Source organism: Cyclopterus lumpus, chromosome 5 (assembly GCF_009769545.1).
Source record: "Cyclopterus lumpus isolate fCycLum1 chromosome 5, fCycLum1.pri, whole genome shotgun sequence".
Taxonomy (NCBI): Eukaryota; Metazoa; Chordata; class Actinopteri; order Perciformes; family Cyclopteridae; genus Cyclopterus; species Cyclopterus lumpus.
This window is the reverse complement of record NC_046970.1, coordinates 4871789-4943877: the sequence shown is the minus strand read 5'-3', so window position 1 is coordinate 4943877 and position 72089 is coordinate 4871789. Positions and strand designations below refer to the sequence as shown.

General features: G+C 46.1%; 2 protein-coding genes across 2 annotated transcripts in view; both read right to left on the bottom strand.

The window, feature by feature from the left end:
• The window catches only part of prok2 (prokineticin 2), a 2501-nt gene extending 403 nt beyond the window's left edge, over nucleotides 1-2098 (bottom strand). The window contains 2 exon segments of the mRNA XM_034532072.1: nucleotides 1-45; nucleotides 1862-2098. The exon segment at nucleotides 1-45 is cut by the window's left edge and continues 81 nt beyond it. Of these exon segments, the coding sequence (XP_034387963.1) occupies nucleotides 1-45; nucleotides 1862-2098 (282 nt within the window).
• A 33550-nt stretch (nucleotides 2099-35648) lies between these two features.
• Nucleotides 35649-52060, bottom strand: rybpb (RING1 and YY1 binding protein b). The gene is made up of 5 exons (XM_034532934.1): nucleotides 51844-52060; nucleotides 51053-51178; nucleotides 38011-38361; nucleotides 37826-37924; nucleotides 35649-37561 (listed from the first exon to the last, which is right to left on the bottom strand). The coding sequence occupies exons 1-5, from the start codon at nucleotides 51867-51869 to the stop codon at nucleotides 37312-37314; spliced, it is 852 nt and encodes a 283-aa protein (XP_034388825.1). The 5' UTR covers nucleotides 51870-52060; the 3' UTR covers nucleotides 35649-37311.
• Nucleotides 52061-72089: the final 20029 nt, after the last annotated feature.

Below are 72089 nucleotides of genomic sequence, written 5' to 3'. Positions count from 1 at the left end.
CGCACAACACATCCTTCCTCCACACTGAGAGTCCTTCTCACAGGCCTACACACACACACACACACACACACACACACACACACACACAGACAGTATAGAAGCTGTGATTTAATTAAGCAAATTATTGACTTACGCAGATCAAAAATACTTTGGCTTTATGGACGTGCAGTTATTTGCCACCATTATTTAAAGGAACAGCATTATAGGACAGTCTATTGAATATGAATAAGTATTAAGTATGTTTTATTTACTAAATAATCACCTGAAAATAAGAATTGTTGCGTTTCCGTTACCGAATGAGACACTTATTTCCACGTGAGGAGTGGGTTCTCTTCACGGAGCCGGCCGCCATGTTCCTAGACTTCTATACAATCAGACTTATTTTTGTCAAATACAAGTTAAGGCACCTCTGCATCAGGCCCTCTAGAGCCAATTTGATTTGTCCGTTCTGGGCTACTGTAGCAACATGGCGACTCTGTGAAGAGGACTCACTCCCTCTGTAGATATGAAGGGCTCATATTAGTTAGCAAAAACACTTCTTCAATCTTAGTTTCAGGTGATTACAGCAATAAAAAAACAAATGAGGAATATTATATTCCATTTCAGCCAACGAATTCCTCTGAATGCCACACACTGGTCCTTTAGCTTTAGGACATATTTTCTGTGAATGCACATTTTTTGGTTTGAAAATGTGCAATGAACAGCTGTCACTGGTGTAACTGGTGCTTATCTAAGGAGACATGTAATTGGTAATATGTATGTAATGATATAATACATACATGTTATGCAATGTATTTAAACACAATGTTATGCAAATTATTATACAAAAAAAAATAAAACAGGTTGTGTGTTCTAAAGCTTTTAGATGGGTGAGAAATTCAATATCAGCAGAAGAGCAACGCACTGGTGTTACCCTAACAGCATATTATGCTAATGGCGTTGTGTTATAACACCATTAGTTATATCATACCTCAACAAAACACCTTAAGATGAGTGGTGGTTTATTGTCTGGAGTGTCTGGATGAGATGCTGAGTGACAGTTCTCGCTCTGGATGAGATGAAGGGAACACAATGAAGAGGAACAGAAGAGATTTCATGTGACAGACGAGGATGAAAATCACTTTCTGTTTTATTGCTCCATGTTCCTCTCGCAGCTCACATCAGCGACCAGAGGGTTGTTGTGACAGGGAGGGCTGTTTTATGAGCAAATTATGGCCACAATGTATGCTCATAGAATTATATAAATCCTGATTTAGAAAAGGAAATATTTCGAAGAACTGGGTACATTGACATGTATATATAAATATATATATGTATATATACATATATATAATAATAATAATTACATATATATATATATATATATATAATAATAAAAATAAAAAATATCTAAAAATATATATAAATAGGTAATTATTATTATTTTTGCGGTGTGGTGGGGTAAACTGATAGACTGCACTTATTATTTACATCATGCCCTTCATGCCTTTAGATAACCAAAAATCCAATGATGTGGGGTGTCTAAAAAATGTTTTTCTGTACAGAATGTTTTCAATTTTGTCCAAAGCTAAACTTTAAAAGCACAGGATAATTTAAATACTGAAATCATTATTTAAAGAATAATTTGCCAATATTTCCATCAGAGAATGAATGTCACAATGGAGGTTTTGGTCTAAGCATAAATAAGAATGTATGTACTTATTTGATCTTTTAATTTTTTTTATACTTTGTGTTAAGATGCGTGAAGTGTCAAAAAGATATGAAAAACAGTGCACATCAGGCAACATTTTCTTATTTGAAAAGCAAGCACTTCCATATTCCCATCAACCCCCCCTGCCCCTACCTGTTTGCTCCTACTTACCCCTGTGATGACAGCTGAAGATCCGTGGGACACCAACAGCAGGGTGAAGAACAGGAGGACGAAGGACCTCATGATGAAGAGCTGTCTCTGCGCTCCTGTGCCCTCGAGGGTGGAAAGTAAGGATGCTGAGGCTGTCGGACTTCGCTGCATGTGCATACGTGACCGACCGCGGAGACAAGTGGCCTTCAAAACTCGTGCGTGGAGGGCTGGCGGAGGTTTATAAACTCAGCGCGCCATTCAGATACTCGGTGACTCACTCACGCCAGCATCACCTCACAGGGGCTGCAAAATAAAACACCCCAACAAATACCGAGGGTTGAACGTTAACACGATGACCCTGATTTGAACTCAACGGTGAATTGTTTCCGTACCAGAACCAGAAAGCAAAAAGCGTAATTCTCGTGATTTAAGATGTGTGCAGTCCTATTCAGCGTGACATCCTGTTGTATTCTTCCAGCATCTTTATTCCGGCATCCCTCCTCACCATCGTAGATTCCAAGGCCACCGTTTTGAATGCATCTTTTCAAGCCCACAGAGTGTCCTCAACTCTCCTGAAGGTTTCTTCCCTTTTTTCCCTGTGAAAGGTTATTTTTGGGGAGTTTTTCCTGATCCTATGTGAGGTCAAAGGTCAGGGATGACGTATGTGTACAGATTGTAATTTGTAATATTGGGCTATACAAAATAAACTGAATTGAATTGCATTGAACAATAAAAGCATTTGTGAGTCCAAACTGTTAAACAAAGTTGAGTGCTTGATCTCAGATCTTTTCATTTACTTTATGAATGATATCCAATATTACGCATGAAAAAGACCTATCAGAGTCTCAGTGTCATTACACATGATTTACATCCACACAATATACTGTGTAATGTTAATCACGTATTACCCCAAAACATTTACAGAAGATTATACGTCAACAAATTTCATAATCAATCACTCTTTTTAAGTAATTTACAGAGGGAGAGTTCAAACTTACCGAATGTGATTTGCTAATGTTATCTGTTTTATATCATTGTAATTCTTAAATCTTTGCAGATAACAGCGTCTCATTTTGAATCGCTAAAAACACACAAAAATACAGTATGAATCCTATTTCCCCATGTTTTTGTGTATAAGTGACACGTGGAGACAACCGTTTTTGAACCTACTAGTACTTGTTTTTACCACTGACGGGCTCAAATTATTATTATAAATGTCTGATTACATTATGGACAGAGTCTCGCTCAAGGGAGAGCCTCATTCTCAAATTGCGGTGCCGCGTTGCCGCGAGACAACCGTGGTACGACGACGGCTGGTGTTGTTTTCGAACACTGTCTCCCCATCCATATGCGTCTCCCCCGACCTAAACCTGAAACAACTCTCACACTGCTGGACAGAGTTTGTTGTGTTGGAGGACAGAAAGCGTGACTGTAGTGTTATCTAAAAGATTGAAAGAATGCCATGGCTGAATATGTGTGTACGATTGTTAGATTGACCCTGCACAGCTATGAAGCAATATGTCGATGACGATGACGACGTGTGAAGACCTCAGATAACTGTCGTGAAGTAGTGCCGTCGCCTCAGTCAAAGTCAGTATGTTTCAGAGCAGTGGCACCTCTTAAGACTGACACGGCCAATCAACACTGAGCTAAATCTGTCTTGAGTGACACCGACAACCGAGTAACGCAGGACGACACAAATAAAGCATCCGACCGCGACCCTAAAGTGCCCTATTTCATCTCAACTATTGAACAATGGAAATCATGAAAGGCAGGCAAAGTTTAGTTCATTTGTAGAGCACTGTGGGTGGGGGGGCAAGTTATAATAGAATGAAATGAGGAAAATAAATTGCAACACAAATAGAAATTAGACCAGTGGACGGTTTTAGTGCAATAAGAGTTCAGTAATATGCCGCTCCAAATACAACACGGCGAATAAAAGTGCAGTATTCAATCCATCGAATGCACAACAGAGCAGCAGAATTTTTCATTGAAATTTGAAAGTGGTGCTCTTAATATCATCAGAAAGTTGTTTCATCCGTGTGTAGCATTACCTAACAGCAGCTTCACACTTACGGTCTACTTAAGGAGAAGAGACCGTTGCAATATTATATATAAAATTCAGAACAGATCTAGTGCCACAGGGCTCTCAAACGAGGCAGCAAACAGTGCCAACAGTGCAAGCAACAGCAACAGTGCTGACAAAACTAACAGTGTTTACCCGAGGCGGAACCGGAGGATGTTACCCACGTTTCCACGACAACGCAAACAACCGTAAGCGTTGTATGAGCGCAGTGCAGAGCAGAGCAGCGGCCATTAGCTAGCCAGTGGGACGCGCTGAAATGCACGAACATGCACTTAAAGACATGTGAGGCCGGCCCGGCTCTGTCAACAAATCAAGGAAAAGTTTGGATTGCAACCAGACGGCAAACCTCTGGTTCTGAAGAGTGAAGCCAATGCTGAAGTGTCTTCAACTTGCATTCTTTCAAATGACCAGCAGGGGAACGACTCCTCTGGTTGCAAAAAAAAAAAGAGTCAGTTTGTATAGAAGTTTATGAGAAAATGACCCGACTTTGCACTTGATTTATTACCTCCGCACATTGTAGACAAGAGTTGATGGTCTCAATCAATTAGAAGTCTTCTTTAATACAGCATGACGTTCATTTACTAAGTTTAACAGGTCTTTACCGCTACCAGAGCCGTATACGGTGTCTCTATGTTACTCATCTGCAGTCCAAATATGGCCACCGCTGTTCACTTGTTGCAAAAAGTCAAGATGGCGATGGCCGAAACTCAAGGCTTCAAAACAGCAGTCGACCATATGTTGGATTTCACAGACTGCAGTTCAGCCGGAGCTCATCCTCTGATTCTCTCGCTCCTCTTCCTCTTCCATCTCCACTCTCATTTGTCCATGAACAGGTGAGCGTAACATGCCACTAGATGACAGGGTCGTGGCAGACACGGCCTTCTTTCTGCCAGAGAATGTCATCAATGTGATGCGGCGACGGCAGCAACATGATGTCATCCGAGGGGGGCTGATCCCGGCCCCCCTCGGATGACATCATGTTGCTGCCGCATCACGCTCCCTGCGGCCTCCTCCCTCTTTTTGTGCCGCATAAACATGCCCGCATCCCTCGCATTTAATCTGCTGCTTTTCTCTCTCACTCTCTATTACATGACCCTCTTGTACAAGGTTTCATGTTGGCTGACTCTAGGCCACGCCCCCTCCACCTGCTGGAACAATCCCAGAGAAGAGATTAGGGAGGAGTATGGGTGAGTATGTTGTCCATGCTCGTTTTTAGTATACAAACTCTTTCTGTATGGTAAAATATATAAAGGAAAATGAAAAAAAAGTAAAGAAAAACTCTGCGTCAAGGATCTATGAGGAATCCACAGTGCGGAGGAATTCTGAATTACAGATTTATTCTCTTTCAGAGGAAGCATCGTGAGGCCATTTCACAATCGTCCAATTAACATTCTCTCAAAGCAGCTCAGAGGCCGCCCCTACCTCGCTCTCGCTCTCCACTTATTAGCCTTTCATGCTGTAGCATTCAGGCAGAGCTCAAATGGTGTCCTTGGCGGTTGGAATTGCAGCTGAGGACCGCCTGTAGCACGATTAGAGGCACGAGGACAGCTGCAGATCGTGTTTGGAAAAATGATCTTTTTAAAAACACTCGTTCCAGGTGGTGACGTTCAATGTCAACTTCCTTTTGCGCACGGGGCACTTTGATATAACGATTCCTTCTCATTTGTCGAAAGCCTCTTTGTTGATAGGGGTACGATTTCATGACACCCACAACGCTCATTTGCAGTCGATCATATTTGAAGAAAAAAAAAATACAGATAAATCGCTGCCACAAGGTCGTTGTAGTTAATCCATTTTGTTGGATGTCCTTGCTTTCACGCCATCCTTCCACAAAGCCGTGCACTCACGGCCCCCCATCTATTCTCACGTCACAGCTACAACGTGTGACACTCTCACAGAAATGTACATTTTTTCTGTCAGGTTAGCCCACACTTTTGCATCATCTGGCCCTGGACATGAGCTCCGAAACCCTTAAACGCTGCATGTCGTGGACGAGTTGTCGGAGTTCTCGCAGAGCAGCTTCCACACTTCACTTATTTACTGGAGCTGATGCCAGTGAGAGTCCAGTCAGAGCACAGAGAGTCACAGTCTCACAACAAATGGAAGGAGTCTCTGTATGTCTTGCTGCCAGTGTGTGTGTGTGTGTGTGTGTGTGTGTGTGTGTGTGTGTGTGTGTGTGCGTGTGTGTGTGTGTGTATTCATGTCTGTCCTTTGATTTTCTGGCAACCGCTCATCAGCTCGAGCTGTGTATTGCAGAGGACTCTCGAGATCAACAGGATATGTTTTGTAGTGATATGTACACACCGTGTAGTGACTCGAGAGGAGTCCCCTATCAACTGTTACACCGGCGAACGGATTGCCGGGACCCAAAGTTATTCTTATTGTTAGGTGGCGACTTCTAGTAATTATGACAGGAGCAAAGGAGGAAGTCATGCGACATAGTATAAAGAGCAACAAAGTCCACGTAGGGAGGAGGTTGGGGTGGAAGGATGGGTCAAACAAACAAAAAGCCAACGTTGACTTATTTTCACTCATATGTTTCACTCATATACTTATGTTCTTTTCCTAAAAGCACTTCACGGCGTTAACGTGACATGACGGGTGGAATAGTCGTTTAGTAATGGCATGTATGAATGTGTGAGGGCAACCAGGTGAATGTCGGTCCGTTGACCCGTTCACCACATGTTTAAAACTGCGACCCTCTCACCAGGTGCGCCTGCCGCTGGTTGTTTACGCTGTTTGAGGAGCCATTGACGTATTCTGCCGTTCGGATATGAGGACGTGCCGGTAGCATCGCATCTTGTGTAAACTAAAACTAAATATTGTTGTAATATTGTACAAGGATTGTGTTGGATAAGGTCCTAAATGAATAAACAAAAGCCTGTAAGCATTTGAATTGGCATATATGAATGACACATACCTCTGCTCACATTCATATCCAGCTGTATCTATTCACACGTTTGAGTGAACAGAGGAGGGCTGCTGTTCAGGGTACAAAGCAGGACTTGCAGCAGCTATTCAGTGTGCGTAAAGCATCTCTGCCAAAGGAGCTGCTATTCACAATTCAATGTGAGTACGGTCCGCAATTATCTTCTCTGTCCGTCTGATTAATGTTTAATTTTTTTGCAGAGTAGTGGAACGAAAGGTGCTTCCACGTTCCACTGAGCTTTACAGCTGTCTGAGTGAGTCACTTGATTTGGGTCTTCAGCAAAAAAGCAGAAAGCCAAACCCGCTTCGGTGCGTTTGTAATTTACACAGACGGCAGGGGCACTCAAATGTGTGATATTCATAGTCATCTACTCCATATCTACAATAGAGATGTTTTAATTAATGAACTGCTGGTCACTTTACCCGTTATGTGACAAAATCTGTTGCATGTAAACACTTTGAGTTGGCGTTGGGTTTTTATTCTGCAGCCTGAAAACTAAATTCATACCGGAGTTCACTGAACACATCGTTAGCGTTGTAGCCGAGTAAACGAGCCTGGCAGATTTAGATGTCTCCGGATGATCATTAGCTCACAACAGCTTTACTTGACATGCTGTATGTTAAAGACTTGCACGCCACCGGAGATACGTAGGTGATTTCGCCGGCTACTTGGACCACAGGGCCAAGCTCTCGTGGAGTTTAAGTAGTTTTACTGGGGACTCCAAAAAGGTTTGGATCGCAGAACAGCCCGAAGAAGCCTTTCACCTCCTCGTGTTGATCTCTCATTTGATCCGTGACTCGCGTGCTCTCAAAAGGAATGGTGACGATGCCGTACCTCTCACTTGAGGCATGAAGGTCAGGGTCAGGTCCAACGTGTAAGGGAACCCGGGGCGTGGAGTAACTGAGGCCGGTGGCTTGCGTGTAGTGTTTCTGATGCTAACACACAGCGACACGGGAAGCTCCGATGCCCCCCCCCCCCTGGGCCTGACACTTCGTCACATGGGCGAGGTCATTTGAGGTCTCGAAGGAGCAAGTGGACTGTCATGGCGGATTGGTCCCGACCGCATTCAAAGACTCTGTCATTGTCACCATTGATCAGAGCTGCTGTTTGATTGATGAAAGGTCCTACAGAGCTACAACGTGCGGGCTGATTTACATAGTATGAAGTAAATGACTATGAACACCACACATGTTAGTGCCCCTGGCCTCTGTGTAAATTACAAATGCCGCACCGTGCACAGTTCAGTGAGGCAAGACACGAGGACAAAATACATTCAACAAATCGGTTTGAGACAGGAGAGGAATATAAGAATAATACAAAACCAGTTCAATATGTGACTATGTGAAATATATGTGAAAGTGACTGCAACTCTTCTCAGATTATCAGATGAACAATTATTGCTGGAAAAAAGAATTGCCATGAATGAATACAACTAAATAACCAGCCAGTCGCCAGGAAACATTATTATTTTAACACAGACTGGGATCTTTTGTCACAGTCTGTTTTGTTGCCTAAGCCTAACCACGTGTCATTGTGCTTTTCTAAAAAAATGAGGCTTATTTAAGATGTATTTATGAAACACATTTTTATCTTTCCCAGAGTTTGCAAAAAAAACGTACAATGGCAACACTGTTTCTTCTGGTGACTTTGAAATAACAGCATATAGTGAATGAGATAGTAGGCTAATAAAAAGGCAACAAAAAAAAAAAGGATTATTGATATAAAAAATATGTATTACAGTCTCAATATGTATTCAGATTAGAGTCAAGTCGACTGGTTTGCGCTTCACCACTACAAAGCCCCACTCTACAACGTGCAAGAAGGGTCACGCGGCCGACGGGGATAACAAAGCTAGTTAGAGATCACCTGGTGTGGTGCATTATTCATTAACCATCATTATGCAGATGCAGGTCTCTGATCATAATTATGTTCTGGCTGGGCTCGATATCCCGGAAGATCTGGATGGCGTCACAGCTGACCTGTGCATTACTAATGAAGACTTGTTGTGCCCAGGCCTTTCATGACTCTATTTAGTAACTAGCGAGCGCCTACAGTAGATCTCTTCTCCGTGGCAGTGCGAGCAGGACTGTGATTTCTACAATGTGTAGCTGCGCAAGCTGACACCGGTGACCCCTGCAACCGCGAACGTCGCCAAATGTTTCCCTTCCTCAGTCCACTGACACATACTTCCTATGTCATGCAAACAATTCACAGCTCTGTGTGTCATCGGAGGAGAGTATTCGAGGGATGCAGAACGCACACTACGCGTCCCCAGCAGCAGCAGTTAGTCCATTACCAGGTTTCACCGCAGCTGCTAAAATAGCCCTTTCAGTTATCATTAACGTCCCAAAGATTAAGCCGTGCAAGTCACGGCTCCCTTTTTTGTTGTTGTTGCCACCTCCGGTCCTCATCCTGCTTACACAAGACGACTGCCCCAGGGTGAGAGATGAACAGCAGGAGGAGTCCTGGATAACAAGGCCTGGCAAACCCCGCCCTCTTCCCTCTCTCTGCCCCAGGGTCTCTGATGGAGAGCTTGAAAGCTGACTGGGTGATATCTTAGTTACTGTGTTTTCTTCTTCTATATCTGGGTAAAGCCTTGATCTTATTATATATATATATATATATATATATATATATATATATATATATATGTGTGTGTGTTGTGTATCAGATCCCCACAACAACATGTTTTGTTTTTTTTCATCCCTCCTTGTTTGAGGAGGGATGAAAACATGATGCACGACTATATCCTGGGAGCTTGCGCGGCATGTCAAACAAGCTCAATGAGCAAGCGCACGGTGTCTGTGGGGAGAAGTGGAGCAGCAGTCGCAGCGCATAAATATGCAGACTGGTCCATAGATTGCGAGCGTCACTGGTGAGTTAATGAGCGCTGTGATTCATGTAGACAGCAGCTCCGTGTGGCTTCCTCGATCGCACAGAAAACACCACACTCGACTGCTTTGAGTCGGGAAGGATGCCGGTGTCGGAAACAACAATGAGGAACTCTTCTGAGAACAGCTAGCACTCAAAATAGAATAATGAGAATTCATTGATTGATTCATGACTCATTTCTGCTTTCAGTGGTGAAACATTCCTGGAGACATCAGAAGAGCTGCTCATGGAGCCTTATCTCTAATTGCGAGAAGTCAATATAGTGGTCTGACGGAGAGAGAGAGAGCTGTAAACAAAAAAGACTAAATATAAATAAAACAAATAATCGGAACATTGTTTTACAACATGTGACCAGTTGGTTTAAAAAAGAAGAAGAAAGTGACTGCATGTAGCGTGAAAGGAGCTTGTTGAATCCACAAAGATAATTAACTCTATATCTCTATGGCAATAGCATTTTAGGCTTCTTAATCTCGCTTATTTCTACTGCATGTTTCACTCTCACCACTCTCATTTCCAGCAGCAAGCATCTGTTTGACAGGGGACTGGAGGACACCGGGGTGAGTAGGGAAACATGGAAGGTTGGGTTCACCTTTTAATGAGGATGGGAGTTTGAGCCGGACCACATAGGGATTGATGATTCTATCCACCTCCATAGGGTCCAATGAAGCGGGGTGCCAGTTTGCGGGACTCGACCTGAAGGGCTAAGTCGGCGCGAAGAGAGCCACACTTTCTGTATAATAGGTATTATGTGTAATAGGGTCATGCAATTACTCCCCAGCTTCCCATTTGAACACATTTACCTTCATTCCCATCATATCTTTAGAAAGACAATTTCCGCCCTATACAGGAGCATCGCATATATTATGCAAGATGTCGTGGAATAGTTCATTGCCTTTCACCCTTTAGCAGCCAATTTGATTATCCTTTCATATTATTCTATTACCAGGAAATCATATTCTTATGTAGCAATGTCTTTCACAAGAGGAAGATTCTCATTCTCTGCCAACCAGCATAACCCCAGAGCCCTGTTTAATATCAAAATATCCTCTGTTTCAGGTGACTGCGACACAATCCTTACCTAAGAAAAGATTGATCATATTAGGGCAGATATCACTCCTCCCCCTGCGGTAGATCTTCCTTGTCCACTGTGACTATAGATCTGCACGTCATGTCTCGTTTCTTGTTGTGTTTGAACGCCATGAAAACTACGTACCATATACTGCAATACACATATATTGTATAAAGGAGCAGCTTGAATACGTGGCCATTGAACATAAAAACAATGGTCACCGACCGTAACCCACTGACCCGTTCTCATTCCCAACTTGACACATACGGACGGATTGTCTGGACACGTTCGCGTCACTTCGGTTTAGGCAACAAAATGTTTATGTTTATGTTTTAGGAAAAGATCATGGTTTGGGTTAAAAGAAGGTGTGTTTGTTTGGTAACGTAAAATAATCAAATTGAAACAAGTCAACGTTGAGTTTGACTCGGGACCTCCTGCCTCTGCGGACCGAGGAACTGGCCGAGCGTCTGATATTGCCGCAGATGGTGTTTCCACATAGGTTGAGTGAGTTGAAAGCCCGGCTCCTCTCGTACTGATGCCGAAGGACCTTTATGTGTCGCGTCTCCACCACTCTGCCAAGTCACTTTGTCCAATTCTGTACGAGGTTACGAGGTCCTGTTGATATTGGCTATCTGCCCAGGAATAAAAGCCATTTGACAGGTTTACTTCCACTTCCTGAAATGACCGTGAGTATTTTCTTTATATTGAAATGTCCAGACTCCACTTCACACAGGTCGGACTGTGACAGCAGCACAAAGGGGCTCAGAGATGCTCTGACGTCTCACAGTGACATGTACAGCTTTGTTGCGTTACACCGATATAAGAACTCAAAGCGCGTAGATGCCTACAGGGGAACAGATGACTGCCATGTCCCGATCCTCAGACAGCGAGGAATATGAATACAGACAGAGGGAGGTTTTTTTTTTTTTTAAAAGGGAAGTTGTGACAGTTATTTATATTTCTGTGTCTTGGAGGTTGAATTACATTTCATGCTTTTGGGCTTAAACTGGGATGAATCAGAATAGCTCGGTATCTTTTACTGACGTAGCAGGACATACACACACACACACACACACACACACACACACACACGCGCACACACACACTTCTCTCCCTGCTGCTAAGGTGATGCGACATTTGGGAACATTTCAAACCAAAGCCTTCCCTCTGCACTCTGCTTGTTACATGAAAAGAAGTGTTACAGATTTTTCAACTCACTTGAGGTCACGTTGGTGTCATGACAAACCTCCACGTTTGTATAATAGAAGGTAATAATGTAATAATCATCATACCAAGAGAACACAAGAGCCAGGCAAATGTTTATCACATTAATTCAGGGTCAATACCATCAAATGAAAGGATTTTAATGCCAACAGGAAGTTACATTAAAGGAGAAGGCTATAGTTATATTGTAAACAAATCCAATGAAAAGATTTAAACTAACCAAATGCCCTTTGTTTGAAGTCTGAAATGAATAAATGACAAAATCAGTGGAGCACCGTCACAATTCAGTGCATGTGGTATTATGTGAAAATAGACTAAATAAATAGATAGTGTGGCTCGTTAATGTCTTTTTAATAGTTTTTCATCAGCATATTTATTTCTAAACAACATTATGTGGACGTAATTCGTGTAGGATACTGCATGCCTGTAATCAGCCATGGGAGGGTCCGCTGGCTCCACACAGAGGCCGCCCCATGAATGAAGACACAGCCCTTTAATTGTTGATCATATTCCGATGAGCGCGTGTCCTCCTTTCCTTTTCAGAGGGCACCGATCCGTGAATTGGGATTGGACACGAGGTGAATTCACATGTTTCACGCCAGCTCTGCTTCTAATTAGGCGGTTAATTGAGCCCTTGAATTATAGGACACCACAGGGCTTCCATTCAATTAACCCAGCCTAGCTTATTCATGTGGTAATGCAGTTCAATATTGATGAACCTTGGAAGGAACTCCAACGGATCCGTTTGTGCTCCTATTTGAGGCTAATTTTGATTCAGCGCAGGAGTGTGTGGAAGGAAAAAAAAAAAAAGAACACATTGCTCTTCCAAGAGATGGAAATTCACAATTCGGTGTTGCTTTTCAGAATGAGGCTGCATATCCTGCCTTTTTTCATTAAAGAAAAATATATCACTGTATTTATCAATAAGAGAGACTTTTCAGGTCAGAAAATATAGGCTACACACACACACACACACAATGCAAATGTGATGCGATGTGGTTCACATCCCTGCGGATCACATGGCAAGATGACGACTCCAGCACATTGTTCAGCTAAATTGCCAGAGCGCTCCTCTAAAAATAGGGCACACAGCTGAGAGCTCTGGGGGGGGGGGGGGGGGGGGGGGGGGAGGAGAAAAAAAAGAAGAGCTTTCACTTGAGAAGCAGGAGAACGAAGAGATCCCTTCTAAAGCTGCAGGAGAGGGATGATGCAAACGGTGGCCTACGCAGAGAAACAGTTTGAACCAAAATGTGATGGAACAAAGCGGATCTAAAAAGCCGTAGGAAAACCTCGTATAAAACCGGATCTAAAAAACCTAATAGGCCTGGAGGAACCACATGGAGAGAGCAACTCTTCACCTTTCCCTGTAACCTTCAGGGCTGGATTGTAGAGTAGGCCTTGTTATAGAGTATGAGGCTGATGTTCTAATCCAGGTGGGTCTAGTGTTCTGAGTCCCAGGCTGTTCTAGCTGGTTCTGATTATGGTCCCATGACTGTGTTCTAATCTAACTGGTTCTATCTGTCATTTGAATGCTAATAAAAACATTTTAAATTATATTATGTTGTATATGATTTTGTTCGGAGTTACTTTCAAGTGTTAAAAAAAATGTGCTTACTTGACCAATCCCCATGATTCTGTTCCTAGTCCGATATTATGTTTATCATGTGTGGTTGTCAATCTAGCTGTCAGCATTCTAACTGTTACAACATGTGTTGTTATGGTAGTTTTAAAGTGGAAAAAGTAAATGGATCAGTTTACCCCCAGCTGGTTCACTTTACCCCTAAGATGGGGTAAAGTGAGACACCACTTTTTTAAAAACAATCATATTTTCACTGTCCTTTGTCCTGAAGACATTCTAATAATGTACATTGCTAGGAAACATCCTGAATTAATGGGAAATGTGTACATTTTACTGATATATCATTTTAGCTCGCCTAGAGGGGAGCAAATGTAAAAAATGTCTCACTTTACCCCGCTCTCCCCTACTTGCCCTTCGTACGGGCTGAATTCATAACGACGGAGGCGTCCCGCCGAGCGGCCTGCAGGGTCCAACGCAATTTGGAGGTTTCAAATTCCTGCAGAAAAGTGAGAAGCCGCAAAGTCACGGGGGGGGGCACGAATCACAGAGCGGAGATGATCCCTCTCTCTCTCTCTATCTCTCTGTCAGCGTGAATCAAAGGAATGCTTAATGGCAACTCCAAGAGCTATCTAACGAGGCCCCCTCACTGCAGCTGATTTGATAATCACTGTTGATTTCCGACTCTTTCAGAGTGGTGTAAAGCGTCCCGGGAGGCGATGCGTCCCCTAAACCGTGAATGGCAATAGCTTTTCTCTGGGAAGCAGCTAAAACGATATTGGATCAGCAAACTCGAGATGAAGGCGGGTATTATATGTCCACAGATAAATTTTTCCGCTCCAAAATGGGACACGTAATGTTTTGTATCCCGCGTGCACCTGTCTTATTCCTCCTCTTGTTCATTCCAAACACCTGGAGTGCCTCTTTGTTCTGCTCCGTTACAGCGTTCCTCGTACTAGCGCGTCTGCTCTCCCTTTGTGGTTTGGACAGTCGTTCTTTCTGCTGTTTTTTGTAGTGATTTATTCATAGGCGGAGAGCAAAGGGAGAAAGGAAGAAAAAAAAGGCACGGATAAACAAAAAACATCTCCGTGACTGAACGGCGTGACAGGGAACGGGAAGGCTTTCTTCTTCCCTTTAGCGGAGACGGGCAGGTATTATGAAAATGTAGATAATGAAAAAAGCAGGAAAAAAAGGAAAGAAAATGTCAAACTGAGCCGAGAGAGGAATGTGAGCACGTTTTTTCTCCACCCTCGTAGATAATTGTGGGGCCCTCATTAACATTGGACACAATAAAGAACTGGACATTGACCCCCTTTAATATTCCATCCATCCATCCATTATCACCCGCTTATCCGGGGTCGGGTCGCGGTGGCAGCAGGTTCAGCAGGCCGACCCAGGCCTCCCTCTCACCCGCAACACTTTTCAGCTCATTCTGGGGGATCCCGAGGCGTTCCAAGGCCAGCCGGGAGATATAATCCCTCCAGCGTGTCCTCGGTCTTCCCCGGGGCCTCCTACCAGTTGGACGTGCCCGGAAAACCTCTAATGGGAGGCGTCCAGGAGGCATCCTGACTAGATGCCCAAACCACCTCAGCTGACTCCTTTGGACACGAAGGAGCAGCGACTCGACTCCAAGCTCCCCCCTGATGTCCGAGCTCCTTACCCTATCTCTAAGGCTGAGCCCGGCCACCCTACGGAGGAAGCTCATTTCGGCCGCTTGTATCCGAGATCTCGTTCTTTCGGTCACGACCCAGAGTTCGTGACCATAGGTGAGGGTTGGAACGTAGACCGACCAGTAAATGGAGAGCTTTGCCTTCCGGCTCAGCTCCCTCTTCACCAAGACAGACCGGTAAAGCGCCTGTTTTACTGCTGCAGCCGCACCGATCCGCCTATCGATCTCCCGCTCCACCTTACCCTCACTCGTGAACAAGACCCAGTATCCCTTTAATATTCTCATTTATTAATTATTTGTATTGATTGTTACTTGTTTCCTTTATTCACCTGGCATGTGTGTATCTGCAATGGAGGCTTACATTGTGTGAGAGGTTAATGCTGGGTTACGATGAGGAAAGCTCATGCGGGCACTTGGGTCACACAAGATAAAAGAAAAGCTCAGATGTTTTTATTTTTTATTTGGTGGTTCCCTAAAGTCGAGCTACGCTCACTGTCTTTCTCGAAAGAGAGAATTTCAAAGAGGTTTTTTTTTGTTGACTGCTCCTCTGTGCTGATTTACTGGAGAGCTTTTCTGTCACTAACGTAAGTTATGCAGCATGTAGCCACTGTCCACTCACCCCCACCCTGCACACTTCAATGGCAGCCAACATCCAACCCGCCTGCATCAGTGTGCATTGTTTCCCTGTGTGCCTCGCTAGCGCCTCCACTGTGTTCTGTGCGTATAGCGCTAATTAGCAAAGGATAGCATGGCGACGCACTAAAATCGCATGTCTGAATGTTATTATCATTCCCGCTACACGTCAACATGTTTCTCCCTCTGAATTCTCTGCATTCACATCATGTTTATGAGACTTTTTTATTGCAATTTCAGTGCCGAACTATACTATCGATTTTTTTTGGTGCTGAATGCTTGAGGGGACGTTACCTGTGTGAGAAATTCTGACTGCTATCATTTTAAATTGTGGATGGCATTCCTGTAGGTTGTGCTCCTTAAGTGTGTTGTGCTGTTCTTGCAAACAACAAGCTTTGGCATTCTCACATGTTCCTTTTAATGTGCACAGTTACCCCCAGAAAGCCCAACCAGACCAGTGGGTTCAGGATAGCCCCTAAAGTAGCCATGGGATAAGAGAAGAGCAGCAAAACAGAGATGAATAGTTTGAGGATTATACCTGAATGTCTTGTTCAGGGGACATACTTGCAGAATCTCACATTGATGTATTTTCTTTCTGTTTGAAAGCATGTGACACGATATTACATCACACTTCGGAGACATAGAGTCTACAAGAGCAGAGGGATTCGGGGTTTGTGGTGTATCTTTGTGCAAGGAAAGCTCGGACGATAATGTGTTCAGATTTCTCAAGGTCTCCCTCTCAGTCGCACAACGGGCCTCGCTCTCCATCTCGGAACGGTCCGCCGACTCCCCGAGATCCTGCACTGCTTCATCTCGTCGGCCTCCCAGGTATGTCTTCAGCGTGGGCTTATTGAGGATGTATTGTCAGTGAGCCCTGGCGGTAAACCTCCATGCTTCACCGGCACAAACCAACCCGGTCCCGCCTCCGGGGGGCCCGAGGGGACCGGAGAGCTGTCACAGGTGTCACAGAGCAACAGAAAACTACACAATAATGAAGTGGTTTGAGAAACTATTCCTTGTTAGAGGTGGGATGGGGAATTCTTATTCAAACACAAAGGGGACCAGAGTAAAAAAAGATATTTAATATCAGAGAACCAGAGTGTTGCTTCCTGTGACAGAAACAAGAGACCAAACAGGACGAGGGGGCAGAAAGCGTGTGTGTGCTTCCTGAGAGAGACTTCGTTGACATACTGGTGAAGAGCTGATTGCTGGCAGGTGCGCAGGTGAAATGGGACCCATGTTGACAGTAAGACAGGAGCAACACACACACACACACACATACATACACACACACAGAGACCAACAGGGGACACAACAACAAAGAGGAAACACAGAGAAACACAAGGGGACCTCTGTTAGCGTTGCAAAATCATCCAGTTATGACCAATGTCTCGTTTGGTAATGGGGTTGACTTTGAAGCTTTGACAATATAATTTTTTACCTTAAATACCTTAAAATATGTTGAACTTATTTAGATGTGTAAGTCTACATCAATGGTCATAAGGCCAGGGGTGCCTCAAGATCTGTTTACGTTTATTCATCAATTTAACATTTTGAACAACGTTTTACCTCGTTAAAAAAAATGCAACCTTAACATTAACTGCATTTATTTTATTATGATTTTATATTTAGGGTTACTTTGGTCAACAAAAGTGTTTTGAAAATAAAAAGAAATTAGCTCTAAACATTTAAATCCCCGTATTAAAAATGCAGTGATTCGACCGCAGAGAGCTTGTGGCTGCTGGTCGTCACAGCAACGCAACGCACTTTGCGGCACATGAGTTTCTCATGAGCCTTTTACTAGTGGCACCAACACTGCCAGCCAGGATTAAACGTTTGATTCGCTGCCACGCTGAGAAATTCGAGCTCTCACAGAAAACCGCGAGGCCCTTTTGAGTAAAACAACCCCCCACAAAAAAAAAATGGCAGCGTGTTATGTCATATCTCCACGTCGTATTTACTCCCTGGATCTCCTTAATTGACTTGGTTTTCACAGCTTGCCTCGCAGCTCCAGCTGACGCCTTCAACCACTCATTGGACTGAGATTGCCACCGCCTGCCTCCGTATGTGGCATCCTGCCGATTGCACGAGTTACCATGCATGAGATGCTCGCATAAGTGTGGGCTGTTGCTTATGTTTTCATGTGTGTAGTGTGTGTGTGTGTGTGTGTGTGTGTTTGTGCGGATGAATTTGACTCCAGGCAACAGATGCCCAATTAACATATCCCCATAATTAGGATGATGTGGAAGGACGAGGATGAAGATGTAAGGGAAGAGCCTGTTGTCCATCCCATCTGAATATTCATGTGACATTTTTGTGACTTTTCAATTTTTTTTTGCGCCGCGCACGACGTCGCTGCCATGTCACACGACCTTGGCGCTTGTGTTCATTAAAGCTGAAGGGGATCTTATTAGTGCTAAATGAAAGGGGCCCCCGGTGTCACTTAAAAAGAAGGGGGGGGGGGGGGGGTTATTGTGCGGGGATGAAATACAAGACAAAGGCAAGTCTCCGCTCTTGTTTCTGGCCTGTCGTGGGAATACACTGTGCCCTCTCCGCACAGCTGCGTGTTTGCATTTTCTGCATGAGTAAATGTTGTGACAAGTGCCGAATCCCCCCACCCCCCTCCACCCATAACTCTGAGATTTAATGTGTGCAAATGTATGTTACCGAGTTCAAACATGTTCTACACTGTGATTAAATAAAACAGCGACAGTGATCTTTAGCACACACACGGGAGGGGGACGATGGGACTCAACCAGCAGAGTGAGAGAGAGAGAGAGAGTGTGTTGTGCACTCACTCCGTCCGTCTCGGTTCTTCTGCTCCACTGGCTCCACCCGGCACCGCCATCGGGCTTTTCTCGGTTCCCCGGTGACGCAGCGGCCGGCTACTTTGACTTCCAGATCAATTATTCACATGGCTCTCTCTATAAATACCAGGCCGTTTAAAATGGAGGAGCATACCATCTGAGGGCTGGCAGCGTGCGCTAAACTTGGAACCCATCAGCTCGTGCCCGAGAGTATTTAATATGGTGCAATATGGCGTTTTCAGAGTCCACATTTAAAAGTCCAGTATATTTGAGTGATGACAATCTAAGGCCTAAAACGGGTGAGTTGTTGGGCGGTTGTTTTCAGACTTTTTCCAAATACAGACAAATTATTATTCATACAGGCCCATATAGCAAATCAGTAAATTTAAAAAATGACGATGAAATAAATCGTCCAAGTAAAAGCACGCGGCATCGAAACGAGCCAAAGTGCTGGATGGGTGAAACAAACAGGCCCAAGACTAAACTAGAAGGCTTCCTAGAACGTCGTGCTTAGGGCCAGGTCTGGGTTGGAAAACAGGTGTTACTAATAACACTAAAGATGAATCTCCCCCCCCACCCCCAGAGTGTTCTAGAGTGATGATCCGCATATTAGTGATGATCCGCATATTAATGCAGAAACTTTAGGACACTGGACACGATTTTGGTATCTGAAGCGTTCTGCTTTAGGTTTGTTGTCCGTAGTAGCAGGCAGGTAAACCAACGTGATGTCATATATATATATATATATATATATATATATATCATTAAGAAATAACCACAGCCTCTTCCGTGTTGGTGGCACGGAAACAGTTCAACAAAGACTTTTAATTAGGTTTCGTCAACATGTCCAATGGACTCGCATTTGTAGAGCGCCTTTCTGACCGATGCGTCCACCGCGTAGTCCTTCTTCTCATCGTTTATACTGCGTCACTATCGCTCCGAGTGTTGCATATTCACACCGGAGCCTTTCATTGGTGTGTCCACCCCCAACAAGGGATCCTAATGAACTTTCCCGTGGCATTGTTTCCATGGCGTTTCCATGGTTTTACAGGCCCACCACCACGTGATGTGCTGCTAAAAGGGCATGGTCGTTTCTGTGGGATCAGACTGAGATAAACGGTCCGTGGTGGCGGATTACGTTATATAAATACGCCATATTTATAGCATGCAGGCTTATTGCATCTTGAGGTTGCGTAATTATGTATATTGCAATATCACTGCAAGCCTATTTTCAGAGAGAGAGAGAGAGACTCAATAATAACTTGCTCTGTTTCATACCTAGACAGACTCGAGGAACCATTTTTCATAACCGGTGGCATTCTTAACAGTGTTGTTCTTTTCTCTCTCTGGGGTTGCTCAAATATTCACAGCCTGTTCGACATTATGGTTTGATGATGAGTCATGGATCTAATCAGCGGGGTTTGGGGAGCCTCAAAAATGGCGCTGGGAAAAGAAAGAAAAAAGAAAAGGGGGGAAAAAAAGAATCTGCGCCATCTGATAGCAGCTCCGGGTTTTTTTTGTGCCAGAATGCTGTCGGCGAGTGGCGCATAATGATAATTAACACGGCAATTAGACATCTGCTGCTGTTTCCACGGCTGTCTTGAGAGTAATGTGTTTACAATTAAACAGGAGAGCTGGAAACGGGTGAAGAGGTCACACATCGGCCTCCTCATGGGCGACGCTCGCCAACGGGACGGAGGACTCGGGGTGGGACGGGTCGGCCATGCAGGCGTGATTGTTTCTCGTTAAGCCGGGGGGGGAAGGGGGGGGGGAGCTTGTCATATCTGATTAGGTGGAGGGAGACGCAAGGGCCAAATGGGCTGGATGGAGCCGCCAGCACCAGGAGCGACACATTACCACTGGGTGTCACCACTGATCACATCATATCATCACTCCCCTCCATCCCCTGACAACTCAATCAATGGTCTAATTGACTGGGAGCAGGGCCACGGTCTCAACAGGTTGCAGTGCTCTGGGAATAGCCAGGCTGCAGCACTGATTTATTATGGGATACACATAAAAAATAAAAAAAAAAGATTCATAGCTCAGAAGCAATGCATTTCAGTGGGAATTCTTCTGTTTTTACTGCTGGTTTGACCACAAGATGGCAGAGTTGGACTATAAAAAGCAAAAAAAGGCTGCTCTGTTTTCTCCCCGCTGGCTGTTTTTCTGCCTTTTTGTTTTATCGCCCATCATAAAGTTTTTTACGCCTCTTCATCAATCTGTGTTGGGCGGTGATGGTATTCCAAAGCCTGTAGACTTGAATCAATAGTCCTATATGTCGATGAAAAGCAGCAGGGGATTTCTTTTCCCCAGGCATCTCTTTTCACGGTGTCTTGTTAAAATTCCCTGAGATTAGATTGCTGCGGGTGACATTATTTCCCTTTTTAGTTCTCATGGAATCTAAGTGCCAACGTGCTCCGTATGAAATGTGCCGTTTGTCATTGGAGCAAGAGAGTCCATATGAAATCCTTGATTATACATGTTCCTCCTTGACCTTGTAGACATTTATTCGTGGTCTTTCAGTTTCCAATTGGAAGCCGACGTTGACGAGAAGTCCTCAGAGGGCCACGTTTGTTGTTTATTGGACCGTCTACATATCCATGACAACAAGGCAGCTCCATCTGCCCTTGGTAGATTGTGCAAAATGATCATAAGCTCCAGCACAGCCAATCTCCATCTCTAATTCTAACAATTCATACACTTAAGGACGAGCCGCGATTCTGCATGTGTTTTTTCCCCATTGACTAACACACCTTTCTAGCCCCCGATGCTCATCAAACCTATATGCTATATTCTATATGCTATATGCTTTCTGACATCCAAACGGCTGCGTCATCCAGAAGCACACATCTTGGAGATACAATATTTCATCGATAGGGTTCAACAAACTTACTGGCTGAGGAAACGAGAGAGATGGGAATACTGGAATCTTCAATAAAGAATAAAAAAAAACTTCTAAGGTTACACACTCGGCCCACGCCGCTGGAGACTTGCCAAGTGCAAAAAAAAACCCCCACACACACACACACGCAGATATGTGCACATCTTCATCAGTAAGGGGTTTATTTGGAACGTTTCCACTTTAAATCATCGTGTTTATTGTGGCGTGCTCGTTGCTGGTAGTGCATGGAGAATCTGGCTCTGGTTGCAGGATAAAGCCCAAGTGAATGTGTTCCCAGCCCTCCTGCCGTGCAGCGAGAAGGAGCCTGGATTCCCACTGGTTGGCGGTGAAACAGATACGCGGTATTTGACTGGTTGAGCCTTCCCTGTGTCTGTCTCTGCATCCTCCCTGGGAAGCTAGATGGGCCGGGATCTGCCAACAAAGTCACATTTGAGGAAAACTCCCCATCTGTCAGGTATTGGCGGGTATGCGTATGCTTATCCCTTTAATAACGGCCAAAAACCAAAACAAAAAAAGGCACATGCGGGGACACGCCCAACTGAACAAATCTAGAAATGTTCTGTTTTCTGTTTTCAGGTGACTCTCTACTGTTTTTCCCTTCGCTCATGTTTAGACCTCACTCATTTACGTGAAGACAAGACGAGGTCACGCATAAAGAAACTATATATATATATATATATACAGGAAGAAACAAGAACATATACAGGGCCTTTTTATCTGTGGATCAGCTGTTACCCGGCTCTAAGAGGCATTCAGGGGTCACATTTAGCCTCCATTGGAGAGCTTGTGCCAAAGTGCTCGATTGGAGACAAAATGACGTCATTGTTGTCCGCAGGAAACGGTAATAGGTCCCATCCCGGTTCGAGGGGAACAGACGGCTTACAAACCAAAAGATACGTTCCTGAACCAAAAACCCGCTTTTCATCGGCGTATATCGCGCTTACAAAAACGCACAAAGCCACGCGGTTGATGTTGTGAAACGATTAGTTGGGCTTAAGCAACAAAACTAGCTGTCTAAGTACTAAGTCCTGTGTTTGTTTGACCCTTCCCCCAAATGTCCGTTTATATTCAACGTATCCGTCATTTGCAGAAACAAACAAATACCAACAATTTTCTTTCCTGGCGGGCTGAACCGAACGGCAAAAGGGTTATCAATAGGATTTTGAGGACCATCGACTCTCTTCATTTACTATTTACTTACTATCAACTTTGACTCACTAAATGTTCATGAGCTCTGGCGCCCATCTGGAAGAGAGAGCGCGAGGAAGTCAATGGCTGACCTCACACTCAATGGCAGCATGAATGGAGATACTAGAGGACCCAGGTGTCAAGCTTTGTGTACCTGGTCAGGGTACCCATCAAGTGTTCCTCTTTAAAGGCGCTCCAGGCGCTAAATGTGGAGGTAAAGGTGTAGTTGGACAGTTTGGGGTACAGCATCATTTGCTTTTTTGAATGTTTCAACACCAGAAGTAGAACTATTTCTTGGCGAGGAGCAGCGGCCTGCTTGCGTCAGCTTCTGGTTGCCTGACAACCTCACGGAGGCAGCCGGGAGTTTCGGTTCCCCGTGAACTGCAAACAAATGAGATGCGACGTGCAACGTAGTCAGCTTTCAACAACATCTCTCGCCATTGCTCAGTTTTTTATAGACACAAGAGCGACACATCGAGCTTCTCATCGATTTCATCTCTCAACAAGAAAAGCTTGTATTTCCAAAATGTCTAACTGGGAGAAAAAGGAGGAGAAAAACAGTATAATTTGAGTACCTTTCCAGCAACCTGTTGCTAGGTAAACAGCCAACCACATGTTTTTATGCGTTGAGCACAGAGATAAAGTGACGATCTCAGCAGACGGACTATAAACTCCTATTAAATGATTACAGATACAATATCCTCAAACGAGAGCAGCTGTGAATGTAAAAACAATATAAAGCGTTACAAACTCTGGACTCACTGCACCGACTACGATGATAGGAGAATGTTTTACGGATTCCTGTATTTTTTTATTATTTTTTTTTGGTCAAAGGTTTATCTTGCTGTAGCCGGCTGGCTCCCAGTTTCCACGGCAGCACGGAGCAGCCGAGGTGCATAACAGCACAGCAGCCTGCTTTCACATTCATAGAAATCCTTGCCATTAATTCCCAAGAATGGAGGTGAGTTCCAATGCTGATGAAATATATGAGAGGAGCAGAAGCAATTTCTAGTTTTAAGCCAACAGACACCACCTCAACTCCATTCTGTCTTGGCTGGTTTGGGGGAGACTGAGGTGTGGAGAGAGTGGGACGATTTTTCTTTTTTTTGGGGGGGGGGATTTATCTGTTAGTAAGTACCCTGCACCTCAATCAGACTGGTGATGGTGATGTTAAAAACTGAAATTCATGACTGCTGCAAACAATGCCGCATTCCCATTCTGCAGATATATTTGTCTCACCCCCCTCCACCCTCAAGAAAAAGAAGTGTGCCATACAAGCGTTGGCACGTTGGAGCGAGAGCGTAAATGATCCACCGTCTCGCCGGCTTCCGAGGGGGGCCCCCGCGACGCTCTGTGGGCGCAGCGGGAGAGTCGCTCAATATGCAGCGCCCGGCTGTGCCAGTTTGGCAGCAGGGCGCCGTCGGTTGGCACGGCTCACGGCCCTTGTAGGTACTGACATTCTTCAACAGGGTTGTAACATCCCGTACGCCCCCGTTCTTCCAACCCACCCCACGCCTCCTCTTGAATCCAGACAACCATCCCCACTGGAGCCTGAAATAAGACTGGGGCTCATACATGCCGCACTCTATCTCCTCTCAACATCTCATTACGCTCCCCGCTGCAGACACCAGGGCTTTCCACTGCTCCACGCGCGGCGATGGGAAATAATCAGGCAGCGGCTGAGGCACTTTTCAATCACACCGGTGCATAACAACCACGTTCACTTGTTGGGAATTAAATATCACAGCAGAAGCACTTTTTTTCTTCTCTCCTCCTCCTCTTCTTCTGCATCATCTTCATTATCTGTCGCTGTTGGGAGCGCTGCAGCTGTGGCGGCAGCTGTGGCGCGTGTTCATCGACGGCTCCGCGAAGATCAGAAGACTCCCAAACCGCTGTCTAGAACCGCTGTCTAGAACCGCTGTCTAGAACTGCTGTTTAGAACAGCTGTCTAACTGTCTAGAACCAGTCTAGAACCGCTGTCTAGAATCGCTGTCTAGAACCGCTGTCTAGAACCGCTGTCTAGAACCGCTGTCTAGAACCGCTGTCTAACTGTCTAGAACCGCACCGCTGTCTAGAACCGCTGTCTAACTGTCTAGAACAGCTGTCTAGAACCGCTGTCTAACTGTCTAGAACCGCTGTCTAGAACCGCTGTCTAGTACTGCTGTCTAGAACCGCTGTCTAGAACCGCTGTCTAGAACCGCTGTCTAACTGTCTAGAACCGCTGTCTAGAACCGCTGTCTAGAACCGCTGTCTAACTGTCTAGAACCGCTGTCTAGAACCGCTGTCTAGAACCGCTGTTTAGAACAGCTGTCAAACTGTCTAGAACCGCTGTCTAGAACCGCTGTCTAGAACCGCTGTCTAACTGTCTAGAACCGCTGTCTAGCACCGCTGTCTAGAACCGCTGTCTAACTGTCTAGAACAGCTGTCTAGCTGTCGAGAACCGCTGTCTAACTGTCTAGAACCGCTGTCTAGAACCGCTGTCTAGTACTGCTGTCTAGAACCGCTGTTTAGAACAGCTGTCTAACTGTCTAGAACCACTGTCTAGATCCGCTGTCTAGAACCACTGTCTAGAACCGCTGTCTAACTGTCTAGAACCGCTGTCTAGAACCACTGTCTAACTGTCTAGAACAGCTGTCTAGCACCGCTGTCTAGAACCGCTGTCTAACTGTCTAGAACAGCTGTCTAGAACCGCTGTCTAGAACCGCTGTCTAACTGTCTAGAACCGCTGTCTAGAACCGCTGTCTAGAACCGCTGTCTAGAACAGCTGTCTAACTGTCTAGAACCGCTGTCTAGAACCGCTGTCTAGAACCGCTGTCTAACTGTCTAGAACCGCTGTCTAGAACCGCTGTCTAGAACCGCTGTCTAGAACCGCTGTCTAGAACCGCTGTCTAACTGTCTAGAACCGCTGTCTAACTGTCTAGAACCGCTGTCTAGAACCGCTGTCTAGAACCGCTGTCTAGAACAGCTGTCTAACTGTCTAGAACCGCTGTCTAGAACCGCTGTCTAGAACCGCTGTCTAGAACCGCTGTTTAGAACAGCTGTCAAACTGTCTAGAACCGCTGTCTAGAACCGCTGTCTAGAACCGCTGTCTAACTGTCTAGAACCGCTGTCTAGCACCGCTGTCTAGAACCGCTGTCTAGCTGTCGAGAACCGCTGTCTAACTGTCTAGAACCGCTGTCTAGAACCGCTGTCTAGTACTGCTGTCTAGAACCGCTGTTTAGAACAGCTGTCTAACTGTCTAGAACCACTGTCTAGATCCGCTGTCTAGAACCGCTGTCTAGAACCGCTGTCTAGAACCGCTGTCTAACTGTCTAGAACCGCTGTCTAGAACCGCTGTCTAACTGTCTAGAACAGCTGTCTAGAACCGCTGTCTAGAACCGCTGTCTAGAACCGCTGTCTAGAACCGCTGTCTAACTGTCTAGAACCGCTGTCTAGAACCGCTGTCTAGAACCGCTGTCTAGAACAGCTGTCTAACTGTCTAGAACCGCTGTCTAGAACCGCTGTCTAGAACCGCTGTCTAACTGTCTAGAACCGCTGTCTAGAACCGCTGTCTAACTGTCTAGAACCGCTGTCTAGAACCGCTGTCTAGAACCGCTGTCTAGAACCGCTGTGTAACTGTCTAGAACCGCTGTCTAGAACCGTTGTCTAACTGTCTAGAACCGCTGTCTAGAACCGCTGTCTAACTGTCTAGAACCGCACCGCTGTCTAGAACCGCTGTCTAGAACCGCTGTCTAGAACCGCTGTCTAGAACAGCTGTCTAGAACAGCTGTCTAACTGTCTAGAACCGCTGTCTAGAACCGCTGTCTAGAACCGCTGTCTAACTGTCTAGAACCGCACCGCTGTCTAGAACCGCTGTCTAGAACCGCTGTCTAGAACAGCTGTCTAACTGTCTAGAACCGCTGTCTAGAACCGCTGTCTAGAACAGCTGTCTAGAACCGCTGTCTAGAACCGCTGTCTAACTGTCTAGAACTGCTGTCTAGTACCGCTGTCTAGAACCGCTGTCTAGAACCGCTGTCTAGAACCGCTGTGTAACTGTCTAGAACCGCTGTCTAGAACCGTTGTCTAACTGTCTAGAACCGCTGTCTAGAACAGCTGTCAAGAACCGATGTCTAGAACCGCTGTCTAACTGTCTAGAACCACTGTCTAGAACCGCTGTCTAGAACAGCTGTCTAGAACCGCTGTCTAGAACCGCTGTCTAACTGTCTAGAACTGCTGTCTAGTACCGCTGTCTAGAACCGCTGTCTAGAACTGCTGTCTAGAACTGCTCAGAATTGTCTCAGACTGTGAATGCAGCACCTTCAGAGGTTCTCCGTCTCAGAAGTTGGTCTCCCGCATTATTAACAACAAAAAGGTCACCGGACAAGTTGCAGTCTTAGCCGCAACTGCAAACACATGGAGTTGCATTGGAGTGACACGGTGGGATGGGTCGGGGGTTGGGGGTCGGGGGTCGGGGGTTGTGGGTCGGGGGTCGGGGGTTGTGGCGTGCGTCAGCGTTGGTGTAGTTGCACGTGTACACTGGCACAAGGTCCCCGCGGTTGAGAGAAAAGAGGTTGAAAGTAATTCCTCCGGCGCGTCATAATCTCGTCACATACTTTCAGGAGCCGAACGGCGACGCTGTCAGACTGTGTTTTTTAGCGCTGAGTAATCTCGTTGATGTGACGAGTGCATTTCAGAGGAGCAGTCTGGCATTGAGAGCGGATTCCTTCTCCTCCAGTGAGAGTATTTTTGAATTCAGAGGAGAAGTCAAAAAAAAAAGTTAATTTTAAAAAAACACGTCTCCCGCGCGCGGTTGGTCCAAGTGAATGAGTTCACGTTAGCCTATACCTCCAGCCGCCCGGGAACGCTCATTAGGAGCTTGGCTGAGCGCTCGAGGTTTTGTTTGGACGGCTCCCAAATGGAAACGCACACGTGGAGCCGCGCCAAGCTGTCAGCCTCGCGCAAGATTTGCAAGGGTGAAGGATTGCCGGCTACTCGGATGGAGCGGTCCCAGGGCCCTGTCGGTGGAACAAAATGAGGAAGGCGCTGATCACCTCTCTTCCTGCTTTCGACATTCTCTGGACAGGTTTCCTGTTTACCACTGAGGGTTATACAAACCCTTGACACGATAACACGATAGCGTATAATGGGCATTTTAAGTATTTAGAAATGTAGGAACTTAGAGAAACCAGTCAAATTACTTTGTTTTTCGGAAAATCATAAGCATAATGCTTATCTACATAAAGCGATCCCACGCTGCAACTTGTAATGCACATCAAATACCTGGATAAGCGTTTGCAATGTCCCTTTAAACCGTCATGAATAAACAGTATCGGCTGTCTTAAATCAGCCGTTTCTCTTGAGCTCCTCCCTATTAGAGACCGGGGCTCTGACCACAGTCTACATTTGACCCTTTCCCTAGAAGTGCTCCAGCAAATATTTTTCGTTAAAACCACATTTTCATGACTTTGCATTGTGTCGCTGGTTGTCATTCCTTCATCCTGGCTCCCCCCCCCCCCTGCCTTCAATGGGCTGTGCGACCGCTGTTATTAGGAGCACAGCTTAAATGGTTGGCGCATTCCCACGCAATTTGGTCCTATTAATAATTAATCAGGGAGAATATTATATAGTGCACATACTTAAAACATGGAGTTCAGTGAGTAGGTCAGGAGTGATTACACACTGCAGGCTGACAGGCGGCAGGGAAACCATTTGTTCAGGGGTAATTAGCCTAAATGGTAAAGTAATGCCCGTTAAGGGAGAGAAGACAGAGCATTCAGGAGGAGACGAGATTCGCCACAACAACACAGGCAGCAGCGCAGATCCGGGATTCAACCGTGCGGGGACGACCTCATCTCCTCGAGTCTGCATTTCCTCTTGAGGCTGGAAAACATTGCCGGTTCGTGCCTTCTAGATCGAGAGACTAGACTCGAAACCTACTGAGAACCTGCGTAAGTCATGTTTAATGCATACATCCTGGCAGCATGATGTCTAAATGGTGTCCGAGAGCAGCGAGCAGGCCCTGAGGGCGAGCTGCGACAGATAGCAGAGGCTGAGGCTCTGACCTGCAGGTGAAGCTGCTTTACAACCCTCTCAAGGCTCCGGGGTTCATCAATAATTTACAGTGCCACCAGTCATGTTAACACTATCCTTAAGCACCGTCATTATGACCCCCTGAAGCGCACCCACACACATCTAACATGCATGCACGGACTCTGATTTGTTAGTTGACTTCCTCCTTCACACACACACACACACACACACACACACACATGTACGTTATGGGGATGTACATTTTGTCCCCAAATGGAAGGCGAGTCCCTCACGATTTGATGTTGTCAAAAGATGTTTGTCCCCACAACTGTGTGATTTAGACGCACGCACCACACACACACACACACACACACACACACACACACACACACACACACACAGTTTTGTTTCCATGAGTTTTGGGGACATTACATTGACTTAAATTCATTCACCTTACTCACTAATCCTAACGGCCCCTAACCTAACCTTAAACCGGTCTCCCCCTAAAATGTTATTATTTACACTATGATCCCACAATGTCCCCACAATGTGACTGTGAAATCAGATTTAAGTCCCCACAAGACAGGGAAAAACACACACACACACACACACACACACACACAAACTCAATTTACATAATGGGGGCCATGCGTTTTCCCCCAAAAGGAAGGCGGGTTCCAACAATGTGCAAAGAGGGTTTACATAAGTGATATACACACACACACACACACACACACACACAGATAGTGGATTAAACGATATTCTCATGATCTTGTATCATCTCGATGAGCCGCAGATAATCACAAGAGGGCAATAGCTCTCGCAGTGTGACCCATTCACAATGAATGGGTTGTAATGTCAATTATTCCGAGCTGCATTGGATTGTGTGAAATGGGTGCATCTTTTTTTTCTTTCCGTATAGCTCTTGTTGGCACAGAATAGGAAGAAAATATGCAGCTGCTGCAAACGAGAAAAAAAAGAAAGAAAGAAAAAAAAAAGAAAAGAAAAAGTCCTCCCACAGACCGGCTGGAAAAAAAATCAGAGGTAAAGTTCTTCAACAGAGATTTACTGTTCCAGTTTATGAGCGCCGAGGCTGCTGCCCAATAAATCCGTTATCATTGTGCTTTTATTGGGAGATTTGATCTCAGCAGCAGATTGGGGGTGGGGGTGGGGGGGGGGGGGGGGGGGGGGGGGGGGGGGGGGGGTGCAGCATTCACAATGCGCCTGACTTCACCGCAGAGGCCCACATTGATCATCGTCGTGTCGGCGCGACGGCGCTCACTCATGTGGTGAGTAAACCCCCCCCCCCCCCCCGTGGACTCGAGCTCCCGCGGTGGGCTGCGGTGTGGCACGCAGTCTGATTGAGACATCTTCATCGGCTTTGTCATAATCACGTCGAGCTCTTTCTTTTTTAGTCTGATGTCTGGCCATAAATACACGACTCTGAAACGAGCTATCGTCATCGCACCGCCGCAATTACACACAGCACTGTCGGCAAAGACAAATTCATTCCCTCGGAGTGGAGGTCGATGTCATATTGATTGATAGGCGTCGAATAAGTGATTCCCTCCGTTGTTTACGGCTGGGGAGGTTACATTGGGACTGCTCGGGGTTTATGTTTCACAATATGCTTTTTTCATATGAACGGTTTCCCGCTCTCATGAGCGGGAAAACAGGATGTTCAGAACAATTCAATATTTAAAAAAACAACAACTATTGATCGAAATGCAAGAGGATATTCATCTTGGTGACACCCGGCCTTATTAGATCACTGCTGGTCCGCATTGACTGTCAGGGTGCCAAATGAAGCTGGTTGATTTCTGCCGATGTCTTCGGTGGGGAGCTTTGAACCAAAACACACAGGATGTGACCACACTTTATCAGCCACGCCCCCCAAAATAATGAGAAATAAGTAGCAGGAGATGTTCTGCCTGTTGTTTACGGTAGTTTAATAGATTTGTTTCCCCCCCCCCCCTACCTGCAAAAGACCCGCCCACTCTGCCTCTGATTGGCTGGTACCTGTTACGTTTATTGCTGATCAACAAGATTTGAGGAAGGTTGGTCGGATTATTGGTTTTCATGAGAATTTTAATCTTCTTTTTTCTTTAAAATGGTGGGGTTTATGAGCCAAATACACGTGTCAAATACAACATCATACTTCAGCAGAATGTTTCAGCTGGTGAATGCCGCGTGGTAATTATCGAAAGCAAGTTAAGGCCCCGTTTAATCCTGGCAATAACATGCGTCTTAAGGGCTCGGATCTCTTCTCTCCTCTGAGGCCCGAGTGCACTGATTTCACTTACCAGCTCTTTATACAAATAAGCGCTGACATCATCTCCGTTGGCAAACATTTTTATTTTTTTTTTAAAAATGCGTTTCTGCACTTCCTGTGCCTCGTCTGCCAGAAATCAAAAGAAGAAGAAATCAGAACACGTTTTTTCAATTGTGTCTCTTCATGCATATGACATATGACTGTATTTCTTCTCCTTGTCGTTTTGCACTTGGCACCAACATAAAGCTACTCGTCTATAATTGTAAGTGTGTGATTTGGGGTTCAACAGGTTAGATTCTTCTCACTTAAGCACAAACGTAAACTTGCACGACATGATTTTTTATTTCATTTTTGACAAGATCAACTTGATACTGTACAGATGGAGGAGTGTAGTGAAGGAGAAGCGGAATTTTAATGACTACCCTTAAATTTGCCTCTTGACGACTCCGGCTCACTGGTAAAAAAAACAAATTAAATAAATAATAAAACAACAAACGCGAGTGAATGTGTCGCTGATGACACGCGTCTCTTTAAACCCGCCTGTCTTCCGGAGCACTCAGCCTTAAAACATCACAGAATCTGCGCTTTGAAAGGAAACGCGGCTCGCCGTTCACCTTCTGCTCCGCACATTGCCATCGCTCCGCGTCGAGCCTCTTGATTTTTCCCCTTCACACAGAAGTGGTGCTTTTTATCATGCGCAGATGTTCAACCCTTTCCTCCACATGTGGATCTAAGGCCTCGAGGACAGCCATGTGGTTGGACCACTCAAACGGGAACGACTCCAGGGAGGCTTTTGTCTGCTTCTCTCTTGTAATCGATGGGCGGTGACAGAAAGGAAGCGGGGTTCGGTTTTGATGAGCGAGAGACACCGAGGTTACGCTCTCGCGTTTCTGCTTCCTCATCATCATTCTTTCATAGCGTTCCATAGGATACATTGCTGATAACTGATATCCTGCTCTGTTTGGATTCATACGGACTTTGACGAACCTGATGAACAAACAGCACAATGGCACCATCAAAAGCAAAAGGCCAACTTTGACAATTTTTGACATCAAATGGCACATTTTATTTCAATGTCTTGAAAGCCCCTCCTCTGTCCGGGGTGTTTTTTTGCCCTTGCTATACTTGGGTAGTGACCTGAAAGCAATTTTCTTTTTTTTAACGATATACTTCATTCACCCCTCCAGGGAGAGGTTCTCTCCTCCCTCCCCAGCGGCCCTGGAGCAGGTGCCGGTTTAGAACCAAGGATACCTGGGGACGTGCAGCCCAGAGGAACTGCTGCTTTGAGGACACTTTACTCAAGTTTTACTGTTACCACTGTAAAAGTTGAGTAAAGTATTCCAGCTCGTTAAGAATGTACTCAAAGAATTAAAAATAATTATTTCTACAGATGATCTTTATCTTGCAAGGTGTAAAGAGGACGGCTGCCCATAACAACGTGCATAAACACTTCATTCTTCTCTGCTAGTTCAATGGTAACCATTCCATAATTATTGAATGTGCTATATTCCCCAGTTGAGTGTGAGCTCACAGTGCATAATTAGTGCACGGTGCATGGATTTTAATAAGGGGGGTATGGTTTTACACGGAAACTGGTGAGAAAGAATCAGATTAGATAAGGAGCAGAAAGTGTGACTCGTGTTATTAATATCCAGAATGACAAAGAGATTCATATATGTAAATGTGACTCGTTGTTTCTTTTCTTTTCCACGAATGCCAACGTCCCCTCACTGACAAAGGCCACGGCACTAACACTGAGAAGGGTTCAGTACGCATGGCGGAGCGCAAAGGTGGTGCAGTAAAGGTGGAATAAAGGGTGAGGGATGAGGAGAAGATTGATGAAGGGATGAGGGGAAGAAGAGTTGAGGATGAAGGCACGAGGGGATGAAAGGAAGAGGGCAAAGGATGAAGGAATGAAGGGTGAGGGATCAAGGGATAAATAGTGACAGATGAAAGGAAGAGGGTAGAGGGATGAGTAGTGGTGGTTGAAGGGTGAGGGATGAAGGGAAGAAGAGTGAGGGATGAAGGGATTAATAGTGATGAAGGGATGAGGGGAAGAAGAGTTGAGGATGAAGGCATGAGGGGATGAAAGGAAGAGGGCGAAAGATGAAGGCAGAGGGATGAAGGGATAAATAGTGACAGATGAAAGGAAGAGGGTAGAGGGATGAGTAGTGGTGGTTGAAGGGTGAGGGATGAAGGGAAGAAGCGTGAGGGACGAAGGGATTAATAGTGATGAAGGGATGAGGGGAAGAAGAGTGAGGATAAAGGGATTAATAGTGATGAAGGGAGGAGGGGCACGAAGAGCAAAGGATGAAGGGATGAGGGGAAGAGTAGATTAACGGTGAAGGATGAAGGGATGAGGAGATTAACAGTGAAGGAAAGAGGGGATAAAGGAATTAATAGTGAGGGATGAAGGGACGAGAAGATTATGGGTGAGGGGTGAAGGGATGAAGGGATGAGGGGAGCAATCAAGGTTGTGGACGGATGGATGGATGGAGCAGAGTCATCGAAAAGTGGGAAAACAAGAGAGAACGAGGAGTGAAGTTAGTGAAAAAGGTTTTGAAAAGGCAACAAGGAGTGCTGGACATTCAAATTCAAGTCATTTCATCCTCGTCTCCGACGTGAGCGTCCACTTTTTTCCTTCCGCGGACGGACCAGCTGTATGGATCACCGGCGGCAACAAGAGGAATGCAGCCATTGGCCGGAGCATTAGTGGGCTGTACGGATCACCGGCGGCAACAAGAGGAATGCAGCCATTGGCCGGAGCATTAGTGGGCTGCTTACCGAGACATGATTGACAGCTGTCATGTGTCACTGTGGAGGCCGTCCTCCACTATGAACACACACACACACTCCCCGGGACATCTCAATCAATAGTCTGCCGCCTCAGATCCATAACACACTTCCTGTTATGCGACGGCGTACAAAAGCAACCGACGAGCCAAAATACACGTGGTGGAGTAACATACTTTTTTCTTTTTGTTTTGAAAGGACACAAAGCAGCCAGGAAATAAGATAACTTTAACAATTTTATTTGTGAAAAACTACAAGCAAAATTCATAAATAGACGTTTCTATTTGAAGCGGAGGAGAGAAAAGAAATGATAAAACGTTAGCCTATAAGCGCAAAGTCGTGCACATGCCAGAAACATGTATTATTTTAACATTATAAGCTAAGACAAGGAGCCGTGAACTGCTGAAAATGCTGCATACTTTTTCCACACCGGGAACATAATGTGACCATTTCACGAGGGGAAACAATGACACATCAGCTATAAGTTTAACAAAACAAAAAAGCATTAAACAAAGAATGGATTATTGTACTTTTTTTTTTTTTTTTTTGTCCTTTTGTCTTTTTTCAAACCGAGCAATAACTTTAAAAGCATTGTACAAGACATTGTTATAGCAAGAAATGAGTTTGTATAATACACTTAATTGGGAATTCACGGTTAAGGTTATACAGTCAGTAAACAAGCCTTCTATATTTGGGTCTCTGACAAACAAAAGCTAAAAAAATGTAACCATCTTTACACAGTAAATTAAGGTTACTGGTCGCACACAAGAACAGAACTGCTTGTGCGGAAAAGAAAAACAGGAAACAAAAGACTTCAGCTCCGATGCCATCATTCATAGTGTTTTAAAATTCTATGTACAAGCAATAATTCATATACTCAGCAAATGGCCATTTGTCAATAATTTAACAATGAATCCTTTCTGTTGGAGTACTCGGTCAAGTGAACGTGGTTGCAGATAAGGCAGGTGAAAAGATGGCTTTTTAGGCCCAGTTCTAACAGTTTGCATTACAAAGCTGGGTTTGTTAGCTGTTGTTTTATCCTCAGTAGAAATTGGACAAAACATATTCCCCCCCCCTCCCCCCGACATTCCCACTTCTTATTTGTTTTGTTCTATTCACATTGCTTTTCCTCACTTTGAACACTGATTCCATATTTGTATGCAATAAAGTACATCATTACATATTAACCATAGCGTTTAAAGAGCAGGAAGATAAAACAAAGAAAACAAAAAACTATAACCCATGAACACATTGCTTACGACCCCACTTATGATTATCACCCCTACGTGTGACACTGCAACGCTTTTGGTCGACACAGATCAAGTCTCGCCCCACAGATAGTGGGGAGACTAGTGTGTTAGTGTGTGTGTGTATATATATATATCTCTCTATATATATAGAGAGATATATATAGATAGAGGTGGGTATCTTTTTGTGTGGGGGTCGGGGGGGTGGGGACTTGTTAACGTCATCTAACCCTGGATTTAGTTGCTCCAGGGCCTCTGTTGTTATGGGAGCTACACGCACTACGGTAGTCCAGCAGAGCGAAGACGGGTCTCACTGAGGCCGAAGGCTTCGACCCAGCAGACCCCCAGACCTCTTCCCCGCTACCCCCCCACAGTTCTCACTGCGAGGCCAGATCCACCCCCTGAGCGTGGAGCCGCTAGCGTCCTCCCGACTCACACCGCCGACACTCCTCTGCCCCCCTTCCCCCGATTTAGGCGTGCACAGAGACAAGTGGACAATAAGAACACCATTTACATGGATTATATTAGTCTTTATTTAAACTGTTATTCATCTCACACATTAGATAATTGCAATTCAAATTGTTATTTATCTGTCTATGTATCATGTCATTATGAAATTCCTTTGGTCCTTCAATAAATAAAACTAAGATATGATATACACATTTATTCTTTATACAATTTCATACAGTTAAAGGAAATTATGTTGGTCTAGTATCAGCTAAGGTGGAAGTGAATTAAAACCCTTTAGTAAGCCTCGCTGTTTAAAAAATTTAAAGGGCAATTGTGTTCTATTGTCTACTGCAATATTCTTTTTTTTTTTCCAGGAGTCTTAAATTAATAAAAAAAATAATTAAAAAAAAATAGAAATCAACTGAATTGTCAATCTTTGCACTCCTTTTTCTGGGATATCGGGTTGAGAGAATGAAGATTCAAAGCAGTCTTTAGGACCACAGCAAAAGAAAGGATGGAATCGATTCACAACAGCTTGACACAACGGGTCTATGTTACAGTTCCATATGGTTTTACCGAGTGGAAACTGCGTGGGACCGCCCTTCAGTCACCACAGACACAAACTCTGGCTCCGGAGCTGAGAGGACAGCTCTGCCTTTAGCCAGAAGAAAAGAAAAGAAAAGAAAAACTCAATATCCAAGTACGGAATGCAGAAAATATCAACAGCTTTTAGTGTTTTACACAACGGCCTACACTGTACAGTTAAGGACATAAGATACTGTATAAGAGCTCTGCTATAGCATACTAAATCATAGACAATCTAGTTGAAAAGGTCAGGAGTCTGAACCTTGACCTGTACAGACCAAGACGGACCCGGTGAAGGTCCCGACAGTGTTATTGAGAAAAGTGAATGAGAATTTGATTCATCAGCACTCTGTCACATTTGAGTGAATGGGCAATCCCAGATCTGCAAAACCGCTTCACAGTGTATCTAGCACCAGTGTGTGTGTGTGTGTGTGTGTGTGTGTGTGTGTGTGTACATCTGCGTGACTCGAGTCTTGTCCTGTCATCTTCGTCATAAAAACACTGAAGGAATGATCGATCGGCGGGGCTACACAGCAAAGCTTCAACATAAAAAAAAAGGAGAATATCAAAGTATACAGGTGCAACAGGTAATAAATAAGGGTAATAATAGTTTAAAGTTACTGAAATGATGGTGTTATTGTGCCCAGCGAAGAATTCTTCTTTACAAAAACAAAATAGGTCGATTTGGCCTCACATCCACATAGAAATATAAAACAATACATACAAGTGTCTGGATGCTACCGCAGGGGAGGTTGTGTGTGTGTGTGTGTGTGTGTGTGTGTGTGTGTGTGTGTGTGGGGGGGGGGGGGGGGGGGGGGGGGGGGGGGGGCGTTCCACGCGTTGTAACCCACAAGGGGAGTTCGCCCAACAGGGCCCTTGCTGCAGGCTCACTGCACTGTTCCTCTCAGACATCCGACTCCGCTCCGCAGCCGGGGGTGGGTGGGTGGGTGAGGCAGGGCACCAATGGGAAAGGTGATATCTCTCCCCATATGGGATCCATAGTGTCCAGAAACATGTGGGTTTGTTTGTGTGTGTGTGTGTGTGTGTGTGTGTGTTTGGGGGGGGGCGATGGATGAGGGGGGGGCGCGGTGAAGTGGGGTTGAGGGCAGTGAGGAAAAAGAAATGGGGTACGGGACCTCAGAACGACTCGTCGTGCCCCACAGAGAGGTCCCCTTTGGGCGTGGAGGCCCGCGATGAGCCCTTGTCCATGCTCTCGGAGCCGGAGCTCTGGTGCTGTTGTTCGGAGCCCGCACTGGACGTGATGGTGGACGAGGACGTGGAGGAGGAGCGGGTCTTCTCCTTAAAGTCTGTTATGATCACCGTCACGTTCCCTACGGTGATCGCCAACTGCTGAGCGGTGCTCCGGTCGATGTTCTTCAGCTTGGGCCTGAAGGGGCACAGACACACAGATGTTAACAACCAGAAACGGCAAACAACGAGGGGGAGGCTGCCGGCGCCGCGGGGGCGGTTACACTAAACTGCTCAATTCGCCGGGTGACACATGAACCATCGGAACGGGTGTACATAAAGTGAGCGTGGGCGTTTAGTGTAAAAGATCATTTGAGGTTTTCCCACTAGCCGACTGCATGAAGTGCTGTGTATTCATCGTGTTCTGGCAAAGAGGCGCCGAGTACGAGAGGCTGCTACACACCTGGAAATGTGAGAGTTCTTGTTGGTCTTTGTTGCTGATTTGCCAGACTGTATGCTGTGTTTGTCACTGGGCGGGCTCTGCTGGTTGTCCGATTTGGGTCTGGGGGGCACAGATAAGACAAGAGGTGAGGATAATACCAGCAAATAGGACATGCGGAGAAGTGAAGACTCGGCATGTGCACTGACCTGGTCTTTTTGCTGCTGGGCTTCTTCGTGACGGCTGCGATGATTTCCTTCTCTTTGTTCGGTTTGTCCATGATGGGCTGTTGTTCGGTGTCGCTCTTCTCCTTCTCCTTCTCTTTCTCCTCCTCCTCCTCCTTCTCCTTCTCCTTCTCGGGGGGGTCTCCCTCCGGCCTCACCAACTCTGGACGCTCAGCCTCCGGGCGTCCCTCCCCGTTGGCTCGCTCGCCCTCGCCATCCGGGCGCTCCCTGTCTGTGCGCTCGCTCCTCTCTCGCCGCTCCTTCTTGGGCGGCGGAGGCATCGGGTACTGTTGAGCCACCTGCTGGGCGACCAGCTGGGAGTTGATCCTGGGTTTCCTGTGGAGGGGCACAGAGATGGATTAGCCTCGTAGCGGCGCTGCGAGCAGACTCTGCTGGCTACGCACCAATGCAGTCACACTACAGCTGACAAAGAGCGAGGGACTGAACCAGCGTGCCGGCAAGGAACACGGGCTGGCGCAGAGTTCGGTTTGCACAGACACTTCCTGTTGAGGCGGCTCCGTTTTGAGGGCTAATCTCGTTAGCTCACGGCTGTAATAAAATGAACGCGGCGGATCACAAGGTGGGACATTTGCAGCGCGTCACTTAGGTCCTCTAATCTGATTACTGCAGGGTTGGCCCCATTTGTCACAGACTCAGATTCAGTTCGACATGGCTTAGCGTAGCTGCTCCGCTCACTGAGCTCACCAGCGACCAGCGCTCGTCTTATTTTCAAACATTCCTGAACTCATTGACATTTGGGAGAAAAAAAACTGCAAAAGCGGGGAGGACTTTCAAAGAAGTCCTTAAAAGAGGCCCTTCACTCGATAGTCTCAAAAAGTCAATTTACAGAAATGTTACAAACATGCAGGATGCAGCCTCTCGCTCCATCAGCTGTGCAGATGAGCAGAGCCTGAATTTGAGAGGGAAAACAAACGCTGCGCCCGAGTCAGATCGTCTGAGCCAACACGCACACCTGCAGCATAATGGACACCAGCTGGCAGCATCTGGAGGGGAAGCAGAGGACCTCGGGGAAGCGAGAGAGAGAGCGAGAGAGAGAGACGGGGGCTTTGACTCAGCTGAGACCATACTGCAGCCAGCAGCGTGGCTAATCACAGGCCAGGACTGGGCATGCATGGTGAGGAGTAAACCAGTTGAAAAGCTTAGCGGGCAAACAAAACAGCCTGGCACGGCTCGACGGGCCGCTCAGGAGGCCCCTCGACGGGAACACAGCAAGTTGCGCTCGCACGCTGCGTGTCTCCCGGCCGGCCCTTCCAAATTCTAGCCCTGGCAGGAGTTTTTGTTTATATCCCTGCAGAGGCGAGGACGCCCCTTGATCCCCGGGACCGCTTTGGAAGACCTGTGGTCGAGTCGGGAATCTGTAGAAACTCTTGTCAGCAGAGCCACTGCTGAGAAAGTCCCCCCCCCCCCAAAATAAATTAGAAATAAATAACGAAAAGCCAAAAACATCATGTTTTTGGCTTTGCTTTTGGGAATGTTCTAGCAGCAAACAGAAGAAGTGTGTCGGGCGCTGAGGGCGCCGATTTCAGCGGCTCGCTGTGGAGAGGGGTTTTCAGACAGCTGTCAAGTGGTTCGCCTCAGTGGTTCAATATGGCAACATCATATATTGCGAGTCCAGTTACTCGCGTTTCTGCACCCTTTCACCACTGACTCTACACTCGGCCTGTCTGTCTTGGGAGCCAAGCATTTATATAAAAAAAAAAATATATATATATATTACATTCACATTACATGTCATTTAGCTGACGCTTTTATCCAAAGCGACTTACAATCATGTTACATTCATACACTGTAGACACAGCTACAGGGAACAATTCAGGGTTAAGTGTCTTGCTCAAGGACACATTGACTACGGCAGGGATTGAACCACCAACCCCCTGATTGAAAGACAGACCTGCTAACCACTGACCCACAGTCACCCACCATATATATATATATATATATATATATATATATATATATATATATATATATATATATATATATATATATATAAAAGTCGGACAATCCAATTATTTTTGCAACTTTTTTCTCTGTCCTGCTCCACCAAGCTCATTAAGTCTCCCCCTGCTGCGGCCTATTACAGACGGAGAGAGCGCAGCCGATCAATCGGGGCATAATAGAGCATCATGCCGTTATGTTCGCCTCACATTCCATCAATACGCAGCCTGTGGTGAGTGCTGAGGAGCTCTGGGCCCAGCCGTTGATCCAGTATCCATTAGGAGCCTTGGTTCTCCGAAGCCCGGCGCTCTTTCTACCTGCTGGCATTGTGTTAGGCACCCTCTGGGGGCCTCCCATGAGTGAAGTTCACTTTCCCTCCCTTTTGGGCATTAGAATTGCCAACGCTGTCCTGTTCCCATCAAATAGATCCCCAATTCCATTTCAATCAAGAGGAAGTACTTCCAGGGTTGCCCCCGCCTCCCCAACTCAAAAGGCCCTTTGTATCATAGGGTCGACCACCTAAATGTGGGCCAAAACAACGTGTCGCTTCTTCACGTCAAAACCGTTGTGCAACTGCTTTGATGAACCAGGTGCACACATGTAATGCTCGAAGCTCAGGTGTGGACGCAACGGGCGGAGTGACACGTTTTGTTTAACAAACAAATGTGCGTTCCCCAACAATACTACAGATACTTTTGGAAAGCATACATTCCCATCATCTGTTCAACCCATACAGCTCTGTTTCCCCACTCATTTTCCCATACAGGTCATTTCAAACGATATCCAGCCCTCGAAATAAACAGCTGTTGGTTTGTCACTGATGTCTAAAATAATGCTATACGGGCGTTCTTTAATAAAAAAGCTTTAGCGAGAAAAGGCGAGATGACAGACTATAACAGGCTACTTGAACATTGTAAGACCATCACAGCACCTTTAGTACAGTGCCTTCTATATTCTAACACGTTCTTCATTAACCAGCCAGAGACCCCTCAGAAGGAAAGTTAGGCTCAGCCTGAGACTAAAACCAGAGAATTATAAGTTACTGAAATATTGAGCAATAGCCTAATAATTAAAAATGAAGTTAATGCCGTTTTGAATGGGACAGGATGCGGTGTGTATTCTGTAGAAGACAAAATCCCTCGCATGTTCATTTGTAAAGCAGCCGCTCGACAAAACTGTGTGGGAGGGGCACCCCACGGACATGTGCCAGCTTTTGTTACCTCCGTCTCGGGAGAACATGACTACCCATGTTGAGTACCGGCGCTCCTCGACATAGTGCTAAGTAAGTAACTACGACTGTCAATTATTTTGAATGCTTCGGTGATTACATGAATAAAAACAATTAATTAGGAAGTGCTAATTAGGAGTTCACGGCATTGGACCTCCTCGCCCGTGTTGCCGTTTCAATTCTAAATTCCAGTACACTTCTGAGCCTTCTGGATTTCTCTGTCCCCGTTACTCTGTCACTGACATAATACACCTCCCCCCCTTCTGGGTCCATCGAGTACCTCTGGATTAGTGATCTGAGGTTGACGTGTGGTGGGAAAATCCCCAAACATGCCGCTGAAAAAGTGCGACAAAAAATTCAGGTTTTCTGCTCACAGACGCCTTGTGAAATAATGTTATTTCTTTGTGGGGCGGAGGGAGGTCTCTCTAACACTCATCTGCGAGTAAACAGATTGTGATCGCTCACAAGTATCCAACAGGACAAGAAATAATTGTATCTGGCAGTGAGAGCGGTTAGCCAAGGAGGCGGTGAAGGAGATATTGTTAAACTCCACGCCTCTTTTGCCTGTTGCGGAGATGAAGCCCTGGTCAGAGTCCAAGATTTGTTACAGCAGCAAAAACAACAGCAACAGCAACGGCAACAGCGGCAACAGCAGCAGCAGCGGCAACAGCAGCGTCTCCGGTAGTTAAGCAGTGATTCAGTGCCAGTTGTAAGTCAGCCATGAGTTGCTGCTGGCATGATAGAGCCACCGCTCTCTTTGCCCCATTATTTATTTACTGACCACACATCGCGGCTTAGCACAGCCACGCTCTGCCGTGTGTGTGTGTGTGGCCCTGAACAGCTGGGGAAAGAAATCCACCCTCTGCTTTAAAAAAGAAAAACTCTTCATATTCAAACTGAATTATGACCACATTGTTGAGCGTAGAATGTCCTAATTTCACGACGACATTGCAGAAAATGATTCTGTAAACATCCAAATCAAAACGCAAACATTTATGCTTCACAAGAGGCACTGGAAACGATCCCGGGAGCGGGACCAGGAGTGAACTCCAGGGCCCAATTGCAGAGATTGCTCCAACCTCCCACTGCTGCCAATATATTCCTGGGGATTCAGCGCGCGCGAGTGAGAGAGTGTGTGTGTGTGTGTGTGTGTGTGTGTGTGTGTGTGTGAGAGAGAGTGTCAAGTGTGCAAAGCCTGCTGTCGAATCATTTCCCCCTGTGAGGGCTTACAGCTTATTACCTCCCCTTTGCACAACAATAGGCCATGATTGACAGCTCCTCCCATGCTTGGCCCTAAATTCCACCGTCTGGGGGAGGGAGGAGTGTGGGACTCCCTCCACGGGACGCTTTGAAATAACTATCATCATGCGTAAAAGCTCCTAATTCAGTCAGACTGACACCCGCAGTTAGACGGCTCCGCTCGGCCAGAACCATCCCAGAGACGGACACACCTCTGCTCAGCTGGCGCTCTCGTTGGCCGGGAGCAGCAGACGCCACCAGCCAAGGGGCGAGAAAGACTGCGGCTGCTGTTGCAGAGGGAAACTCTTTCGAGAGAAGGCAAAAAAAACAATGAGCACTACACAGAGAGTAATGAAGAGAGTGAGCGAGCGATGGCGAGTGTGATATATAGACAGAGAGAGGGGGGGAGGCGCAGGAAAGCCCTCATTAACACAGCTCTTTTATTTGAAGTGCTGTGTGGAGGACAAGCAATTATTTCCTGCCAGGCCGAGTGAATGCAGTGGCAGACAGCTGATCGAAGAGGGAGGGGGAGAGAGAGAGAGAGAGAGAGAGAGAGAGAGAGAGAGAGAGAGAGAGAGAGAGAGAGAGAGAACAGTATTCTTTGACCATGGACAGCCCACCGAAGAGCTCAGACTATTTAAACGCCACCCACTCTCTCATTCAGACTTTGAAAACAACCACATCTACGCAGTACGAACGTGGGCTCCTTGTCCTCAATGAAGTGCAAAGTTGTGCACAAACATGAATCCTCCATTCATATGCATACCCCCCCCCACACACACACAGACACACACAGGACTGAAGGACCTTCACAGCCTCGGCCTGGCGCACATCTCACAGATACTGAATGCGACTCACAAGGCTTTGGTTATGATGCGCTGGCAACCATGTAACAGATGATCTACGCACACTTGTCTATGGCAACACTTGCTGCACTCCTTGGTCGTTACGTGGAGAGACGTGACGCTTTCCCCTTCCCAGTTGTGAGGGCGTGGGAGCGCAGCGCACAGCTGCCCGCCTGCGCTGCCCGCCTGCGCTGCTTCTAATTTGTTAACCAGTCGGCGGGTCTATATTCCTGCATGCTTCTATTGTTTCCGACGTTGACAAGCTTTCCAGAGAGCGTTGAGGTATGTCTGGGAAGAGAGCGCATGGCCCCCGCCCCACAAACACTTCTTCCTGAAGCGGGTGGCATGTGCATGCGGTGGATGACTTAGGACAGAGTCATCGGTATGGATGGTTATCTGTGCATTACTTTACAGGAAGTTCACTATTAATGCAGTAACTAGAGCTGAAACAATGATTTGTTTAGCAAAGAAATTACCCGCTTCTGTTTTCACAAATGTAAATATTTGCTGGATTTCTTGGTCTCCTATAATAATAATAATAATAATAATAATAAGGTTTTGGACTGTTAGTCAGACAAAAGCTACTTAAATAGGCCCGATTGTTCTTGGCGTTTTATTTATCTGTCCGTTTTTTTCCTCGGTTAACCGATCAGTCGGAAACACATGAAGCCCAATCTTCAGTTATTCGATCAATCCGTGAGACCAAAAGATATTACATTTACTGTGGAAAATTACATATTAAATCTTTCCTTGATAAATTACTTAGTTATTGACGATTATCTTTAGGCTGATAAACTATACTGAATTAGTTTGAGGGGGAAAAGGTTCACCAAACTAATGTAACTCTATGTAACCGCCGTACTGTAGCTGTTGCACCAATGCTGCCAACAACAAATGCTGCCAAGAAAGCATTAATGTCAATCTCCATATCTCATATTTTAACAGAAAGTCGTCTGATAACGATCGGCAGTAAAACTTTATTACACACTTTACCTGTGTAATTAAATCAGCGGTTAACATTGGATAGGATCCGTACATACCAACTGTGGTCCGCCACGGCACTATGTTGAGATGAGACAACAGTGAACAGGAACAAACCCATTTGTTTACTCGTGGGGATGTTAAATGGGAAAATGACAAATAAGAATACCACTGGAATGTAGGCCTTGTGTTCCCCTGCGAGGACGCTCTTGATCAGCCTGAGGTGACTGTGTCACATTGTTGTCACCTGCAGCCATCTGTGGGTAAAGTGATCAAGTGTGAGCAAGTGTGTTCTGGAGGTTGAATGAGGACAGCACCTGAAGAGCAGCCTGCGGCTACAGCGCCTCCTCATTCATTCCCACCAGAGGCATTAACCATTCATCCCATCACGAGTCCCTTCCAGTCAGGACTTTGAGGGCTTAATGCTACCGTCCCCCCCCTCCACTCCTTGTGGAGATGTATGTGGATTCAACCACCATATTTCAATCAGCCGCTGTGTGCACACAGCAGGCTCTCAGAAAGCTGCTACACAGCAGACCTTTTTAAAAAATTAAAAACAGTAAAATAGCTCAACGGTCAGGCATGACATTTAGTTGCTCCTGACATTATTGGACAAGAAAAAGAAATTCAAAGAAATCGCTCAAAGATTTCTCAACTCTTCTATTACATCTGTAAAGCCTTATGCACCGTGCTGGCTGGTGAGAGTCTGGTTTTCTGCTTCTGACAGACTGCAGGAGGCCAACTGTCTGAGTTTGGGTGCGTTTGAAAGAGACAAACTGTGCGAGAAGAACAAAGGAGATCGATGAATTAACAGAGAAAAACGTCTACGTCTAAACGTCGGATCATAACTGACACGATTAGCCCCTCGCATGCCGGTTGCTGTGGTCGAAGTGCTTAAACAAGCGGCCCGGCTGCAATGATAACCAATGTAACATGCAGGTTAAATCCATCATTGACTGCCAGCTGCGGCGTATGCGCAAAATGGGCAACTGGAGAATAAAAAACCCTGATGATGTTTGCGTGCGTCGTCACTGACGGAGAAGGTCTGCAGCGAGAGAGAGAGAGAGAGAGAGAGAGCAGTGTGTGCCCAGTTTATTTGGAGGGGAATAAATGCTACTAATCCTCGAGACCAAAGCCAAGCTCATGTGCTCCTCTTGCTTGCCACCTGCTGATTAAAATAAAAGGGGGGTTGGCCCCGGTGATAGCGACAACTCCGGTTCAGGGACACTTCATGTGGGCTGCCCTTTACAGGGAACCGGCTATTCTCCCTTCTCTGAATTTTGCTCGGCTCTTTACATTTCTTTTAACTGCGTAACGGAGCGGTCAAAACTCTTATCGTAGGTTGACGGTTAAAAGGTTGATTATTAACGGCCCGAGTCTGCTCGTGTGTAAAAGACAATTCATCTCCACACTGACAACTCTATCAGGCTATGAAGTGCCTGGCATTGGGTAGACTGACAACGAGCCATTGCAAAAGGCACTAAGCACGTAGGAGCTCCCTCCAGCAGCAGCACTGTGTCACATTGCGGCGTATCATTCATTTGTTTTCTTCCTCTCCGCTGCCACTCCGTCACTCCCTTTGTCTTCTTCCCAGCCCTCTTCACTTTCACCCTGTGCACAAGGGGAACAGCATCAAGCGAGCAGACACAGAAAACTCAAGCGAGGAAACCTGACAAACACAAAGCCACTACGGGCTGCTGTAGCCAAGACTCAGGCTCCATCCACACAAACACGTCTCTAAACCTTCTCAGTCCACGTGAACGTTTCAGCATTGTTTTAAAAACAGGAAGCAGATTTTTCGACACACTGCAGTTTCTTTTTAGTTGCAGAAGACCACTGTGGAGGAAGAACGGCAATGGCGAAAAAAAAGGGACCGGAGATTTTTATTTGCTCGGACCGATGACGAGGTCGAACCGTCGCTCGGTCATGTGATCACCAAGACCCCAATCAAGTAGCGTTTACGCCCGTCCACAGCAGGACGTAACCCCGGAAGTTTCAAACGTATCCGTCTGCGGGAGCGTTTCCGAAGTCCCCCGTTTTACGGTGCTCTAAAACTCTGGCGTAGTGTGTAAACGTAGTAAAAGATGAAAATGTAGGACATGGCCTCAGATCTACCAGTTTCTCCACAATGCTCAGGCAACCAGAATCAAACGAACAAACAAATTCTTTGCCACTAAATGTTCTTAACGTTCATGATGTCAACTCTGGATTCAGTCTGGATCTGCAGCGAATGGTACCGTTCGTTCCCCCATTGCATGGAAGGTGGTGCCGGTAAAAAAGACAGAAGAGGCTGCCCAGACTATCTCTCTCCCTCCCTGGGTAATGATGTGCTTTAGCCCCTGGAGACTCTTGGCTGAGTGAGCACATCCCCCTTGCAGCCATCCATACCCCCCCCCCCCCCACCACCACCACCACCACCACCACCACACACACACACACACACACACACACACATAATGTCCAGACTCTCTGTCCCTCCACCGCTCTCTCTCCCCGTGTCCTCGCTTTCCCTTTACTCCTCAGCTAGCTGTGACTCCACACTTAACAACTCCCTCATTTCTTGTCCTCATATGCCTCTTTCTGTATTTTCCCCAAGACTCCCTCACACGGCTCTCTCGCCGCCGCACTCATTTGCCTCATCTTTTTTTTTTGTGCGGGGAGGAGCCCCGATTCAGCAGCTCTCTCAACATTTCTCCATATTTGTCAAATTGCCAAATTGGCTACTGTATTTAATCACTCACACACTGCCAAATCCCATGAAGTAATTAAGAACTTTTAAATCCGGCAATTAACATGTAAAGATTAGGGCTACCCGCTCGTGCTTAGGGCTTTAGTGCAGATGCTGATAATGCTGGATAAGCAAAAGCAGTTTCCTCTGAGCAGGGGGGGGGGGCTGCTGTGGGGGCAGGGGGTGGGCGAGGAAGTGCAGATATAAATTGAGCGCCGGCATGTCCCTCTTATGTAATTCCATTATCCTAGACAATTTCCCTTAATGTGACAGTGGTAGAATCCACGGATTATAATGGCTCTATTCCATCATTGTGAAAGACAGAAAAACACACACACACACACACACACACACATACACATTGTGCAGCATCAAAGCTTACACAAAAGAGAGAGATGCAATTTTTTTGTTTTTGCCCACACCAGCCAACTCTTGGCTTCAGGATCGGTGTTCATCAATCCTGGTTCTAACTTTCATAATCTGTGGATTTATGGGTTTCCCATATGGTTGTATTATAAAGCCACAGACTTAATGCAAAACACATTAATTTAAGTGCATTAAAGGTTTACAGTAACCGCTTATGGTCGACTCAGAGGTTTGCCAGTGAACATCTTTCCGTCTCCTAAAATGTTCAAACAATATTTGTGCATGACATTACCTCATAGGTCAGTCCACACAAGCTACAGGTGACTTTTAAATCACTAACAGTGAGGCCTTACCTGCTGTCTGAGTACACATACAAGATGCCTAGTGTAAAATTACAGACAGCCTGGTGACACAGATAGAAAAGAAATTAAGAAGTGCAAAAATAAAATCATGTCATTTGATTAGGCTCAGGCTTAGTCGTCTGGACTCCAGCTATTGAGATCGCCTCACAAAAATTCTGATTAGATCGTGAAACCACATTTGCAGCATGTGAACTACGACATTACAACACTGTGGAAAGAAGTATCAAGTTGCTTAAACGAATGAACTTATACCCAACACCTATATGAATAAACTCCTGTATCTCCCACTACTGTGTACATAGGATATTGGTTGCTGTGGTTCAGGTTCGGTGTCATCTCTGCGGTCTGAGCTTCAGATAAACTGCAGACTATTTAAATTGGTTTATTTAATCTAGTCAGGGCACTGCATGTTGCTAACCAGTGAGAGACACCCATTTGTTATGTGGTACATGAAGCACAGATGCAAGCTACTTGAAATGACAACAGAGAAACAGCGCATAGATAACAGCAGAGCAGTCAAAGACTGAGGTACCTCAAGACTTCCTGTGATCCCTGCCATCAATCAACTTTAAAAGGGCTCCTAATGGTTTCTCCCTGGGCTGACAGAGGTGCATACCAAACACCACCACAAAAAGCAAACTGATGCGCGGCAACACGGTGTCACGTTCACGCAGCGATCGGGTTCGGATGCCAGAAACATTTGAATATGATCGCATGCGTCTCACCGGAGATGCTAATGCGAGCCCTTCTCCAATTACCAAAGAAGCAGGCGCTGGATGCAGTCGCTGAACACTCGGGCTACTTGGACTTGTAGATTAGCAGCGAGGTCAGGTGCGAAAAGCGGGAGGGCTTTCTTGTTTAAGAGTCAGAGTGGCGGAGGCTAGATTTAGCCTACTTGGGTGTAATGTTACATCACTGAGTTGGACTGGGTCAACAGGTTTGTTAGGCTGCTCTGGGCTGGGGAGATGGGGCCTCTTCCTGCATGCTGATGCCGCAGCCAGAGTTTGGCCCTCGTTAACACACATTCTTGCCTCCATTGACCCACAGTTACTTAGCTTGCCTACCGCTGGCAGGGAGGGGGGAGATGACAATGTGCCATTCAAGCCCCTATAGAGTGTAAGCCGCTCACTCACTGTGGCTCACATTAATTGTGTATGAGGGATGGCCATATCACACTTGAGGGGGTGGAACCATTCATCTGATCAGGAATGTCAAGTTGGACGGGCAGGTAAGACTCTCCGTGACTTGTCCGCTACATGTTTTACCAACAACTCTTCAGGAATGGGTGGAAGGCACGTGCAAAACTTCAACCGACGTATACATGCTCCCCCTACTAGGTTTAAAAACAGTCAACACAGACTGACCTTTGTCCCAGGACACAGGAAAATAAAAACTCTATGTGGGGACTGTGGAAGGAGTGTGTGGAAAGAGGTCACTTCCAGACATTACCACCACTCCCAGCGAGCCCTTTCAAAAAGACGCTGAAACACAATCATGCCCCAATGACCGCACGGATCAATACCTACCTAAGTCCACCCTATCTTGCAGTAAACACAAATTGACGATCCAAATCTAACTTCAACTTTGAGAGAAGGGGTGTTTTCGACTCCTACCAGCATGCGAGGGGCCTCTATAATTAGTGAACACACTCTTGCATAAAAACAGATCCAAAGCAGAGCCTCAGATAAAAGCAGCGAGACAACCATCCACACATAGCCGTAAGTGTGAATCATTTAGCTAAGAGCATGTTGCCTCGTCCCATCCTTTGCTGGTACACATCAAACGGGGAAGAAAAGACAGCTAATTAGTACTCATTAAAATAAGCGGCAGCCGCACAACTACACAATTGCATTAATCAAAGGTTAACCATTCACATCTAACAGAAATGTGAGACAACCTCTCCTGTGATGTCATGCGCTCAAATGTACCAAATAGAGGCAACTGGGCTGTTGCCAAAGCACAGTGGCAGGATGGCTACGACATGCTCGTCTCTGCTTCCTGCTCAGCGCAGCAGGCTCAGCCTGCACCTATCAGCTGTGGTCTTAAGCTGCATGCAGCTCGGGAAAAGATCATAGGGGGAGGGGAGCCAGACAATTAAGACTGAGCTCAATCTTTTGGATTTTCAGTAAACCAGCATCGGTGTGTTCTCCCCGCTTGTGGTGCGCCAACGGTGTCTGTCGAGCCACTCATTGTAAAACCACAGCTGGAAAGGTTAGAGTGGAGGGGACTTGTCAACAAACCCACAAATGACTCATCTGTCTCTCCATCTCAATGCGCAAGTGATGACACAAGTAAACAATCTCGCACCGCAGCACACGATACTTCTCATCAAAAACATTCCCCCGATCAGGGGGGGGGGGGGGGGGTGTCGGAAGCCCAAAACAAAAACAACAAAAAAAGGAATCTCGTCGTGACATTAGGCCACACAGTGATTCTCAGTTTCCCATAAATCTTCAGCTGACATCGTTCGGAGGGAAGCTCAGGGGAATTGTCCGGGGAGATACAAACCTGTTGCTATAGACGCCGATATGATTAATCTGGAGAAATTTTCTGAGAACAAACATGAGTGAATTCACTCGCTTGTGGCAAATTGAGTTTCGAACATGATTAATCATAGACAAATGTGTTGACAGACATTTAAAGAATGTTTTTTTTTTTTGTAACAGTCAAAAAAAATGCCACTGGCTTAAACTATCATGGCACAAAACAAATAGTATAAATACAAATTTACAAACATCATCTTGGAAATAGTCATCTGCTTACTGTACATCCACCACATGCACGATAAAGCTGGCTCGTCTGACCATTAGCAGAACCTCTGCAATCCTACAGGTAGGTGAAATGCAGAGCATGCATTCACCTTGTTTCACTCCATGAGAAAGAATGGAAGAAAAAAAAAAAAAAAGAGAAGAAAAGAAACAAAGAGCAGCTCTTTCGCTGTTGATGCACTGTTGCTGTACAGCCATCATGGAGTATGGTCCCTCTTCCCCCCCCCCCCACCCTCTGGCTAGTGAGGCAGCCACCCTACCTAGACCAATGCATGAAAGCAACGCAATGTGTTAGTCGCATAAAACAAGAAACTACGGAGAATCCAGACAACGGCGGGAGGTGTTTGCAGAGTGTCCGTCAACAAGTCCGCGTTCCCTCACAGACAAATGGGCTGTCGATCAAAGTTGTCATCCGCTTAAATTGCGATGCAATGCTGCTGCAGCCAGCCAGCAGAGCAGGGGGGGGGAGGGGGGGGAGGGGGGGGAGGCGCTCAGACGAGAGAGAGAGAGAGGGAGAGGGGGAGAGAAGGAGAGAGAGAGAGCTACGTTACCTTGTGGATGTGCCCTTCCTCACATCGCAGATGCTGCATTTGAAAGCCTCGGCGGTGTTCTTGAAGGTGCAGACGCTACAGTCCCAGTACCCGTCATCAGCAGTCTGTTTGGCTTGTCTTTTTGGCCTGACAAATGTTAAGGTCAAGTTAGTTTCTTTCTCGCTTATCTTTTTTTTTTTTTTTTTTTTTTTTTGGCGTGTGTGTGTGTGTGTGTGGAAACACCACCAACATATTTCACGAATTAACAAGCAAAGGAGGTGGTGGCAAGACGAGCCACGTTGTGTAAAAGCACAGGCTGCCAAGTGCAGCGCGAACCACGGGGTTGTCATTACATTTTTTGGGGGGGGTTCGAGACCCGGCAAGTGGAGCCCCCTTGGTTAATAAACCCCCTCCTCAGTGGCGAAGCTCCACACCGTCCGATTGTATCGCCAGCTAGGCTAGCGGGCAGGCGGAGCGCTGCTAAAATCCTCGGCATCGGAGCTTAGCATGTCGGCTAACAAAAGCAATATCGAACAATGTCAATTTCGACATTGACCCTCCGAAAGGCTACGTCGAGACGGAAGAGCGTTTCGGAGAATGCCAGGCGTACCCTCCGAAAAAATTCCCTTTGTCTGTTTAAGTGACTGGGTTGTAGGGAGCGAGAAGCCGCCATAGTGACTGCACTATTCTAGCTAGCTGTGGCATACCAACTGAAAAAGGGAGAAACGATCCCTGTGTGAGGGAGACGCATCCAAATATCGAGCCCGAAACGCGCGGAACAAAGCTAAAACGGCAGCGGGCGGTCGCATTACCTGGTCGGGCTCTTCTTGTCGCCCATGGTGAAGAATAGTCCTCGGAAATAAGAAGAAAAAGGGGCCTCTTTTAATTGTCAGTTAGTGTAGTGGGTTCCAGATAGAGCCGCTGCTGAAGCTGTTGGCAGACAGGCTCCACTCAGCGCTGGCTCGAGGCACAGCACAGCGACTGACTGCACTACGCCACGTGACCGCCGCCCAGCCAATCAGAGCGCGAGTCGCTTTAAAAGTCTGGGTGGATGTTTAGTAGCTATTTTAATAACTACTAGAGAAATTTGACAGACCTCGCCTCACCTCCACCCACGCGCACACGCACAGAGATTACATCGTTGGCATGCTGACGTCATTCACAATGCCTGTAATGAAACCAATGCACATGGAACTTGCATTTATGAGACAGAGGAAGAAGGGGGGGCGGGGGGGGAATAAAAGTAAGCAATACACAAATGGCAATTAGGACAAATGAAGTAAAAGACAACTACAGGTTTGTCAAAAGTACTTATTTATTATTATATACAAACACGTTTTTTTTTAAAAATCCTGTAAAGAAGAAGAAGAAGAGTATCCAGCACAAGCTCTTTCAACAGGTGGAGTTCTGCTGAAACCTGTTTTTAATTGCGTCTATGGAAAAACCATTAGGGATCGGCTGGTTAACAAAGGAAGCAGTCATGCTAATTTATTATGGTTAATAATAATATTATTACAGATGCAGTGATGATGGACAGAGGGGAAACCTTTTTTGGACAGTTCTCCGGTTTAAACATGGCCGAGCATACACATTTGCATTTAGTTTCACACGTGGGCAATGTGGGAGGATTTAGATACATTGTATTGTGAAGTAATGTTGCAGTTCACACTTCAGCTCTATAAAAAACTTATTTTTTTGGTATACAAATATGTGTCTTGCATTGTGAATAGTTATATTAAAAAACAATTACCCATTGGACGTCAAGCATTCTTTCTTCTTTGGGCACATTGTTTACAAAAAATGAACATGTCCACCGTCTCTTGATTGATTCGAGGCCCTAAACAGTAGACCCTCATTGCAAGATAAACTTTGAATGGCTCCTGACTCTTGACAGTCTGCGTCATGCAATGTGTTGGAGCCGCGCACATCTCGTGCGCTTCCGCTCTGCCCAGGACTAGGCTCTATCGGCGGGGGAGACCAAGAGTGAATCATGTACATTAGCCGCCCTCCACGGCTCCGGGTCCTATTGGGAATCCCTCGCCTCCTCTGCCCGGAGTGAATATCCGCGCCTTGATAAGTCAGCCCTCCGCCCAGCGATTGCCTTCTAGCACGCTGCTCTAATTGAGCTTCATGACGGTGGCCTACTGATAACTACAATTCAGTCAAAACAACATTACGGCGTGCCTCGCTGGTTCCCTATTGAGTTTTTTTTGCTCTAGCTTTGCGAGCTACACAGAGTGCACAGAGTGAACCGAGTGGATGTCATTTGTATTCAGTTCGGATACAACAGGTATGAGGAACATATTAAAGAAGGCATGCTTACTGAGAACAGCTGGACTAAAAGTAGAGATAATTGCACTTGTGGAGCAGATTCTTCCCTCCCTTATCTACTACACCCTTGAGCAAGGCGCCGACATTGCACACGCACGATTTCCCAAGACCACCAGATAGCCGCCATTTACTATTTATGAGAGTTGAGTTTGGAGAGTAGGACATTATCAAATAGTGGAGGGGGGGGGCTGAAATCCACCGAAAGAAATTAGAATAATTTCACACGATCCAAAGGAAGATGGCGGGCGTGCTGAGCGTGTTTGTGCAGAACCATAATATTTTTTATTATCCCAGAAAGACTCACAGAAAGTGGGAGTCGCTGTCAGATTGTTGGTTTGCCAACAATACAAAAAGACTGTTCAGACTACATGTGACGGCATCTACTGTGTCAAACGGCACTCTGTCTGAAGCGTGCAGCCGCCTCGAATACCAATAGACTGCTCGGCGTCTGATAGTAGGAGATGGAGGCGGTAAGGCTTCTGAGCATGAATGTGGTAAAACTGAGTAATGTCTGTTTGGAGAGCTCACGGGGTTTAATCTCGGCAGCAGACAATCTGCCCATCAAACATCCCCATCAAGTACATATCGGCACCTCCCGTTTTAGGTCTAGTGCCAGCGCCGAGAGCCAATGCAGGAAGCGGTGTGCCCTTTGTGTAGAGAGGCGGGGTGTATAAGGCGGACCGGGTAAAAAGCTATCCGTAACGATGCACATTTTCAGACCATCTCTCCGGAAAGACATCGACAGTGTTCACTTTGGTCGTTCACTTGAAAAGTGATACAAGAGAACGCTTGAGAGAAGTCGTTCGAACCCTGTGAGACTATTCAAACTATTGGGCACAGACGCACGCCCCTCATCTGAAGCAGCCGGAAAGGTGGCGCGGCAGAGCCTTCTGTCGACCATCCGACAAGCAGTTCTGGATGAAGCCTACTGGCAGCTGAAGGGTGTGGAAGGCGGGACGGTGATCGGACGAGTAGCGACTTTCATGCAGAAGACTAAAGTGTGCAGTTCTCTTAACGGTACCGCCAAACGTTCCCTGATCTCGACGAACGTTTATTTGCCGACCCTACAATCTTCCCGTCTCAGCATACTCGAAACAAACTTGCTTGTACAGCACGTCGTCCCACCAGGTCTGAAGGAAACGGGGGTTTAAAGTTGTTCCGTCAGAGTCTCGTACTCCTTTCGAGGTGTTGCACTCATTTGTAGGAAACATGATTGAACTCAAATGAAAAAAAAGAGAGCTTGGGAGAGAGAAATTCCAGCCTTTCTCACGTACCAGTTCCGATGTGGGAGGGAGGTGGAGGGCGAGGACTCTCCAAGGCGTTTTGACCATCCGGTATTGTAGAAAGACAGATTTGTTGACACTGTTCGTAATCCAGGGCTGTGCAGACTGTAACGTGTAGGGTTAGGGTCCCCGTAAATGTGGCCCCGATGCAATGTTTGCGGGTTGGGGCACTATATCCGGATCACAAATACAGCCTGTAAATAATCTACCATTGCGGCAATAAAATAGTTTACCACATGTGTAAAACTGTCAGAAATGAACATCAGGCAAGGTCGTTTAACCTGTAAAACACACCAGACATCCACAGAACTTCATTAAATCCTAATACTCTCCGTGCAGTGATGAAAGTATACGTGAGGGATTGTTCACGGGCAGGATCCAATTGAAACTGGAGTGCGTGGCAATTGAACTTGAAGAATAAATCTGTTCGGCACCTTAAACGCAACTCCTCTTATTGCCTCGAGTGCTTCAGTTTGTCTTGAGCATCCAGCGTTCGACCTGAATCTGGAAACCCTTCTACAACTTCTCCAGAGTAGCCCACTGGGTAATTTCAATACGCCGCTGAATCATTCATGGCGGCGCACAAAAAGAAAAAGAACGATGTGCCGTGCCACGTATCATCTGCCCGGTGAACACAACCACCCAGAAAGAAGAAAAATCAGTCCCTCGGAATCGGCGTCTCGGGCCATTTCGCTCCGTTTACTTGTTCCTTGAGAAAGCAAAAAAAATATTCAGAAACTGGAGGAGCGGAGACAAGATGGAGCGAGCCGGGGCAGAAGTGGCAGAAGTGGCTGCTGAAAAGGCAGCGGGACAGTAGATTGAGGACTCTCTCTCGCTCTCTCTCTGGCACAGAATAACATTCCCCAATCGATACGCCTCGCACGCCGCGAGAGGAAACGCGGCGCTTACGAATGTGATTCTAAATGATTTAAGAGCCTTTCTTCTGCATTTCTGAATCCCCGATTCTTGTTTGACTTCCACTCAGAACAAGTCCCCACCAATGGCGTCTATACCTCTCGCGCCTACTAATTACGCTGTTTATTTTCTCCTCACAGTGATGCCCCATGCCTTTGACGAGTCAGTCGTCTGTCAGCTCGGCCTGCTGTTGCCACGATTAGACCCACTTGACCTTTCACCTGCAGGTGATGCCCATGGGAGTGCACCTCTGCGTCGTTCCGCCCGTCTGTATCTCACTCATTTATTCATTTTATTTGTGTAGATTTATTGCCCTGCCGTCTAGTTGCAAAGAGCCCTGCTGCAATGTTAATCAAATTTACTCTACATAACAGCCCTCCAACCGCTCTCTCGGTACTCTTCACCAAGATGTTTGCTTTTCAGCTCGAGCTTCCATGGATTTTCAATAGAAAAAGCAGGGGGAAAAAGTACAGTAGAAGATACTATCCAACAACTTGGTGGACGAACGTGGTTGAAGAAGTCTGAAGAAAGTCAGGCTCACGCATTGTTGATTGTAAAAGCCTCTTTTTGTGTGTATGTGTGTGTGTGTGTGTGTGTGTGTGTGTGTGGACTGTCTCATACACTCACTCCCCCCCCCCCCCGCTATCCCCCTTCTTTCTCGCAGCCGTCTCCATTTCCACGTCCATGTGCGCTGATGCATGGCTGCAGTCTGCGCCCGCATCTTGTGCGCGTTGTTGTGTGAGTTTAATGTGTGCTGATTGTCCAGCGGTCAAGCCCCAGCGGAGCTGTGTGGGATGTGTGGAAGAGTCCACGGGGGGAATTGGGAGAAGAAGGGGCAGGGATGGAGGGAGGGATGAGGGGATGGAGGGGGTGTGGGTGTGGAAGGGGGGGGGGGGGGGGGTTGAGGACACTGTTTTCTTCGGCAGTGGAATGTCTTCATGCATGTTCCTGTTTGGAGAGGCTGCTCACGGCTCCCAGAAGTTGGCAGGAAACCACATGCTGCTTACACTGGGGCCGATAAGAAGGAGGAGGAGGAGGAGGAGGAGGAGGAGGAGGAGGAGGAGGAGGAGGAGGATTGTGGTGGTGCGAAGGGAGGGAAGTATGGGGGGGGGGCTTTACTAAACCTTCAGGAAGGTAGATTATCCCACGAAATGCTGGCAGAGCTTCAGCCTTTGTGCGCGCCTATGTGTGTACGTGCGTGTGCGTGTGCGTGTGTGTGTGTGTGTGTGTGTGTGTGTTTGTGTTGAGTAGAGAATGAAGAGGGGAAAAAAAGAAGCTGCTCCTGAGTTTCAATGAATCCGGGGCAGGCTCCACAAAAGGGGCTGCAGAACAAAAGGCCTGCGAGCTGAGAATGTGCAGCGTGGTGGCACGGCCCGATCTCACGCTTTGTTAACTCTCAAACATAGCAGCGAATAAAGACTGAGACAATCACGCCTCGCTGGTCAATTACCTGCCTGTTGATTACAAAGCTGACCGCTCAACACCTTCCGACTGCGGGATTCATACGCGAGTCCCCCCGCCGCCTCACGCGGGACGACCCTGTGCCACAATTATTATTATTGTTATCATTTCTTACATCTAGTCCTATGGAATGAGATCTGTGTGTGTCGCGATTCTGAGCACACACCGTGGCGAAAAAGATTGTTTTTCCAAGTGCAAAAATCCTGTTTAGTAGGCAATTAGTGTCAAGCAGAGGATAAATTATTCTGAGCAAACAAAAAAACAAAAACAATGAAAGGCTCAATACATTTATTTTAATTTTGTCTCCAATCCAGTGGAGCGCTACAGGAAAGAGTCCTAAAACCAACAAATGAATTAGCATGTTTGCACATCGAAAAAAAGTCAATGTTTTTTATTTTTTTTGCTAGTTAGATGCCTTTAAATACTTAAGCTGAAGAGTCAGTAAATATTCCACTCGTGAGTTTTAAAATTTTAGTGGCCAAATGAGACTGAACTCAGTGGTGGCAACATGAAGTCATGTGACCGTGGTGGAGTTGGTTGTTTTAGGTTCTGTGTTAGCCTATAAAAATACGTCATCCCCCGCATCACAATATGGCTAGTACGACTATCTAGAGAAGGGAAATAGCTCCACCTATCATGTGCCAGTCTCAATTGTAAGACTTCTTTGCCCGATAATGATATTAAAAAAAAAAAAAAAAGAAGAAAAAAAAAAACATATATATATATTCTTCTTTGTTCCAAATGTCCCGTCCCGTGCTCAGAATTCAGACCCAAAATATAATTAGCTCCTTGACTCGTGATGACGCTGTACTAAATCGCACCGCTCATCACAGTGAATCAAAAAGAGATAATGAACCCAGTCTTCTCCACCGTCATGCGCCGATTTCTACTCCGGGACGCCGCTTCTCAGCGAGTGGGTGAACCAAATCAAATGTCAAACAGGCACAATGTAGTCCACTTTTGGAACATGCTCCTCCGAGTGTATGAGCCTGTTGTATTTGAGTTTTTACCCCTCCCCCCTCGCGCCATCATAAAATTGCACGGGCTGAGCCTCACATGTCTCCGACCACAGTCTATAGTAATTCCCTCAAGTGCACACGCACACACACACACACACACACACACACGCACAATCCGAGGGATTATAAATCACAGGCACTTGGGAAAGGTTTCAGCTGACTACGGCTGATGTTTATGGTTTTCTATGACTGGATCCAGCTGTTTGGAGCCGCACAATGACCCGAGAGGCGCAGTCAATTTGGCAGATTAGCGTATTGACAGATGGTGTGCCATTCATCCAGCAATCAATACGCGATATTTCAATCCCTTCAAATGTTTACTCAAAGAATGTGGATGCAGAAACGCCTTGCCCCCCCCCCCCCCCCCCCCCCCCCCCCCCCCCCCACCGGGCTTTGCCAGTGTTCAGACAGTATCCCCACCCTCTTAACACCCCCCCCCCCCCCCCACCCCCCCACCCTGTTCTCTTCCGCTACAGGAATGACTTTCTGGCCATCCGCGCAAAAGCAACACTCTCCCCTCACCCGGAAAGTGCAATGGGACACGCTCCCCTCTTCCCAAGAGGGGCGGCCAAATCGAGCAATCAGACAAGACATCCATCACCGTCCTGTGTGGCGTGGAGTAAATGACCTTGATGTAGTCTTCACACTCAATTTCAGATACCCTTGGGCTCCATTACGGGGAGATTTAAGCAGCGAGAGCACGGCCGGCCTTCACATCTGATTCCTGCGACGGTCAATGCGATGCAGCGCCGAGGCAGAGAGTACGAGGAAGAGGAGGGTGAGTCAGCAGGTGATGAAAGCACGGCATGGGAAATTAAGATGGAGTAAGAGGGGCTACGGGAGATGATGAGGTGGAGGAGGAGGAGATGGCATGGAAGCGGCTGGAAGAGTGAGCACGCGGATGGAGGAGGACGGATTGTTCTTCAAGCGCGATACCTCGAAAACCAACAGCACTCTAGGTAGAGTACAGACGCAATATGAGGGTCCTTTTTAAACAGGGAATACAAAATGTATATATATATATATATATATATTAAAAAAAAATTTCAATTTCAAGAGTGATCCATCACAGCAGCACATGATTGAATTTAATCATCTGTGAATATAAAAGCCCTGGCGCTCTCTGCCTTTTTTTTTTTCTACTATAGTTGCTGGAGAAGAAAGCAAACCCCGGGTGGGAGGAAGTGTGCACAGAGGAAAACATGTTTGCATACCGACAGTACACACACACACACACACACACACGCACACACAGAGGGATATGTTGACAGTGTGGCTGCTACTGCCGTAAGACGTTGCATCATACGCCAACTTTATCAGTAGTAAGATGTGATATTGAGGTTATTGAGGTGCATTTCTGTATTTGTGATGGACGTCTTGAACTTGAGAGCAGCTGTTGCTTCATAGACGCAGGTCACTGGTTACCGGGGTGAAGGGGCCGACTAGATCTCAAGACCGCGGTGTGGATTTTCTACACAACCATCTGTTAATCCCCGGGTTCCAAGGCAGAAACATGAGTCAAAATCATCAAAATATTATAGTATACAGATAGGAACGATGTAACCGAACGCGTTGATATACGTTTTATGTTTGTGGAGTTTAAAATGTGACTATGAGGGTCTTAAGAATGTGGAGCTCCTCATCTCTGACACCAATATGACACATTGTCTAATGTTTAATATGTTTTTTTACATGTTTTTATTGACACTTCAATAACATATTTTACAGAAAATTTGTGAAAATGTCGACTTCTCCAAAAGATACAGCATCGGCCGTATCACATGTAACTCTAGAAGTAATGATCAGAATGTCACCAAATTCGGACTGGGCATTCACCGACAGTTATTGCATCCAATAAAGCAAATGTTTCATTGATGCCTTTGTTCGTCTTTGAAATGACATTAACTGTTTGTTAAACAAACAAAAATGATGAAGTGGAACGTGAAGAGGAAGCTAAACATCCATGTCCTGTGTGTCGGTCATTATCATAGTAAGGAGACTGATACTGATCACCAAAAAGGTCACTTATATGAACCAAAGACTGTTACCTTCTCATAAAAGTAGAATATCTGACTATTCACTTCACCCTCTGATGTCACTATAGCCCCTAACACTTACAATGTGTCTATTGGTGTAAATCTGTGAAGGGAAGGACACAAACCATAGATTAAACCCAACAACAAGTTTGTATTTAAATATATATGGTAGAATAAAATATCGATATATTTCTTCATCATTTTAAGGACAGACTTTCTTTATATTTGATGTCATCTTTGAATAACACATCTGATGATACTATGAGCCTACAGGCTGCACGTCACGATACGGGAGCAGTTTCTCTGCTCCTCATACTGGCAGACACAACAGCCTCAGCACCGTTGTCCTTTGTGCTTTCTGAATATCTGTCGGCTTCTCATGTTGCCTTTCAGCCTTGTGATCAAAAGTACCTTTTAGTTATCATTTTACACATCAGTACACATCCTAAAGTAAAAGTAGCCTATACACCAAAACAAGTAAAAGTACAATGTAGTATCCTATCATATGTATACATGATTATATATATATATATATATATATATATATATATATATAAACACTATGTGTATATATATAAATATATATATATGTATATATGTGTCTGTGTATATATGCATAAATATGTATATACGTATGTGTGTGGATATATATGCACATATATATACATATAAATATATATATACATACAGTATATATACACATTACATATATACACATTACATATACTGTATATATACATATATTTATATATAAAAAAACTAAAGAGACTATATATTTCCATCCCCTAAATCATTTTATAACAGTTTGGGATTTACTGTGCGGGGCAAATTTAGTAAAAGAAATAATATCTGCAACACAATTATCTTTTTAATTTCATTTTTTAAAATATATTTTCATTTTCCACTTGAGGCCTCCAGATATATCTCGTCAAAGGGAAAAGTCTGAAAAGGGCATATAACTCTTTGATTTAGCTGACGACCACAAAACCTCCTAAATGCACTGTGAAGTTAAATAAAAAGAAGAAACCACCATGACTCCAACTTTATTGAAACAAATATAAACATTAAGAGTGATTTTTTATTCAAATCTTTAAACTTTAGCTAAATATGAATGAGAGTGAAATGCTATCAGACTTTTAAAATCCCAAACTTATTTCATGATATTCAAAGTTAGAGTTCATTTTAATTGTTACCAAGTGTCACAGAACTGATCATTAACATAGAATAACACTAGAACTTAATATGTGTGTGTTCTCAAGGAAGATGGAACTTAATAAAAGAAACAAGGGAAACTCAGTGTTATTTTCATCATCATCATCCTCTTATTATTATTATTATTATTAAAGGATACACTGAGCACCTATCTCCTCTTCTCTCTCTCCTTATGGATGAATTTACATCTCTCCATTGCACCTTATTAACTCTGCTTCCTCCCCGGAGTCTCATAGGGTCCATTGGACCTGGAGGGGTCTGATGCCTGGTGAGACGGCCTCCCGCGTTGGCCCTGCTGATGCCCCGCCCCCCCTCCTCTCTACCTCCTTCTGTTTCATGGATTGGAGTTCCATTCATACATTGTCATATTCATGTAATGTGTTTATGTAACTTTGTAAATGCTGTTCATTCTGTACACATGACATCTATTGCTTCTGTCCATCCGGGGAGAGGGATCCTCCTCTGTTGCTCTCCTGAAGGTTTCTTCCCTTTTTTCCCTGTGAAAGGTTATTTTTGGGGAGTTTTTCCTGATCCGATGTGAGGTCCTGGGACAGGGATGTCGTATGTGTACAGATTGTAAAGCCCTCTGAGGCAAATTTGTAATTTGTGATATTGCGCTATACAAAATAAACTGAATTGAATTGAATTATTACCATCATTAAGAAATTAATAAGAACAAATTCAATTCAAATCAACTTAAACTCAAAATCCTAAATTTGCCTCAGAGGGCTTTACAACATCCTCTGTCCCGGGACCTCACGTCGGTTCAGGAACGATTCCCCCCAAAAAATAATTAACGGGGAGAAAAAGGGAAGAAACCTTCGGGAGAGCAACAGAGGGATGCCCGGATGGAGAGCAGAGCCATGGTAGGAGGCAGAAGGCAGGAGGCAGGAGGCAGGAGGCAGGAGGCAGGAGGCAGGAGGCAGGAGGCATCACAAGTACAGACAAGATCTGGACAATGGTTTCCTTTTCATTTCCACTTTGTCGCATCCTTCAAGTCTGACCTGTCAGGGAGGAGCGAGGCGTTTTAAGCGCAGCGGTTTGTTTGAACCCCCCTCCCACACACACACACACACACACACACACACACTCTGCAGCTTTATGAGTGGCATCATTAACGAAGGTCAGGTGTGCTCACTGTGAAATTACACACACACACACACACACACACACATTCCTCATTGACTTGTTAATACACCTGCTATCCTCGCCCACGGGTGACAGCTTGCCCTTTTGCCGTCTTCCGTGGGGAGAGGGGGGATTGACAAGGGCCCATTCTTGATTAAATTAAGAGGCTGCTGATAGAAACGCTTGAGTTAAACAAGCATGTAAATAAGATTAACATCAAGTGGCAAAAACAAGCCGGCGGGGTGTTCAGAGTGTACAGCGGATTGTGGCACGTGTCCCATTTAACGTACCAATTCTATTGTTATTTTGGTTCCAACCGGGAAAAAGTCACATGTTGCAAATTATAAAAAAAATGTTAACCCTCTCCACGTGGATAGCCCTTATTACAATAATGTGGATAAACTAGGCCGGCTTCGCCAGGTCCGTTGCTCTGACAACAGGTCCAGATAAACTTAAAGCCTGCCTCAGCGGAGTGAAACCCAAGAAAAGCCAGTTGTCAAAGAGAGAGTTATATGTCATTCGTATAGAGTACAGAGATGAAGACGGCCGTGGTGTTCAAAGAGCCAGATGTAGCGGTGGAAAGCATGAACAATGGAAATGGCCGATCACCTCCTTACCAGCATATGAAATGTGTGTGTGTGTGTGTGTGTGTGTGTGTGTCTCACAATGAGATTTTTGCTGCGCTTCACTAAAATTTGAGATTTATCGCCACATATGTATTTATACAGACATGAAATTCGATTGAACCGCCAACCCCCGAAGCTCTGAACACACAGGCTGATGGGAATGACATCCATTTTGCAGCTGGTCTTCAATCAAAGCGCTATCCAAATTTTTTGTTTTGATGTCGCTGGATGAAGAAGAAGAAAAAAAATGAAAACAAATTTTATGACAATCCACCCGTTTCACTTTAAAAGCAAAAATGTCAAACCAATAGTGGCGCTAGAAGGAAGGGTCACCTGGTTAGATTCCCTGAGCAACAGGAAAGAAAAGAAAACACAACACAAAGCTCACGGGGACCAGAAAAGGTCGGTACAAAACACCAAGCCACTCAGATATTCTCTTCTGAACCCAAGTGGTGGACTGACCTCCATTTCCAGACCGACCACAGAGCAAATAGAAATATACGATTTATGTTAAATCATCGATTAATCAAATTAAGCCAACATTAACAAGGACCAGGGTCCCACCGGGTTTGATACAGGGGGAAATACACACCAACGAGCCATAGTCGCACACGCCTCTCCAACACACCGCAGGCATGTCACCACCAGGGAGGTCAACGCACTCCCAGGCAAACCACGCATGTGCATCTCGCTAATGATGCCAACTTTTAGCGTGAGCAATTTGCGGTCACAACATTGTGAGAAGGGGCTGTCATGTGTGGAGAAACACACCATTAAGAGTCAAGCAGCTGTGTCGGATCAGACAGTCACGCAGCCCACCGCTCTGTCATGTCAGAGAAAAGGTTGCCGCTTGTCTTTGTCCACTGGAGCGAGTGTTTGCACAGCGGAGAAAAGAAAAAAAGAAAAAGAAAAAAAAACGGGCCCAGGGCAGGTTTACGGGTGCCGCGCTCATCCGTGTAACCGTAACATATTAAATACTACAGGGAGGCTTCTCCTCCTCTGCCCTCGCGAGCGAGCGGCACACATGCTCATGCGGGTGAGGCGCCATCGTGAGCGCCGCGCAATGTGCATCGTCAGGCAGACGACAGACTGCCACGAGGGAGGAAAAAAAAAACTGCGTAGTTGAGGAGACGGTGCTAAATGAGGTCACGGCTTAAGACTGCCCCTCCCCCCAATAATACACATATATTTATTACTATAGAGTTTGAGTTCTGAGCATGAGATTCATTTCATTGGAATTGTATCTTATATAATTCCACCCGGTACATAAAACTGATGTATTGATTCGTTGATCGGGTATCATTTAAAGAGCATTTAAAAACACTTTTACTGACGGAGGGTTTAGAGTTGTCTCCGATATCTCCCAGCAGTTGCACTGAAGGCATTTAGTGAAGGAGTACATCAGGAGGGTCAGGTCAGGTTAGGGTTCATTAGGGTCAGGATTATAGTCTATGCTCTCGGGTTTCCTGGACGGCTGGACGGCTCTCCTGGAAACCGATCCAGTCTAAGCCTGACGAAGTAAGAAGGATCTGTGTCTGCATCCATTTTTCTAGGCCTTTTACAAACAAAATTATTCACATTTGGCTTCCCAAAAAACTGTCCGCAACCCTGTCAGTGGTCATGTGATCATGCAACAATGTTAAGTGATTGCTTTTTTTTTAGCTCATGACACAGCTGGACGGACATCCGTGGCACTCAGACAAAATATCCCACTGATCTACAACCTATGCAACGGTTTCCCAAAGGAAAAGGAAGCGTCCGACTTTGGTGGTCCTCTGACTCTTTTTTTTCGCTCTTGCAAAATCCCCCAAGAATTACATTTGCGATTCATCAGGTCAGGGAATTTCTGTAGTCCAATCCTTTGATTTATGACCAAATGCCTGCAAAACTAACAACATTCCCATCTGTCTCCAACTGTGCTTTGTGTGTCGTGCTCACCAACAACCGTTAGCGCGGTGAACGTGGTAAACATGTCTGCTCGGCACCAACATCACCCGTCATTGCCAGCACGTTAGCATGCTCTCATAACCATTTCACTAACTAGCTCAAGCTAACTGAATGGCTAACGTCGGAACACAAAACCGATCCGATGGATCAGCGAAGAACTGATCCGTTCAAAGCACACGGCTTCCAAATGTGACGCGTTCCACTGCCGAGTCATCACTTTAACATGGCGACGAGTCATGAAGGCACACTTTTTCTTGGCATGGGGGTGGGGGGTGGGGGCAATGGACCTCCAATATGGTGACCAAATGATTTTGAGGAGGTCACTTTGAAGTCCTGGAGAGGTAGACGAAGACTACTTGTAAGAACCGGGCCAAGAAGCCGAGTTACCGCATGAAAATGAGAAGACACATCGACTAGGGTGGGGATTGAACCGCCAATCCCCTAATTGAAAGACAGACCTGCCAACCGCTGACCCACAGTCGCCCTATAAGTTTATCTACTAGAGTACTATTGTATTTGCTGTATTGGGGCTACTAGATTGCTCCTTAATTCAGCTTTGCTATCGCTGGACTTCCTGGCTCTCACTGAGACTTGGATCCCACATCTACCCCTGCTGCTCTCTCCTCTGCCTTCTCCTTCAGCCACACATCCAGACCCACTGGTCGGGGTGGTGGTACAGGTCTACTCATCTCCCCCAAATGGTGTTTTTCTCTCTACCCACTTTTTATCCCACTGACTTTTGGGTTACATGCTGTGACAGTCACTCATCCGGTTCAACTAAACATTGTTGTTCTCTACCGTCCTCCTGGTTCTTTGGGAGATTTTCCAACCTCCTTGACCCCCCTTGTCCCCCTCCTCCTTCCACCCTTCTACCAAGCCACTTTGACTACTTTACAAACAAGATAGATGACATACGCTCCTCCTTTACTCATCCATCTTCTATCACCACACTTCCATCAACTTCTTCTTCATCCCCTTCGCTTTCCTCTTTCACCCCCGTCTCCCAATCAACTTCTTACCTTGGCAACCTCCGCCCACCTACTCCCTTGTCCCCATCCTGTCTCGCATTCTCCAGGCTATTGCTCATGACCTTCCTACCTTTATCAAGCATCTTATTAACACCTCCCTCTCAACTGTCTGTTTCCCTAACTCTCTGAAGGAGGCGAGAGTTAACCCTCTCCTGAAGAAACCCACCCGCAACCCGTCTGAAGTCAACAACTACAGATCTGTCTCTCTTTTTCCTTTTCTTTCCAAAACTCTCGATCGAGCTATCTTTAACCAAGTCTCCTCCTATCTCCACAGTAACAACCTTCTTGACCCTCTCCAGTCTGGATTCAAAGCCGGCCACTCAACAGAGACCGCCCTCCTTCCTGTTTCTGAGCAGCCTCTCTCTCATCTGTTCTTATCCTTCTAGACCTTTCTGCGGCATTTGACACATTGAACCACCAGATACTTATTTCCTCCCTCCAGGACGTGGGTATCTCAGGCACTGCTCTCTCCCTTTTCAGCAGCAAGTCTCTACATCTTCCGCCGGAAACTAAAAAACACATATTTTCCGACTAAACCTTGAATAAAAACAGATTGAATGACACTTACTTATGGTATTTCTGTAGTTTGGCTTTCTCGAAGAAACGTTACTTTCTTGATTCTTGTTGTTCTGAGTTTCTACTCATGGTTGAATGCACTTATTGTAAGTCACTTTGGATAAAAGCGTCATCTAAATGACATGTAATGTAATGTAAAGAACGAACGTGGAGAGAATGTGTAAAAACAACGTTTCCCCATTGGGTTCTAAATAGACGTCCTCTCACAGTTTGGAAGATGACAAGATGCTCATCTTCTCTCGTGGAGCCGGTGTCCAGAACACGTCCAGAAGTGTCAGTTTCTCGACGAGAGCCCGTCACGATGCCTTCTGTCACCCGCTGGCATCCTCCGACAGGCTGGGACGGCTGCGAGACAAGATGCCAAGATGTACATTCCCGAGAATTAACCCCGTTGGCATCAGACTCTTCGCTGTACGTTGTCCTCCATCTCTCTCTCTGACATGAACACTGAGGATCGCCTACTTTGCGATTTACTCACTGCTGCTTTTTCAGGCTTCTGAGAGAGGCTCGTTGAGCTCCTTGACATGCACAGAGTGCACGGGTGAAATAAGCGAGGTCAACTTTTCTAGACCGGCGTTGCACTGTGAACATATTAAACAGGGGAAAGAGATGTGTTTGTAAGGCTTCACTTCCTTTTGAAGAAACATGCTTTGACATTTTTTTTTCATTTTCTTTTGCTATGGTGCCATGTGACGGAAACTTCACACATACAACAGATCAAACAGAATAGGTAACACTATTAGATATTTTTTCGAGCACCTCTTTACTGAAATGTTTATTAAATATATTATTGAGGTCGCAAATCTTTTCTTGAAGTTGCTTCAAGAAATTTTTATTTTGTGAAATATGCTTTCTTGCAGAGGTGAAATGGGATATAGATCGATACTCTTGTTCTGTACGCTTAACATATGAAGCTAGACCCGGAAGGCGGGTTAGCTTAGCATAAAGATTGGAAGCAGGCGGCAACCGTTAGCCCGGCTCGATTTCAAAGTCAAAGAAAAATACTCGTAAAAAATAATAGTATTACACGCTATATCTTGTTTGTTTAAACAGAAAGTGAAATGTAGAAACTACAAGTTGGGAGTTACATGCTGGAACTTTTTTTCCCCTCGCTTTCAGTTCTTTTGCTAAGCTATAGCTTGGTGTCCATTTTCTCATTTAAATCTCAAGAAAATGTGTATTTCCCTAAATGTGGGGCCATTCTTTTAATCCTGCTCATGACAACAACAGAAACGATTATCCCATTGCAGCACAGGGTTCACTAAATGAGGAAAACTTTGTCCTGAACAAGCGTTTGTACAGCAGACTCCGCTGGACCCCTCGGGGCATATTAGTGACATTATCCTGAGTTTCATAAAAAAGGGGGTCCCGGCATCACCCACGGGGGGCCGATGAGAGTTGCAAGCGTGCAGCGGCTCATCAGCACACTAGTAAATTCACGAGCGATGCTGGCACCACACACACACACACACACACACACACGCACACACACACACACGTGAAGGCTGGAGTCCGCTGACTCAACCGCAGAGATAAATGTTGTGTGGGCGGGCGCATCATTGATTTTTTGTGTTGGAGAGATTAGTGTATGTTAGGGTTACACACTCAGGGCTGGGACAAATTAAAGAGGAACATACACTTTGAGCCCCGGCTGCAAATCCCACTCTCCCACCTCCCTCCCTCCCTCTCCGATCCTGGAGATCAGAGGACAGACGGGACCAGTCAGCAAACAGATGTATTACCAAAAATATGCATCTCAAGGGCTTTTGATCCAATAATAAATGAAAATGTTATTCGACTGAGAAGATATTAGTTCAAATGAATCCACATTTCTCATTCAAATCAATCAGTTATTTCAGCTCATGAATGTCTTTTGGAGCTTTCATCTCATGGTCTTTAGTTCAGCAAATGGTTGACGGCTTTCTTGGCTTTCTGGTGGTCGATGACTTTGACCAGTTCTTTGGTGTTCACCGACAGTCTGCTTCTTTTATTCTGCTACCCACCTGGGGTCACAGCTGTTGCCCGTGAGTTCTCGGATCGAGCACCGTTTTCTCAGTGGAATGATCATCCATATTCCGTTTTGATCCAAGCTATTGACACTTGATTCTGTTGAAATGTGTGTCGGATTTATGGGAGTCTCACAGTGAGGTCGCAGATTGCACCCAACTCAACCACCCTCCACTCACCCTTCCCTTTACAGGCGCGTGGGAGAACTACGGTGGCCTTCAGGTAAACCGCGCAAGGCCCTGTTCAGAGCTGGTGTTTGGTTTGTCCGCTCTGGGCTACTGTAGAAATGAGGCGGTGCAACATGGCGGGTGACCTGCTGCGTATGTAAATTTTAACAGCTCATTCTAAGATGGTGATTTTTAGTTTCAGGCAGACAAATTAAAAGAGTGAAGAATATTATATTCCAGTTCTGCCAATAGATCACCCGCAATCCAACACACTGTTCCTTTAAGATTTTAGTTCATTTATAAAGCGAGGAATCTCTGTCTATCTGCATGCACCTGTGTAAGTCTGTATGTGGGCGTGTCCTTCGCATATCTCTGTAACCGTTCATCCGATCGACTTCACACTTGGATGGCGTATTGCTGGGGACTCAAGGACACGCGGCGTCAAAGTCGGTGCAATTAGGACACGTTGAACACAGCGCTCAGAGCAGCAGTAATGGGTTCGGGGCCCCCGAGGGAGTGAGACCGAGCATGTCGTCCGCAGCAAGCCTTCATCGACTACTGGCGCTGTACTAAGGCTACTCAGTTTCCCCTGGTGTCAACACGCGATGATCGGTTCCTCAAGAACGCCCCCGCCACACCAAGTAATCAGCCCTGCCCGAGTCTGTTCCCAATGTCCGTAATCAATGGCACCGTCGTAGAGAGGGGCAGAATCACAGACGGTTGCTCCTCAAGAGGTAGTCTAGACTAGGCAGCACACCTATGAATCCCTGAGTCAGATCACTTTGTCGGACGCAGCTGCCCGATCCTTTATCAGTTTGTTTGCGGTACAAAACAGATGCACACGCTCAGCAGCCTGAGCTGGATCCACATACCGAGAAACATGTATGAGGAAATCTTTCTCCTCCTATTAACTGCAAAGCGCCAACGCAAACAGCCGATCAAATAACATCAGACTAAACCCTGTAGCACGAACATCAGAGAGATCAAAGTCTCCGCCCACGTAGTCATCCCGTGAACATTTGGACCGACTGAAGGTCAGTTGAAGCGGGGGCCACTCGGCCGAGGTTCACAGGTCAAGCGCCCTCGCGCACAAGTAAACAGATCCAGCTCGTCGACAGTTGTCCCAAGTGGAAGCCGGTTATCTGATGGCTTCCTCGCTCGCTTCTAAAGTGCAGAGCCGCTCGGCTCACAGCCCTGCAACGCAGCAGACCGCTTCTATTCCACACGATCAGCTCTTATCTGATCTGACACCGTTCCCACGGCTTGACACGCCATTAACATGCAACATGTGCATTCCACCGCTCCGATGTCACGGAAATCCACTGAGCTGCCAGTCACGCCGCCGCGGATGTCGACGGCAGAGCCGAGGCCCCGCGTTCTGTATAACTTAACGCCGCTTCAGACAGGGTTTTTTTTTCTTCTTCTGCTCCTTGTTAACACGCCCGCTGGAAGGTGTCATTAGACCCAAGTCTGTTTTTTTTTTAATGAGAAACAAGTCTTTTTCAAACTAGAAAGATAGCGCGAGCAGGAGGTTCAGACAGACCATTTCTTTGAAAAGTCGTGCTACACTGACACTGATTTCCCCCTCTTCTCTTCTCCTCCTCCTCCTCCCCCTCCTCCCACAAGCCCTCATGTGTTACCCTCTCCGTTGATGCCGTGTGTCAGCTGGAAGGCACGGCGCTGAACCATGCAGATGTAATCTACACCTCTCCGTGCCAGACACAGCGATTGAAACGAGGCGGGCGGCCGATCCGTGACATGCCGACAGGATCGGCACGGCGACACATGTGTGGGTATCGGCTTTCATGTAACGCACCCCATGGGAGAGAGAGAGAGAGAGAGAGAATATGGTCGGAGGCCAACTCTTGTAATCTGTGTGTCGTGGAAAGGAGAGGTGTTGGGAGAGAACAACAAAAAAATAAAACGCTGCACGACTGGGTGGGATGTGCGTGGGTTGACAAAGAGATCTGCGAGAGAGGAGATGGGTGGAGATAAGAGAAGGCCACAAGTGAGAGACGGAGCATGAAATAGAGGGGGTAGCTCGGGGATTGCGAGCACGAGACCCCTTTGTTTTGCCGTCCGGTTGCAGCGTACCCACATCCGGGAGGCATCAATCAGTCCAAGATTTGTTCTCGCTTGACCCCGCCGGCTCCGAACACACTCAAGATGGGGGGCCAACGGGCGGAACACGATGCAGAGTAGACCCCCCGCCCCCCCCCCCCCCGCCCCACCGAGGTTCAGCTCAGAGGATTCCCCTTCTCTTCCGACAAAGCTCTGATCCGCTCTTCCCCTGAAAAAGACAAAAAAAACACCAAAGAGCCGTTCAAACTTCCCCCGGCTTGGAATGAAGCATGAAGCGATGCGCCAACAGCTTGATGACACCAAACAGGTTTTGTTGCTTTTGATTTCCACACACCGACCCCCCCCCCCCCCCCCCCCCCCCCCCCTTGCGCATCACTTTTGTTTGCAGGAGTCACAAAAAGAGCCCCTCAGTTCCACGAAAGCGGCGCGGGATGGAGGCAAAACATGCGACGCGGCAGCCGAGGAGAGCGAGAGAGGAAAGAAGCAACAGTCGTTTTGTTGTCTCCAACTCCCCGAGCACTTAGAGGTTCCCTCCAGCACGCTCTCTCGCTGAAATATTAATCGTGTTTGACAGCTGTTTTAGCTGGGAAAACAAACACAAGATCGGAGCTTCTTTTTTTTTTTTTTTTTTGGAAAGCGCTGAGACACACACGCTCGAGCGTGGACTGGCTCGGATAACGAACAACTGTCGTGGGAGAAAAAAAAAAAAAACAGGGAAGAGGAGAACATGCTCGAGACGGCGGCGTAGTCTGTGGAAGCAGCCTTATTAGAAATGGGCTGTTGTTTACCAGTGTGACATGTTGACAAGCTGCACCCGACACAGGGATGGTAGGATGGGGGGGGGGGTTGCTCTGTAACGGCGCCATTACCGAGTGGAATATATGTAGTTAATAACGGAGGTCAGAGGCTGCTCATCCACGTGACTCCCCTCTCTACCTACCAACATCCCTGCGATTCCAACGCACTTAACAAGGTGGGAGAACGATGAGGATTCCTCACACACACACACACACACATGCAATTTGCAGCATTAAGCCGCCTGATAGCACATGTCCACCGGGAGTTAGGGAGTGATTTAACGGACATTGCTCATACCAATTAGAGACAATCAGCCAGGCGAAGCTACTGACAAGTGGATGCCGACACTATCCACACGCATGCACACACACACACACACACAAAAAGGGGGGTATGCAAATAGCCCGTTTAGATAATCAGCCCGAGAAGACACCGACACATC

Coding starts and splice junctions, on each gene's coding strand:
- rybpb (XM_034532934.1), bottom strand. CDS start 51,869: ATGGGCGACAAGAAGAGCCCGACCAG. Junction 37,925..38,010: donor CCCAGCAGCAAAAAGACCAG/GTCAGTGCACAT, acceptor TGTGCCCCCCAG/ACCCAAATCGGACAACCAGC. Junction 37,562..37,825: donor AAGAACTCTCACATTTCCAG/GTGTGTAGCAGC, acceptor GTGCCCCTTCAG/GCCCAAGCTGAAGAACATCG.